The sequence below is a fragment of the Rattus norvegicus genome, chromosome 10, assembly GCF_036323735.1.
Source record: "Rattus norvegicus strain BN/NHsdMcwi chromosome 10, GRCr8, whole genome shotgun sequence".
NCBI classification, from domain to species: Eukaryota; Metazoa; Chordata; class Mammalia; order Rodentia; family Muridae; genus Rattus; species Rattus norvegicus.
Window position 1 is genome coordinate 47,690,889 of NC_086028.1, and position 60,948 is coordinate 47,751,836.

Below are 60,948 nucleotides of genomic sequence, written 5' to 3' on the forward strand. Positions count from 1 at the left end.
AGGTGTGTACAACTACCACTGCTAGACCTTCTATTTTTAAAGATTTTTTTCCTTTTTGTTATGAGTATGCTTGAGCCTATGTGAGTTTATGTGCACTCTCTGTATGCAGAAGCCCATGGAGGCCAGAAAAGGGTGCTAGGTCACTGGAACTAGAGTTACAGGTGTTGTGAGCTGCATTATGGGTAGTAAGATTAGAACCTGGGTCTTCTGGAAGAGCAGTAAACACTTTTAGCCACTGAACTTTTTTTTTTTTTTTTTTTTTGCCTCAGCACCCTGATTTCTTATGGTAGTGGCTTCTCCAGGACTAAATCCAATTTGGCCCTCATCATAGAGTATTAGAGCTGTTAGCCATACTGCTCACTCCATTTGTAGGGAAATCCATCATTGCAGTCCTGGAAGTCAGGGCCTGTCTTTTTTTTTTTTTTTTTTTTTTGGTTCTTTTTTTTCGGAGCTGGGGACCGAACCCAGGGCCTTGTGCTTCCTAGGTAAGCGCTCTACCACTGAGCTAAATCCCCAGCCCCAGTCAGGGCCTGTCTTGATCTGGCCCTTGCAACCTGAACATGGGAGAACAGGGTCCTCATTGAGAGGCTGAGTTTCTTGTATAGCAGCTCAGGGTGGGGACTTCTCAGCAGAGTGAGGGATTACAGCATAAGCAACCTGTCCCATCTCTTCCTTCTTCCTCCATCTTCAGAGCAATCCTGCTTCTTGTCGCGTGACCTTCTCCTCTGCCCCTGTTTTTAAGGACCATCGTGATTACTTTGAGCCCACCACCCCATCCAGAATAGCTTCTTCATCTTGTAATCTTTAACAATATTTGCAAAGTCCCTCTTCTACACGAAGTGACAGCTCAGGTTTCGGGGAAACAGGACATAGGCAGCAGACATATTATTAAAGGCTACAAGCAGCCATAGTCGTCATTCACACGGATAGATGGCAGTTCAGCAACCACCCTAAGGGCAGCTTGTCTTCTGCTTCATACCGATGCACGTCAAGGATCTGCTGGTGGTCACCAGCTCTGATGCCTGGCCCTAGAAATATTCTGAACAGGGCACCCAGCTGCAGGATACTTTCTAATGATAGTTTCAGACCAGTGAGTGGTAGGAGGCCTGTGCCAGAAGTTTCGGAGTTTCAGGGCTGGGGTTCTAGCCCAGTGAGTAAATACTTGCTTAGTATGCACAAGTCCCCTGGGTTTGAATCCTTGCAATGGGAAAACCAAGAAAGAAGGAAAAAGTGTTTCTCAGTTTTGATAAATGGGACCGTTTTCCCAGCCATGAAGCCCTTCTTTTGGTCATCATGAAGCTATCTAGGGAATGCCCTGGATTGGCACTGATGCTCCATGGCGTTCCTGAAGATGGACACCTGGCTCTCACAGTAGCCAAGGCCATTCCCTATAACTAGAAAGGCCACGCCTGGTGTATTGGTACAGGTCTATAATCTGTCACCTGGGAAGGATGGAGAGAGACCAGGAGCTTAAGGCCAGTCTCATCTACACAGAGTTCAAGGCAAGGCCGGGGTACAGGAGACATGTCAAGCATAATAATAATAATAGGGGTTGGGGGGCTGGAGAGATGGCTCAGCCGTTAAAGGCTAGGCTCACAACCAAATATATAATAGGGGTTGGGGATTTAGCTCAGTGGTAGAGCGCAAGGCCCTGGGTTCGGTCCCCAGCTCCTAAAAAAAGAAAAGAAAAAAAAGAATAATAATAAGAATCATAAAACTAATAGAGCAAGAGTGACTCTTTTCCCTGACTACCCCAATTCCAGTTCTAACCCCTTCATCTGTGCCGCCAGGACACTCTGTCCCTGGGAACAGCCCTTCTCTTTCCATCAGTCTCTAGTTTCCTGAATCCTTGTTTTCTTATGATTCTCTCATTCATGGGTCTTCTCATGCTTTTTTATTTATTTGTGTGTGTTTGTGCTGTATGTGGGTACGCACATACCCGTGTGCCTGTGGGTTCAGAGGACAACTGGAAGGACTCCTTTCTCCTTGCACCTTCATGTGGCTTCTGAGATCCTCCGTCGGGCAGCAAGCAGCTTTACCTACTGAGCTGTCTCTCTGCCCCGCACTGTGATTCCTGTTATTATTCAAACTACAGAACTGAGCACCATGGCACATATGGAATCCTAGTACTTGGGAAGTGGAAGCAAATAGGAGTTCCAGGTTATCCTCAGCTACATATGAGTTCTAGACCAGCCTGAGCTACATGGCAGACCTAACAACCCATCCCCACCCTCAAGTCAAACCTTTTTTTTTTAATCCATCTGTGCAGAAATGAAATGTTAGAACCGAGACAAAGCTTGTAGATAAAGCTATCTTTGTAAATGGAACCAGAGGCAACCTAAGATAGACTTCTGTGAGGCAATCCAGGACATTGTACTTGTGGTATGGCGTGAGGGGGGGAACACCAACAAATCAGGCTGTATCTACTTGAATGATTCCTGTGTAGCAGCCATGGAAGAAAATACAAGTGCTAAGTGACCAGGCAGACAAGAAACAAATATCCACTGAGACAGGTTCTCGTGGATCCCAGGATGGCCTTAGACTTACTGTGAATCAAGGTTGACCTAGACTTCTGCTCCTTATGCCTTTCTCCCAGGAACTAGGACCACATGCTTGCACCACCACATAAATGATGCAGTGCTGAGGAAAAAGCCCTGGATTTCATGCATGCTGGGCAAGCACTACCAACTGAGCCATACCCAGAGCCTACAGCAGAGGTGTCCTGAGCCTTGGAGTCATGAAAACTGAGTTTGATCTCTACAGCCCATGTTGGAAACAAACCAAAATCCAGGCATGGTGCTGTGAGTTTATGGTCCCAGTACTGGGGAGACAGGCAGGCAGATAGATCCCTGGGGTTCTCTAGTCTGCCAGACTAGCCTGATCAGCAAGTTCCAGGCAAGTTTGAGACCCTGTCTCAAAAACAAGATGGGTAGCTCCTGGGGAGCAACTCCTGCAGTTCTCTGGCCCCCAAAGATTCGGAAGACGAGTCTCCACTCTGTCCTACTGCTAAGACCTGGAGTGAACCACAAAATCACAGCTACCACACTCAGATCTAACTGCTCAGAGTCTAGGCAGTGGTGGTGCACACCTTTAATCCCAGAGGCCAGCCTGGTCCAGGACGGCCAGGGTTACTGAGAGAAACCCTGAGTTTAAAAAAAACAAGGGCTGGAGAGATGGCTCAGTGGTTAAGAGCACTGACTGCTCTTCCTGAGTTCAATTCCCAGCAACCACAGGGTGGCTCACAACCATCTGTAATGGGATCCAATGCCCTCTTCTGGTGTGTCTGAAGAGAGTCACAGTGTACTCATAAAATAAATAAATCTTTAAAAAAATATACTAGGGGTTGGGGATTTAGCTCAGTGGTAGAGTGCTTGCCTAGCAAGCGCAAGGCCCTGGGTTCGGTCCCCAGCTCCGAAAAAAAGAACCAAAAAAAAAAAAAAAATACTAACAAAAACAAAATTTGAAAAGTTTCAGGGTTCTGCTCTCTCCTTCCCCAAAGGAATGGTGAAGGCTGAGGCAGCGGAGAAGCCATTCAACACCTCTGAATGAGCCCTTCCTCCTGGGTCTGTCCCCACAGGTGGTGACTTTTGATGCAGAAGGAGTCAGTGGTCACAGCAACCATATTGCCTTGTACAAAGCTGTGAGGTATGCTTCTCTGGTGATGGAAGTGGGAAGGGTTCATCCACTGCTCAAGAGTTACAATTAATACAGTTAATACACTTCCTGCCTGTTGTCTGTGCCCCAGAAAACCTGCTCCTGTGTCACCTACGGTCACTGCTGCTCTGCTCCTCACCCACTGCACCACATCCTTTTTTAAAAAACATGTGTGGGTGTTTTGCTTTCATGAATGTCATCCTGGTTCTCCCTTCAGGGAGGGGCCTCCATGAGGCTCATGTGGAGGCAGACCTGACCTGATGGCTCCCAGCCTTGCATTTAATTGTATGCACCTTTGAAAGATACCGGAAATTATTGCTCTCATTTTTTCCCCAGTCAGTTCAACCTGATTCTTTGACTGTGGGATGATGAGAGGCCACACTCCTCTCCCCTCTTGTAAAAATCATTTGCTTCGTGGACCAACAGAGGCCACTGATAGAGCTATGTATTATCAGTTGCATTGGGTTCATTCACAGTCAAGAAAGACACCATAGGGTTGGGGATTTAGCTCAGTGGTAGAGCGCTTGCCTAGCAAGCACAAGGACCTCGGTTCAGTCCCCAGCTCCGGAAAAAAAAAAAAAAAAGGAAATGCCCACTCTGGTCCCTTCAGCAGTAGCCAGAGGTATGGAATCCTATAGATTTAGATGTTGACTTATACAATAGAAACCACTAGGAGTCTGTGTGCTTGTTGGGGTGTGGGCCATGCAGGCCTTCCTCTGAAGGTCCCTTCTGTTTCCACAGAAGAGTAGGTGTCTCATCTAATGCTTGAACTCTTCATCCTCCAGGGCCCTGCACTCAGGAGGGAAGCTGCCTGAAGGTAAAGAAGGCCTGTTTTTGTTTTTTAGGTTTCTGTTTTTTGCAAATTGACAACAGTCACTACCCCTCTAAGACACTTACCAAGGACATTTGCAGATATTGTTAGCCCATATCTATTCATTTCCATGTATCTATGGACTTAACCATCAAAATTACTCAGGGAGATGCTGCAGACCTGGCTTTTGCAGATCTCAGTTCCTAGTACCCATATCAGGCAGATTACAACAACTTATAATACCAGTTCCAGGGTGGTCAGACACACTATGTACAAATGCGGTGCACATAAACTCGTGCAGGCACGTGCATACACAAATAAAAATGTTTTTAAATATGCAAGGAGAAAAAATGGCACCTGTACTGAACGTGCAGATTCTTTTCTCCTTATTAGTCCTAGACAATGCAATACAGAAACTATTTCCACAGCATTTACTCATATTAGAGATTATAAGTAACCTACGGATGAATTAATGTATACAAAGGATGTGGGTAGGTCCTATATAAATACTGTGTCATCTTATGTGAAAGACTTGGGCATCCGTGATTGAAATATTTGTGGTAGTCCCAGAACAGTACTGCTGGGGACTGAAGGACACCTATACAGTGGCCCTAGACTGTGCAGTTTTGTAAGGTGGACTGCTCTCCCTGACTCAGTCAGATGCACATGGCGGCTTCAGACTATCCATTGCCAAGTGCCCTATCTAGTTTCTTCACAGGGAGTACCTCTTCCACTGATAGTAATTTGTTAGTCTGTCCAACTCACCTCCTGTCACCCATGTAATGAATGAGGTTGTAAGTACCTCGAAGGTTCCTGATAGATCGATGAACTTGAATACTTTATAAATCCCTGGGAGGCTCCGGACCCCACTGGCCATTCACTACTCATCCTACTCTGCTTCTCTGGTAAGTTCTGGGCTGGCCTGTGTCACAGGGGTGGCATGAGCTCAGAGAGTGAAACAAGGAGATGAGTGCTGTCTTCACAGACTGAGTGAGGCCTCAAGAGCACCTCTGGCCTCTATTTGTCTCTCCCTTGTAGAAGGGTTTTGAGAGAGGGCATGTCTGGGAGCCCATGAAACAAAAGACTCAAGTCAAATCTTGGGTCTGAGCTGCTCAAGACAGCCTGCCAGTCTGCTTTCTCTCTGTTTTTCCTTCTCTGGAGATTTTTAGCCAGTTCTCTCTCTGTTCTGCTGGAGACAGTTCTCTTGCTATTCTAAAAAGTTCTCTGGATATCACACATCATGCAGATCTTAAGCCCAGTCTTTTATTTTACATATCAACCCAGTCATTTACCCCAGGTTTCCTTTTGATTATCCCATGAATCAGCCTCCTGTGGCCCAGCTCTTTGACTCTTAAAAGACAGCAAGCACATCTCTTTTTTTAAACCTTGCAAAAGAATTCAGAGATCTGCTTGCCTCTGTTAAACAAGAGAATAAACTAGCTGGGTGGGACCCACGCAGAAAAGACCATTTCTACCTCTACTGGGCCTCAACCTAAATTCCCTGTCCTAGACTGACCTTGAACTCAGGAATCTTTGCAAGCATAAACAACAAGAACAAAACGTAGCTGGGTGGGATCTGAGATCACCACTACCTAAACCTCTTTACTTCCTTGCTAAGTATCTGACAAGTTGGCTCACAGTGCAGCTGCCTCAGTTCCTTAGATCTGTGAAGCTCCTTACACAATTTATATTGCATCCTTATATTTTGCATAGTTGAGAAATTACATATTTTCGATCATGGTTTTAGAGTTCTTTTCACAGCCTTCAGGGCAGTCTGTAGGTCCCAGCATTTACCATTTTGCTGAAACATTAGCCACACCTATGCCTCCTGGACTAGTGCAGTCTCTGAATGTCGCGGAGTCATTAATGTTAACAGAGGACATTCAACAAGGAGGAGCAGAGTAATGCAAAAATATGTACATTATTATACAAACAACCCTTATGCCCACAGCAGCCATTGACACCACGCCTATTGGCTCTGTCCCAGGGGCAGGAACCATGTCATTCTGCCCTTACTAAGGCCATGTCAGACCCAGCAGCGGGGTCTCACTCTGAAGCTGAGGCTGGCCTCACATTGATGGCAGTCCACCTGTCTCTGCCTTCCAAGTGCTGGGATTACAGGTGAGAGCCAGCACCCCCAGCGCCCAGTGTCAGGGCAGAGCTGGAATGACTGTGCGTCTCCCAACGCAGAAATTCCTGTCTATCATCTATCCTCGTGCTCTAACAGCCCCTTCCTCTTGCAAGGACAGTCACAGCTGTGGGGCACTTCTGTCACCTCAGTTCTCCCGAGTGGGAGAATACTGGTTAGAGAGCAACTCCGGTGCCACAAGGCACCTGCAGCTGAAAAGCAACTGCCGGCCTTGAGCCCCCAGGAGGGGGACCGCTCAGGGAGGCACCTGGATCCCTCTGAGAGCAGCACATCCGTCTCTGCCCAGGGTGCTCTGTACTTACTCTCCAGTCTGTGAACGTGCTTCGGAAGTATGTCTTCCTCCTGGATCTCCCCTGGACTCTACTGTCGCCCCAGGGTGTTCTCTTTGTGCTCACCAGCAAAGAAGTGGCACAGGCCAAGGTAAGACATGCATTTCCTGGACACTGCACTGGCACTGTGACCCCAGCCTCAGGTCCCTTGGCTCCTCAAAGCCCTGCTACCTGCAGAGCACTGACCACAGGCACCGACACTGCCCCACATGCTAGGTTATTGCAGCTGTACCCGACTGAACACATTTTCACTGATTTGGGCTTTTTTCCTGATGATAAAATTTATAATCATGCTCATTTTAAGAAACTTAGAAATACATACCATCATCAGTAAATGAAGACAGGGGGCTGGAGAGCGGACTCAGATGCAGTCGCTGCTCTGGCAGAGGATCTGGTTTCCATTCCCTGCACCCACAACCATCTGTAACCCCAGTTCTAGGGATCTGTTACCCTTTTTTGGCCTCCATGGGTACTACACACAAGAGGTATATACATGCACTCAAGCCCAGACATTCATCATTCATATAAATCTAAACACACACACACACACACACACACACACACACACACACACACCCCGCTGGCAGTGGGGCAGGTGAGAGGGAAGGGCTGCAGAGCGAGTGCCATCATGTCCTCTCTGACTCTTCCAGAAAGCCATGTCCTGCCACCGCAGTCAGCTGCTCTGGTTCCGCCACCTCTACACCGTCTTCTCGAGATACATGAGCGTCAACTCGCTGCAGTTGCTCTGAGGCCTGAGAGCTGTCAGCTCCTCGGAGCAGGGGAGCAGCAGAGCAGGAAGTCCCCTGGCCAGACCTGGGCTGACTGACCTGCTTGACCAGGGAGACCCCAGCAAAGCAGCCTCCGCCTAACAGGAACCACATGGACAATGGGTCACCCCAACCCAGAAGGCTGCAAGTCCAGAACCAAGTTATATTGGGGTGTCCTTAGGTAAACACTTGAGAATATAGAAGCAGCTCCCTAGTTCCCAACAACCAAAAGGCTAAGGAGTCTTTCAGATAGCACCTGAGGCCTACAGCTGAGACTCCTGGCTTTCCTGTGATCTGCCTACCTGATGTTCCCACTGTGTGCACGAGAAATGCCCGTGTGTGACTTCAGTTGTCCTGCTGCTACAAAACCTCGTGGAACTGAGGTTTACACATTGGAACATGAAACTGGGTAACCTGAATGTGTGTCCTGGGCACTGTCACATACTTCACTCCAGGATAAACTACCTCACATCCTCTTTGAAGTGAGGACTGTTACTTTGTTGACAGTATCCTTTGAGTTTTTTATGATATACACAACAGTACAACCTATGAAAAATGTTTTCAAATCCTAGACGTTAAAAAGATGCATAGACTTACAATGACTTGAGAATTATTCTGTGCCTTTTGTATTTGTTTTACTATCTATTCACGAATGAGGAGGATGGAGGTGACAGTAGCCCAGCTGGTAGAGCGTGTGCCTAGGTTTGGTCTCTAGCACGGCATAAATGTGTGTGCCACTTGGGTTCTGGAGGCAGGAGGATCAGAAATCCAAGGTCATCTTTAACTACACAGCAAGTTTAAAACCAACTCAGGCTAAAGGAGATTCATTCCAAAATAAATACTACATAAACATCTAGGAAGGAACATTTTAGTGGTTTGTTTATTTGCTGATTTAACCTAATGATGTGATTTCTCTTCATGAGCTCCTTCTGTGGGGCAGGGCTGTTCACACAGTCTCCATGGCCACACTTCACCTGAGAAAGTTTTACACATCCTCAGATATACAGGTATGTAAATGAGTATAGAAATCCAGCATTTACTAATAATAAATCATAAGGAAATCTTTTAAAATAATTCCTTGGTATACATAGAATTTTACCACTTACTGAATGCTGACTCTGCATGCTGAGATGGACATGGTTATTTTACATAAAGAATTAAAATTCTGGCTAAGTAGTGACTGCCTATTTCCATAGACACAGTATAAAATGGCAGAAGTGTGTTTAGAAATATATAAGAAGTTGATGGAAGGGCTGGAGAGATGGCTCAGTGGTTAAGAGCACTGACTGCTCTTCCAGAGGTCCTGGGAACAGCAACCACATGGTGGCTCACAACCATCTGTAATGGGATCAGATGCCCTCTTCTGGTGTCTGAAGACAGCAACAGTGTACTCATATACATAAAATTTATACATCTTTAAAAAAAATTGATGAAAATTCTGCCCTAATTCCAAGCCACTAAATCAAACAGCAATTTAATTTTTTTACGTGTGTGTGTGTGTGTGTGTGTGTGTGTGTGTGTGTGTGTGTGTGGAGTTTTGTTCTTCCAGCATGCGTTGTTCCAGGGACAGGCAAGCATCTTTACCTGCTGAGCTAACTCACTGTTACAGATTCACTGTCAGATTTAAGCTAGGTGCTAAAAAAGCCACATTCATTTGTAGTCTCATAGCTACTCACACTCACCGGCTTTTCAAAGAGATTATTGGAATCAAACATGACAGGGCTTGAAGAGATGGCTCAGCAGTTAGGATCTCCCGCTGCTCTGGCAGAGGACTTGGGTTCAGTTCTCATCACCCGCATGGTGGTTCACAACTGCCTATAACTGCCATTCCAGGGGATCCAATATCCTCTCCTACCTCGATGGGTATCAGCCACATATATGGTACATATACATAAATGCAAGCAAACCCTCATACACAGTAAATAAAAATCTAGAGAAAAAAGTCAAACATCCCAACAATACACTGCAAAGACTGATTCGATGTGTTCATGTGAAAGATCAGAGTATTGCTTTTCCATAATTACACCACTATGATTCTACAGGAGCAGAAAACTTTGTATTACAGTTTTAAAAAAGAGAAAGAATGGTAGTCTGTAGTCTGGGCTGAGGCATTCCAGCAGCACATGTGGGGTTGTGTGGTATGAGGGCATGCCTAGTGCACACACAGTGCACATCTTTGTGTTCAGAACAAGGTTGAAGAGAAGCCACACAGCACAAAAGTTGGGCCGGTTAATTTTGGTTAGTGTGAGTTTTCATTCGCTATGTCTGCAGGAAGTTTTCACTGCTCACACACTCCATGACCCCATGTCCACTCAAATACAGGTCACCACCACAATTTAGAGGTAGGACTCTGGACATCACAGCAGAGAGGACATGAATGGGCAGCATGACCTTGAACATGCTCAGTCTGGGTTCTGCAAAGCTCAGAATCTAATGTCTTCTTGGTGCTCAGAGAGCAAAGGACAGGAACCGGGGAGACGGTGGCTCTTGCAGCCCCCAGGGCAGCCACAGACATTGGCAAGTGAAGGTACGCTCCAGTGAAAGGTAGTCCTGGGTAAGCATACAACCAGAGGAAAGTGCCTTCCTACAAGTTATCCTAACACAGGTCTTTCTCCCGGTAGATGCAGCCCCTCCCTGGAGGCAGGCATGGCGGCCAGAGATTTTAATTTCTGAGCACTAGGGAGGCAGGGTAGGATGATCTAAGTTCACAGAGCTGGAGTTTCAGGACAGTTTGGACTACACAGAGAGACCTTTCCCCCCACAAAATGAAGGTTCTTCCCAGGGACACAAACAGCCAGTTGACAGACTATGCGATAATCAATCTAGGCAGCAGCCCCTGAGTCCTGGAGCAGATGTCAAAATTCCAGGGGTTCCTTCAGGAAAACAATCAGGTGAGGAGGAGAGATGGATCCTCACCCTCACATAAAAGAAAACAAAAGGGGTTGGGGATTTAGCTCAGTGGTAGAGCGCTTGCCTAGCAAGCACAAGACCCTGGGTTCAGTCCCCAGCTCTGGAAAAAAAAAAAAAGAAAAAAAAAAGAAAACAAAAAATATCCCAATCATTTTCCCCTTATACAAACAAATGGAGTCTCCTTCCTTGAGAAGGCTGAAGAGCCGATTCCAGTCTGGGAGGTGTCACCACAGGAGCAAAGAGACTTTATAGTAATGAACGCTCCAAAGCTGGTTCACACAGCAGGATGCTCTCAGCAGTGTTCAGACTGAGTCTGCAGTAGCATAGGGCACGGCGGTGCATACCTGAAATTCCAGCACTTGGAAGGCTGAGGCAGGGAGGATATCTGTGAGTTCAAGGCCAGCCAGGTCTACCTAAGACTTTCAAGCCACCAAGGCTACATAATGAGATCCTGTCTCAATGTTGGGTCTGAAAATCCAAAGCAACCCAAGCTGGCCCAAGAGTCCATGCAAAGCAAGATTTTTATTTGAGTTGGACGGCAGAAACAGGTCAGGAACAACAGCACAGACTCTGGAGCTGACTGCACCTTTGAACATTCATCTTAGCAAGCATTTAAGGCAAATGCTTACAAACTATTATTGTGGTCGGGCCACTGCTGATGGATCAGGGCCACAGAACAGACTCAGGAGCTGAACTATAGCACCCTCTGCCCCGTTACAGAGTTGTGAATCATGAAAACCACAAACATCTGTGCCAAGTTAGTTACATTTTCCCACCAATCAGGATTTAGGACTTCCTTAGGACTATGTCTTTGTGGTACACTTACCCTGTTCCCATTGGCTGGCTTTTCAACTGTGGCAGGGGACTTGCCTAGCTAGCATTCACATCTCAACTTGCCATCTGGGATGTCAGTTACCTACATATAAGTCTCTTTCTGCCAAGCAGGATGTCAGTTACCCAGGGAGGTCTTGGAAACTTAAACATTATTTGGCCCCTATTCAAAATGTTCAAAATGGCTTCACTTTGGTTCTTTCTTACATCCCAAAGAATAAATAAAAAAGGAATGGATGGGGGCTGGAGAGATGGCTCAGCGGTTAAGAGCACTGACTGCTCTTCCAGAGGTCCTGAGTTCAAATCCCAGCAACCACATGGTGGCTCACAACCATCTGTAATAGGATCCGATGCCCTCTTCTGGTGTGTCTGAAGACAGTTACAGTGTACTTACATATAATAAATAAATAAATCTTTTAAAAAAAAGGAATGGATGGATAGATAGATAAATGGATGGATGAATCATTGGATTGATCTATAATAGATATTTAATCACATGGCAAACTCTGAGATTGTGAACAGTGTAGTGAGCCATATTGGATTTGGGCCTGGATAGCTCAAAGTGGCTCTGTAACTCTTGGCCACACATACTCCTAAGAGCCTCTCCCATGTATTTACGGAACAGGAAGAAAAGACCAAGTAGTAAACACCCGGTGTCTCCACTGCGTGACCTCTGCTGAGCCTGGCTGATGCATGTGGAACCAATACACCAGGATCACACCTGGGTGGTGGTCAATTTACTTCTGCCTTTTACTTCCTCAGCCTTTATCCTGGAGATTTAGGCTGGTCTTCTGGGATTTCTCACTAATTAATTCAGATCTCGAAGTCGGTCTTTTGTTACCGAAGTCACGAGCCAGGTAGTCACGAGCCAGGTAGTCACGAGTCAGGGTTTCCCACTGTGCTTCCCAGATATTACCCGGGGAACTTGGGTATATAAGTGGTGAATAAAGCTACAGGAGTCTCTCTCTCTTCCTCTCCTGGCTTGACATGAATAACCTGTGTGTGTGTGCTTCTTTCATCCCGTAGGCTTTCGCCCGATTCTCGGTACCAGGTCTTGTTGAGGTGTGGCTCAGCCCTAACACACACCTCTAACCCAAGGGCTTTCTATAGAAACAAAAGCTAAATAAAGTCAATGATGTAGGTCAAGTGACAGTGAGCAACCAGTTGACAGCAAGCTTAAGAAACCCAGCAAAGGGCTGGAGAGATAGCTCAGCCTTTAAAAGCTAGGTTCACAACCAAAAATATAAGAAACCCAGCAAAGACAAAGGAGGGTCTTTGAGTTGAAAGGGATTTAGGACGGCGTGGGGAAGGAGAGGGAGCCTTTCCTTCTGGGATGTCGTTGGAGTAGAAGGGTCGATTAGATGCTTTCTCTGCCTCTCTGTGCCAGCACGTTTTTACCACAGTGTCTGGTTCCTGAGTCTTCATTTGGTAAATTGAATGTTTGGGATTTTGTTTTAAAAATAATGCAAGTGCAAGATCTATCTGAGAGGAGAGTGGGGAGAACGGGAAAGTAGAAGTCGTGCTAGAGGAGGTAGGTGTCTTGATAATCAGTGAGGAAAGCCTGAGAAGGGGATGAGGCCACTGGTGGGAGGGACAATAACAGTCCATGTCCATCATTAGAACAGGACAAGTCAATTCATCACAACTTATCCAATCACAAGCAGCTTTCATTTGTTAAAAAATAATAATAATAATAATAAGCCAGCCGGTGTAGCGCACACCTTTAATCCAGCACTTGGGAGGGACAGGGGCAGGCAAAATATCTGTGAGTTCAAGGCCAAGCTGGTCTACAGAGTAAGTTCCAGAAAAGCCAGGACTACACAGAGAAACCCTGTCTTGAAAAATCAGTACTTGAAAACTACTACTGATAATGATGGTGATGTGATGTTATGGTGATGTGATGGTGATGTGGTGATGATGGTGATGTGATGATAAATAGGCCAACTTGGTCTTCATAGCAAAGTTCCAGGGCTACATAAAGAGAGCCCGCATGGTGATGCACTCTCAGGATGTTGAAGCAGAAGGATTTCGAATTTAAAGCCACCCTGAGCTACGTGGCAAAACCTCCTCTATAAAAACCAAACCAAACACAAACAAACTCCCATTCACCCCATTGAGGCTTTCCAGGGCTTCATCTGCCCTATGAGTAACAGCTGAGGCCAGAACCACACGACACTCTCGAAAGCACTGTCTCCTGGGGTTGTAGCTATGATCTGCAGAGTCCAAGCTTAAGTCCAATAACCAGACAGCCTTTCAATTTGCTTCATTAGTGCTCTGCAGTTGTCACAATGAGAGGGAGATAAAAGCACTCTAAAGGTCTCTTCTGGAGCAGCGAGGCAGCTGAGGGAGGGGGTAAAGTGTTACCGTGCAGAGGGACAAATAACAGTGTTCGGTGAGATTGTTAGGAGTGGGGGAGCATTGTATCTAGGGGAGACATGAAGCCTTCGAACAGCTGGGGAGGGAGCTCAGGAGTGGTTGCCTAGGATGCATGGAGTCCTGGGTCTGATGTCAGCACTGTATGGACAGGCTATGTGGTGCTGCAGGCCTGTGGTCCAGCCCTCAAGAGGCAAAGGCAGGGGCATGGGAAGAAGTTCAAGGTTGAGCTCTGCCTCATCAGACTGGGAGGCTGCCCGGAGTTCAGGAGATTGGGGCTATAAATAAACAAATAGTCTTCAAAGCAAGAGACAAAGGAGGAAAAGAAAATCTAAAATGCAAAACTACAATAAATTTAATGGGAGTAGCAGAAAAGGAAGTCAAGCATTTCTCCACCAGGACATACTATATCCATACAGGGCAAAGGCTAAAAATTAAAGCACGAGCCACCTACCTTGTTCGAGGCAAAATAAAAGCATCAAGCTAAAGATGCATATTTTCATAACAGGTTCAATACCATGAGAAGACATGTACCCATATCACAGAATCCAGATCATGAAACAATGCCTAGAAATAAATACCTTTGTAAAACAAACAAAACCTAGTAAGGCAGCGCATGGCAGCGCACGCCTTTTAATCCCAGCATCTCGAAGAGGCGGAAGAGCTTGTGAGTTCAAGACAGAGACCCTGTCTCAAGAAGCAAAAAAATAAAACAAAACAACAATAATAGCTGGAAGCTCTCATCCCATCCAGAACCTGATGAATCAGCCAAGTTCCAACACAGCCCTTGGAAACACCAGCCCTGGGCTGGAGTGATGGCTCCCAGGCTGAGTGCCCACTGCTCCTGCAGAGGCCTTGAGTGTGGCTCCAAGCACCAGCCAGTCAGCTCACAACCAACGGCCCCCAAAGGGACCCAAACTTCTGGCCACCTGAATTCATATACACAAACCTACACTCACACCCACACCCACACTCACACCCACACACACGGTTTTAAGATCATTAAAACCACATTAAAAGAACATTAAAATCCACTTGACAGAATGCTTATTTACAAACACCAATTACTCATTGGCCACAGAGAAATCCTTAATGAGTGTTCCCAACATAGGACTTCCCTGTTCACAGTGTGCCACCATACTCAAAGAACATCAGATGATGAGGTATGGTGCCACAACCCTATAATCCCAGCACAGACAGCCTGAGGTAGGAGGACTGCAAGTTCAAAGCCAGCCTAGCATGTATATAACAAGACCCTGTCTCAGAAAACCACCACCACCACCCCAAAACAAAACCCCAGCTCAGGGGTTGGGGATTTAGCTCAGTGGTAGAGCGCTTGCCTAGGAAGCGCAAGGCCCTGGGTTCGGTCCCCAGCTCCGGGGAAAAAAAGAACCAAAAAAAAAAAAAAAAAAAAAAAAAAAAAAAAAACAGCTCAAACAGAAAATAAAATCAAAGCTGGGGCTAGACATATGGCTCAGCAGTTAAGAGCACTGGCTGCTTTTCCAGAGGACCTGGGTTCAATTCCCCGCAACCGCAACCACATGGTGACTCACAACCATCTGTAATGGGATCTAATGCCCTTTGGTCATGCAAGCACACATGCAGACAGAGCACTCATATAAGTAAGTAAATAAATATGAAATAAAAAAAAAAAAACAAAAAACGCCGAATCATGCACACTTGCAGACACACATGCACACATTACATGTTATCTAGAAATAAGAACTTTACATATGTGGGATCTGTAGGTAATCCGTAGTTTTACACGCTTTCATTTGAATACTATGGTGTAAAACAAGTGAACCACAGATTCAGCTTCAGAAAGTCAACACCATAAACCAAAAGGAAGAACTTATTTACAGATGGACGATACAATAGATACCACGGAGGCTAGAGAGATGGCTCAGTGGTTAAGAGCACTGACTGCTCTTCTAGAGGTCCTGAGTTCAAATCCCACCAACAACATGGTGGCTCACAACCATCTGTAATGGGATCCGATGCCCTCTTCAGGTGTGTCTGAAGACAGCTACAGTGTACTCATATACATAAAATAGACAAATTTTTCTTTAAAAAAAAAAAGTTTATTGGGGTTGGGGGTTTAGCTCAGTGGTAGAGCACTTGCCTAGCAAGCGCAAGGCCCTGGGTTCAGTCCCCAGCTCCGAAAAAAAGAAAAGAAAAAAAAAAGTTTATTTCAAAAAAATGGGTAAAACAAAAAATAGCTGAAAGGATGCATTTTCTTTGAGAATGAAATAAAATAAACTGAAGTTGGTGATTGAGCTCAGTGGTAGAGCACTTTCCTAGCAAGAACAAGGCCCTGGGTTCAGTCCTCAGCTCCAGAAAAAGAGAAAAGGGGAGAAAGTAAGAGAGACGGGAGAGAAGGAGGGAAGTGGGCGAGGGAGAGCATATGAAAATGCTAAGTTAACATAAGGAAGCAGAAGCCGTTTCTAAGGCAGAATAGATGAACTCACCACTGGAAAAGTGTTTACCATCCCATGGCAACCACGGGGGAAGCTTAGTGGAAGCAGATGATTTCCTAAGCCAATATTAGAATACCACAAACCCCAGCCACAAATGATAAACAGGGTTCAAGCAGTTCAGTTTCATAAGACTTCATTGCCACATGGAAATTAGGGTCTTAGGACCTTTCAAAGCCTTGGTAGTGAGCACCACGGTGGTTTGAATGAAAATGGCACCCCCAAGGCTCATCAGTTAGAATATTTGATTCCCCACTTGGAAGAACTGTTTGGGAGGGCTTAGGTGTGGCCCTGTTGGGGGAGGTGTGTCACTGGGGCTTTGAGATGATAAAAGCTCACACCAGGCCCCGTCCCCCATCACCTCCAGCCCAGTCGCCTTATAGATCAAGAAGTGTCTGCCACTGGGCCTTTGCTCTGCCACGGACTTTAACCATGCCTCTGGAGTCATAAGGGCAATTAAATACTTTCTTTTGTAAGTTTCTTGGCCATGGTATTTTGCCACAACAATAGAAAAGTAAATGTAAGACAAGCATCCACGGACAATTCCAGGTCGCCTTGTCCTGACACTGACTTCCTGTGACTGAGGAGCTGTTTGACTTTAGGAGGGACTGTAAGAGACAAGTGCAGGGGACTCAGGATCACAAGGTTGGGATGCTCCTGCCATGAGAAAGGGAGATAAAAAAAGGAAGATAAGTCCAGGCCTATATGGGCTTGGGCCCCAGGCAGACAAGTGTTGACAAAGTGTCTCTTAAACTAGAGTCAGATTCCTCCTTGGTGCTCACACAGTAAAAAAACAAACAAACAAAAAAAAAAAAAAAACAAAACCAAAAAAACAACAACACTCAGAAACTGAGCAATCCTAAACATGGTAGCCAATTTCAATCGAATGCACTCACAATACTACACTATAGAAAGAGCTTAAACACCTAGGAAGCGCAAGGCCCTGGGTTCGGTCCCCAGCTCCGGGGGGGGGGGGGGGGGGGGGGGGGGGGGAAGAACCAAAAAAAAAAAAAAAAAAAAAAAAAAGAAAGAGCTTAAACTTAGCCACCATTTCAGAATAAGAGCTCAGAGTGGGGCGCTTCTGGTTCCGTCTGCACCCTGAGCTGACCCTGTGCTACAGCTCTCTGTACCCAGATCCCACCCGGGAGACAGCTGGTCTCCCAGGAGTGCTGACACACCTCACAGCATGGGTGAGACCACCACTTCTGCTCAGAGGGAGCCCTCAGGCACAGGAACCCAGGAGCAGTCTGGGACAGGATCCTTCCGGTTTCCATCTGTGCTCAGAGCTGACCCTGTGCCACAGCTCTCAGTACCCAAATCCCCTAGGGAGAGAGCTGGTCTCCCAGGAGTGCTAACACACCAACTTACAGAAAGGTCAGGCCACTATCAGAAACAGCAAGACCAACTAACACCAGAGATAACCGGATGTAGAGAAGCAAGTGCAAGAATGTCAGCAACAGAAACCAAGTTACTTGGCATCATCAGAACACAGTTCTCCCACCACAGCAAGTCCTGGATATCCCAACACACCAGAAAAGCAAGATTCTGATTTAAAATCTCATCATGATGTAAGAGGACTTTAAGAAGGACATAAATAACTCCCTTAAGAAATACAGGACAACACAGGTAAACAGGTAGAAGCCCTTAAAGAGGAAACACAAAAATCCGTTAAAAAATTACAGATAAACACAACCAAACAGGTGAAGGAATTGAACAAAACCATTCAGGATCTAAAAATGGAAATAGAAACAATAAAGAAATCACAAAGAGAGACAACCCTGGAGATAGAAAAACCTAGGAAAGAGATCAGGAGTCATAGACACAAGTATTACCAACAGAATACAAGAGATAGAAGAGAGACTCTCAGGGATAGAAGATACCATAGAAAACATTGACACAACAATCAAAGAAAATGCAAAACACAAAAAGATCCTAACCCAAAACATCCAGGAAATCCAGGACACAATGAGAAGATCAAACCTAAGGATAATAGGTATAGAAGAGAGTGAAGACTCCCAACTTAAAGGGCCAGGAAATAACTTCAACAAAATTATAGAAGAAAACTTCCCTAACCTAAAGAAAGAAATGCTATAAGCATACCAAGAAGCCTACAGAACTCCAAGTAGATTGGACCAGAAAAGATACTCCTCCCATCACATAATAGTCAAAACACCAAATGCACTAAACAAAGAAAGAATATTAAAAGCATTAAGGGGAAAAGGTCAAGTAACATATAAAGGCAGACCTATTAGCATTATACCAGACTTCTCACCAGAGACTATGAAAGCCAGAAGATCCTGGGCAGATGTCACACAAACCCTAAGAGAACACAAATGCCAGCCCAGACTACTATATCCAACAAAACTCTCAATTACGGGCTGGAGGAATGGCTCAGTGGTTAAGAGCACTGACTGCTCTTCCAGAGGTCCTGAGTTCAAATCCCAGCAACCACATGGTGGCTTACAACCATCTGTAATGAGATCTGATGCCCTCTTCTGGTGTGTCTGAAGACAGCTACAGTGTACTTATATATAATAAATAAATCTTTAAAAAAAAAACTCTCAATTACCATAAATGGAGAAACCAAGATATTCCATGACAAAACCAAATTCACACAATATCTTTCCACAAATCCAGCTCAAAATAAGAGCTCTTCAAGGACCTGGAGCCAGCTGACAACAGAGTTATTTGCAATGGCACACGGCTTTCCTAATGAGGTTTTTTTTTTCCCCTTGGCTTTTCAAGACAGGGTTTCTCTGTGTAGCCCTGGCTGTCCTGGAAGACATTCTGTAGACCAGGCTGGCCTCATATTCACAGAGATTCTACTGCCTCTGCCTCTCTTTTTTTTTTTTTTTTTTTTTTTAGATTTATTTATTTATTATATATAAGTACACTGTAGCTGTCTTCAGATACACCAGAAGAAGGCATCAGAACTCTTTACAGATGGTTGTGAGCCACCATGTGGTTGCTGGGAATTGAACTCGTGACCTCTGGAAGAGCAGTCGGGTGCTCTTAACCGCTGAGCCATCTCTCCAGCCCGCCTCTGCCTCTCAAGTGCTGGGATTGAAGGTGTGCGCTACCACTGCCCAGCTTGACTTTTTCACAACTAAAATATACTCTAAAAAGGTAAAACAGTACAAATCCAATAACCATAAATCAGAAAGACAATTGTAATAGGTAGCTCTGTGTGTGTGTGTGTGTGTGTGTGTGTGTGTGTGTGTGTGTGTGTGTTTAATTTATTAGAGTGGCTTATAGTCTGTAGTCTGGCTAGTCCAACAATTGCTGCCTTGAAACAGGAAGGCTAAGAATCTGGTAGTTGGGGCTGGAGAGATGGCTCAGTGGTTAAGAGCACTAGCTACTCTTCCAAGAGGTCCTGAGTTCAAATCCCAGCACCTACATGGTGGCTCACAACCATCTGTGATGGGATCTGATGCCCTCTTCTGGCATGCAGGTGTACATGCAGGTAGGGCACTCATACATAAAGTAAACCTTTCTTAGAAAATTAAATTTAAAAACTTTAATTTTTTTAAACTTTCAAGTCCAGAACGTCTAGAATTTTAGGTATTTTTTGTTATTGTTTTTTATTTTATGTTTATTGGCGTTTTGTCTGCATGTGTGTCAGATCCCCTGGAACTGGAGTTACAGACATGTGTGAGTTGCCATGTGGGTGCTGGGGATTGAACCTGGGTCCTCTGGAAACGCATCCAGTGCTCGTAATCACTGAGTCCTCTCTCAAGCCCCTTCCTGCAACTTAATTTTTTTAAACATCTATCTTTAGTGATAGTTCTTAAACATTTTAACTTCCCCTCTAACCCACCACACACCATAGGTAGTGGAAAAGACAGGATATGAGGCTAGGGGGTGGGGGTGGGGGAGCGGACCTGTTTAGGAAGGTTCTTTGGAGCAACTCCTGACTGTGTTGTCTGGAAAACGACAGCTCAGTTTACAGGTCCACAGCGGCAGCTCGATCCACTCCACTTGCAAACACTTCACAAATAACCAGCAGTCCAGTTTGGTAGTCGGGATAGCAAACACGAAACAGCAGCGGTGACACTACCTGGCAGAGACTGCCAGGCCTCAGCCTTGGCTCATGTCAGCAGGAGGGACCAGGAGGAATGCCAGGAGTTCTTGGCTGTGCCTCTCTCAGGAAAGGTAAGAGCAGCGGATGATCCACAAGTGTTGCACAACTAGCTCTGCAAGCAAGCCATACTCAGCCTCTGTCACTGTCCATCAAGTCCTGTTTACCCTCCGAACATCTCGTGCCCTTCACGGCCTTACCTCACCACGTGGCTTGCCTCGGCACAGGCTTCTGTCTCAGCTGACATCAATTTGCCAATCACATTTTTTTGGGCGCGTTTCTCTCTATGGAGTCCCAGCAAAATGTAGCTCAACTATGCAATGTAAGTCAGACCAACACATGTGTGTTGTTGGCAAAAAAGAATCCTTCATCACATGTCCTTTCACATATGTGCTTTAGCAGAACATCCTTTTACCTGTGTCTGCTTCAGCTAAACGTTCCTTCCTGAGTCTGTGTTAGTCTATCCCTGTGTCCACTTCAGGAAAACACACCATGTGTCTGCCCCAGCAAAACACCATCCGTCACAACTGACTTTCCAAAGAACCACTTCTTCTTTATTTTTGAGACATATTGTGTCTTACTGTGAAGTCTGGACTGTCTGAAATTTGCTCTTTAGACTGACTGGCATGGACTGGCATGGCCACAATCCTCCTGCCTCTGCTTCCTGAATACTGAGATGATAGACATGGGCAACCATCGAGTTTGGACTCTGAAAATCCGGTTTCTACCCACACAACCCATGTGTAGCCCTAAGACTGGCTCTGATTGTCTGTTTGATGAATAGTCTACCAACATATGAAAGTTCGAGAACAACTCTCAGGAGTGGGTTCTCTCTTCCCATCAAGAGTTCCTGGGATCTGGCTTCAGTTATCATGCGTCTAGCATCTGAGTTGTGAAGTATGGCATCTTCTGAGGTAACCTCTTTTGGGGACTCTTCCCCTGCAGTCTTTTCATTGGCTGTGTCTCGGACCCTTTATGTTTCTCTCCTGTGGTTTCCCTCAAACGTCTCTGAGGAGTACTGGACACACCCAAGTCCTTAGTAAACATTGGTTAAGGCTGTAGCACACAGGGATGCGCAGTAATGACCCCGCCCCCTTTGAAAACAGGGTTTCTCCTTGTAGCCCTGGCTGTCCCAGAACTCGCTCTGAAGACTAGGCCTCAAACTCAGATCTGCCTGCCTCTGCTCCCCAGTGCTGGGATTGAAAGCATGAGCCAACATACCCAGCTTAATTTTTTTAAATGCTGTAGTGAAACAAAAAAACCCCAAAACCAATCTTTGCTAATTTTAAAAAGACTGAGCTAGGGGTTGGGGATTTAGCTCAGTGGTAGAGCGCTTACCTAGGAAGCGCAAGGCCCTGGGTTCGGTCCCCAGCTCCGAAAAAAAGAAAAAAAAAAAAAAAAAGACTGAGCTATTCATTCAACTATATTAAACAGTTCTTGGAAAACATTAAGTATCCAGTAAATATGAGTATTACATTAAAGATTTTGAGGGTTGGGGATTTAGCTCAGTGGTAGAGCACTTACCTAGCAAGCGCAAGGCCCCGGGTTCAGTCCTCAGCTCCGGAAAAAAAAGACAAAAAAAAAAAAAAAAAAAAAAAAAAAAAAAAAAAGATTTTGTAAAATGGACTGCTTTGTCTTATCCAAAGCTGATTTCAGTTCCTCAATTACCTTTATAATAAAAGTCAGACTTCTGATACTAAAACCTCAGCTGGTGAACAACCAATGGTCCTTCATTTTTGTGGATATGTATGTGTGGTGTGTGTTCATACCCGTGTTCCTCTGTGCGGTTAAGATGCTACCTTTTGGGGCTGGGGATTTAGCTCAGTGGTAGAGCACTTGCCTAGGAAGCGCAAGGCCCTGGGTTCGGTCCCCAGCTCCGAAAAAAAAGAACCAAAAAAAAAAAAAAAAAAAAAAAAAAGATGCTACCTTTTGCGTTACATCTGTCTTACCACACAGAGAGAACAGAAGTGGTTAAGGCTACCGTCCGGCATGCATGTGACCCTAGCATCAAACCACAGCACTTGACAACAGAAATCAAAATAAACAAAGAAGCTGGTTTACCTTAAAAACTGTGGGCAGACACAGTGGTGCATGCTTATAACCTAGCACACGGGAGGCTGAGGCATGTACAGGTCAGCCTGGGCTACAAGATGAAACTACTGGGGGGAGGGGAGAGGAAGAAGAGAAAGACTGCCAACAAAGAGCTCATTGTGACAAAAATAATCAAATACATGGATAGATAAGAAACTGAAAGCGCATGTCTGGAGTAGAGCGACTCCTGTCGCAGCCTCCCAGGTCCTCCTGGACTCGCCTGTGTACCCTCAGCACCCGAGTCCACGTCTTCACAATTCACACAGACCGTGACCATTCAGTCTTCTGGTTATGACTGCTGTTTGAGTCTGGCCTCTTCTCGGTGTGGTGCGGGCATCGTGACAGTGCCCACTATGTTAGTCTCTGTGAGTGATAAAGCCTCCGAAACAAAAGTCAAAGTTCAAAGAAATATGTCATAGTAATAGCATTAATGTCAGAAATGTTTATTTTCTAAAAGATCACATAAAAGTTGGTAGGAAGGGAGAAGGTTAACTGTTTACATGAAACCTGGGTTAGGGGCAGAGCTGCCTAAAGAAATGGTGGCTGGAGCGAACTGCAGGGACATGGGGAGTGGAGATGGCAGCCCAGGCCTGCACAGCGACACACACCCATGCAACCCACAGGGCTACTGCCCTGCTCACTCCTTAGACATGTTCTTGATGGTCTTGTGCTCCTTTATAGCTCGCTCCCAGTCACTGCCGTTGAATTCCTCGGTGACCACGCTGCGCACAGTGCCTTCATCCAGGCAGTGGGGTGCGATACCTAGGAGCAAACGGAACAGAGAGAGGGGTTCAAGTGTGGGAAGACCAGAGAAAGTGTCAGACAAGCCCTCACCTGCAAGCACCATTATCCCGCAGGTGAGCTGCCCGTGCATGACTTGTGGCCTGCTGATGTACTAGCATTGCTCTAGTCAGCATACACCTTCACCCTTCAGTTTATGATCCTCGCCTGCCGCTTGAAGCTCTGATGCCCTGAACGATCTGAACGCCAACCAAAGCTACACAGCATGGAAACCACACTGAGGCATGGGCGTTAGCTCAGTGGTACAACACTTGCGAGGATGTACAGGCCCCGTCTTCAGTCCCTAGTCCAAAGGGGGGCAGCACCATTAATGTGGAACATATTAGGAAGGTTCAGGCCCGGCACGATCTCTTTTCAGTGGCAGCATGAGAAATTCTCAGGCTTTTCTCGGGTTTAGATAAAGAATGAAATACTTGCCAATTTATACAGGACTTCATCACTATTAAAACAGGACTTCTGGGTTCGGTCCCCAGCTCCGAAAAAAAAAGAACCAAAAAAAAAAAAAAAAACAAAAAAAAAAAAACAGGACTTCATCACTATTAAAACCTTCTCCTGATCACCCATGAGGTCACATGCCATTATCTCAGCACTCAGGTCTCAGAAGCAGGAGGCCTGCCATGAGGCTAGCCTGGGCTACACAATAAAAGACAATTCTCAAAACAAACATAAAACTACCCAACAAACGAACAACGACAAAAACCCCTTTCTTGCTCCAAGGTCCCAGGACTTGGTGGGGCTATTACACAGGGAGAGTCGGTCTCCATTGATTCTAAGGGCGCGTTGCAGCCACCCTACCTCCAGATCAAGCAGAGCCTGAAGAGGGCGCTAGAGCACCTCTCACTTCTCTTTAAATACATGTGCTTATCTTCTGTGTATGGGTGTTTTGCCTGCACGTGTGTCTGTGTACCGTGCATGCATCCATGCACGCTTGGAGCCTGCAGAGAATAATAAGGGCACCGGACCCCTGAGATTCCAGATGGTCACAGGCCGCCTTTGGGTGCTGGAAACCAAAGCAAGGCCCTCTGCAAGATCACCCGAGAGCTTAGCCACTGAGCTGGCTCTCCGGCTCCCCCATCTTTTTGAGACGGGGGGTGGGGAGTGGGGAGTCTCCAGCCTAGACTAACCATACAGTAGTTACATAGCTGAAGGTGACCTTGAACTTGACCCTTTACCTCTCAAGTGCTGGGCTTAGGCACCAGCACAACTTGTTTTCTTGCTTTTTTCAAGACAGGGTTCCACTATGTATTCCTGGCTGTTCTGGAAGTCACTGTGTAGATCAGGCTGGCCTAGAACTCACAGAGATGCTCCTGCCTCTACCTCCCAAGTGCAAGAATCAAAGATGTTTGCCACCACAACCGCTTGGCTCCTCCTCCTTCCTCCTTTAATTATGACATGAAGTGAAGTGTACAGTCCATGCAGTGCAGTAGATATTGTAGGGAACTATTTTTCTTCTTGGAATAAATTAGACTTTTTTATTTATCTCTTTAGAGACAGGGTGAGGATCATGCATGCCAGGCAAGTGCTCACTCTACCACTGAGTGACAGCCACAGCCCTTACTTTTGTTATATCAGCAAGAGCCATCATTCTGGCCTCGTCCTCCCTGTACACCGTCACTGCTCCAGTGCCCTCCCTGAAGCCACAGATCCCCAAGACTGGAGTTACAGAGAGAGACTGGGAATCGAGCACTGGTTCTCTGGAAGATCAGCCTCTGGTCTTAAACACCCAGCCTCTCTCCAGCCCCATCCCACTGACCTTCCCTACGTGTTGCAGGTCTCCCCACAGCCCTAGGGTACACTAGACCAGAGCCCATCAAAGGAACTTTGTTCTTCTGATATGTGCCATCTGTCCAACCACAAGCACCCTAGGCACTTCAGGTCCCAAGCCCGTAGACACTCCCTTCACTCACCAAAGCCCCCAGGGTTGGAGCGTGGGGTATAGAAGCTCTGGACACCGCATCTCTTACAGAAGGTGTGCTGGGCTTTGTGCGTGTTAAATGTGTAGGTGGTTATGCTCTCAGCACCCTGGGAGAACAGGGACAAAGAGACAATTGATCATTTCGTGTTATTAAAAGTCAATCTTTTCAAAGATGAGTGGGGATATCCTTTTGCACAGATCTCTGGGTTACGGGGACAGCTCCTGATTCCTGGAAAAGACAGAAACTTCTTGAAGTCAGGGACCCCTCTGTACTCCTCAGAAAGTGCACACTGGAGCATGACAGTCTGTGCACCTTTATGCCAACCGCACACTGACCAAACCATCCTCAGCCTTCCCTGATGTGCACTCAAACAGAAGACCCATAAGATCGGAGAGACTGGCTCTCCAGGTCTCCAAAAAACAGTGGCCAAAAATCTTAAGGGCATTACTAACTATACTTGAATTATAAAGGATAAATTAGGAAAAAACTCTTTGCTACATGTCATAGACAAAGGGTTTTCTTCCCTTTTTTTTTTAAACGTGGGAGGACCCAGATCATTATATGTGGCATTAAGTCCTGAGGGTTTTTTAATAATCTACTTTCATGTGGATTAGTGTTTTGAGTGCATGCATTTCTGTGTGCGGATGTCAGATCCCCTGGGACTAGAGTTGCAGACATTTGTGAGCTACCACGTGGGTGCTGGGAATCGAACCCAGCTCCTTTGGAGAAACATCCAGGGCTCCCAACCAGCGGGCCATCTCTCCAGCCTCACAGTTAAGTGTTCTTAGTGGACAACATGAATGAAAAAATAGACAAAGTATAAGAATGGACAACTGAGGGAAAGAACAGAACATATGAAATGATGCTTACATGGATGACCGACAGCAAGATATTTTCCATTACTTGGTGAGGCTGGACAGATGGCTCAGCAGTTAGAGCACACTGTGCTTTTGTAGAAGACCTAAGAGTTCTGTTCCCAGCACCAACTGCAGGCAGCTCAAAACTGCCTGTAACTCCTGCTCCACAGCGAGCCAGTGCCTTCGCAGGCACCTGCACTCACATGTACATGCACACATGCACATACATAAGAGTGACCAGCCCGGGGGCTGGAGAGATGGCTCAGAGGTTAAGAGCACTGTCTGCTCTTCCAGAGGTCCTGAGTTCAATTCCCAGCAACCACATGGTGGCTCATAACCATCCGTATTGAGATCTGATGCCCTCTTCTGGACTGCAGGCATACATGCAGGCAGAAAGCTGTATGTATACATAATAAATAAATATTAAAAAAAAAAAAAAAAAGAGTGACCAGCCCAACAACCTCTCTGGCTTCTGTGGGCACTGGCAAGTAGATGTGCTTAATAAAAATGCATACATACACATAAAAATATAATTAAAAAAATCACAAATTGTGGAGGCTGAAGGGATAGCTCAGGGCTTGGGAGCATTGGCTGCTTTTCCAAAGGACCTAGCACCCACATGGCGACACAGTTTATGGTTGTTTGTGGCTCCAGTTCCAGAGGATCTGACACACTCACAGTGAAGACATATGTACATGCAAAATACCGGTGCACGTGAAAGGACAATTCAGAAAGTCACAGTGGTGGTTAACGTGGCATTAAAAAGCAGATATAGTGACACACTCAGCCAGTGGTAGTGCTGCGAGCCTGTAGTGTGAGCACCTGGGAGGTGGAGACAGGAGGATCAGAGATTCAACATCCACCCAAGTTAGCTCCAGGCCAGCTTGGGCTGCATGAGGCCTTGTCTCAAAAGAGAGTAACAGTGATCATGACAGTGAGGGGCCAGATGGTTCTAGGGTTAAAAATATGTCTTGTTCTTTCAGAGGACTGGGGGTCTCAGGTGGGACAGGGCAGTGGTAAGGACATGGAGGAGGAGAAGGCCATGGCCCAGGCCAAGATGGCAGGTAACGGGCTCCATGACTGGGAAGTAGGTCCTATCAGCACAGTCAGGTTGGAACAGATGAGTGTCCACCCAGCGACAGTACCAGGAGCTTCTGGTAAATAGAAAGGTCTCCAGGAGGGCACAGAAAAGACTTTCACACACCTTACAACTTTTTTTTTTTCTTTTTCTCGGAGCTGGGGACCCTTACAACTTCTTATAACCCCAGCTCCCGGGATCCAATGCTTTCTTCTGGTCTCTGTGGGCTTCTGCATATGTACACATGCAGCCATGCAGACACATACATGCACATACACACGGACTCATACATACATAAAAGGTACATTTAACAGTTTTGAGTGTCTTTCAAGTTTATTTTTATTTCATGTGCATTGGTGTTTTGCCTACATGTATGCCTGTATGAGGGTGTCAAATCTCCTAGAACTGGAGTTACAGACAGTTGTGAGCTGCCATGTGGGTGCTGGGAATTGAACCTGAGTCCTCTGGCAGAACACCCAGTGTTCTTAACCACTAAGCCATTTCTCCAGCCCTATTTATTTTTTTAAAATTTGTCGGGCTAGAGAGATGGCTCAGAGGTTAAGAGCACTGTCTGCTCTTCCAGAGGTCCTGAGTTCAATTCCCAGCAACCACATGGTGGCTCACAACCACCTATAATCAGGTCTGGTGCCCTCTTCTGGCCTGTAGTTGCATACGTGCAGGCAGAAAGCTGTATGAGGTATACGTAATAAATTAAAAAAAACAAAAACAAAAACAAAAAAAAGATAAAATTTGTCTATTACATTTTAGGTATTTGGGTGTTCTGACTGCATGTATGCTTATGCATCTAGTGTATGTCTGATTCCATGAAGGTAAGAAGAGGGTATCAGACCCCTGGGACTACAGCACCCAAGTTTCCAGGAGGAGCGGCCGATGCTCTAACCTTCTCTCCAGTCCCTAAAGCTTTAATTTTTAATTTTGTGTGTTTGTTGTCCTCTAGGAAGTCAGGAACACTGGGTCCCAGCTCACACTCAGGCTCTTGGCCAGTGAGTTAACCGCAGCCAGACTCATTACCACTGTGCTTCTCACACTTCTCCCATATTTCCTCCTGGACCGTTACAGGCCATCTACTGCAGGAAGAAAGCCTCCGAGCTTCCTAAGGTCTCCTGAACTGGAGCTATGTGTGCACACAAGGACCTCCTGTAGCAATAGCTTCAAGGGCTCTTCTTACCCATACTGGGTGCATCAGAACTGCCGGCGTCAGTGAGACCCTTGTGGTGGTTTGAATAGGTTTGGCCCCTACAGTCATGTGTTTCAAAGCCTAACCACAGACGGATCTTATTGAGGCTTAAGAGGAAGGTTCTCTCTTCTCCAGTGATCCTAGTTTGTGTAAAGCTGATGTGAAATTTTCTAGCACAGGCCAAAGAAAGAAAAATGGCAAGGTCATTGGATTTGTTGTTGGTGCTTTCTCCCTGGCAAGAAGTCAAGGACTGACTCATGTGGCAGACTTTTCTTTTTTCTTTTTTTTTTTCAAGCAAGAGTCTGATGATGTGGACCTGGCTGTCCTGAAACTCACTATAGATCTGCCTCTGCCTCCTCCATGCTGGGACTAAATAAAGGCATGCACCATGACACCTAGCTCCATGTGGTGAATTTTGATAATGGCAGGCCATGCATTCTGGTAAGGAGCAAGGCCCATGGAATCAAACTAGTGGGCGCAGAGATCAAGAGGAGTTGGATATCACTGGGACCCGCTAGTTCTTGGATTTGCAGCAGTGCACTCCTGGCTTGATTTCATTGAAGAAATTGTATTATTCCACGTGTGCATGCAGTGCCCTCAGAGATCAGAAGGAGGCGTCAGATTCCCTTGGAACAGGAGTTACAGATGATTGTGAGCTGCTGTGTGGTGCTGCAAATCAAATGTGGGTCCTTTACAGGAGCAGCCAGTGCTCTTAACTTAAAAGGAAACACAAGCCAGGAGTGCAAATCCAAGAGTGATAGGGTAAGCCAGCCAGGGAAGAGGTTTGCGAGAGAGGGAGGGAGGTGATTTGCACAAGTCCACGGTGAGGAGATTAAACTTAAAAACACCTGGGGATGTAGCTCTGTGACACAGTGCTTGCCTAGCAGACACTCACACTGATTTTTAAAAAGAGAACGAAAAAACTATGATTTTTTTCAACTAGAAATTGACCCTTTATAAACAGAACAGCTTTTCTGTTTTTGTTTTCTTTTTTCTACACAGATTTCTTCGTTTGGCCCTGGCCAGCTGAGATCCTTCCCACATGCTGGGAATAAAGGCATGCACCACCACACCTGGCCAGAATAACGATTTGCTTCCCCAACCACCACCACTTTTTTTTTTTTTTTTTTTTTTTGAGACAGGGTATGGCTGTTGCTCAAATTGGCTGCACACACAAAGGACTCGGCCCTCTCACATCAATCGCTAATTAAGAAAATACCCTGAGGGGCTGGAGAGGTGGCTCAGCGGTTAAGAGCACTGACTGCTCTTCCAGAGGTCCTGAGTTCAAATCCCAGCAACCACATACAGGGTGGCTTACAACCATCTGTAATGAGATCTGATGCCCGCTTCTGGTGTGTCTGAAGACAGCTACAATGTATTCATATAGAATAAATGAATAAATAAATCTTTACAAAAATGTTAAAGTTGTTTTAAAAAAAAAATACCCTGAGAACCTGCCTATAGCTCAATCTTACTGAGCCGTTTTCTGTTATATTTTTGGTTGTGAGCCTAGCCCTGCCATTTTCTCAATTGAGGATCCCTTCTCTCTAGTAACTCTACCTTGTGTGAAGTTAAAAAAACAGCCAACAAATTGGCTTATGTAATTTTTAAAAAAATTTATTTATTATATATAAGTACACTTTAGCTGTCTTTAGACAGACCAGAAGAGGGTATCAGATCCCATTACAGATGGTTGTGAACCACCATCTGGAAGAGCAGTGCTCCTAACTGGTGAGCCATCTCTCCAGCCCCCAAAATGTGTAGCCCAGGCTGGCCTTGAACTCATGATCCTCCTGCCTCTGTCTCCTTCAGCAAATCCTACCAGAGTGCACCACCACAACTAGCATAATATTCTGATAAAAATATATGACAATCAAACCAACAAGGTCACAGGCACGTGGAGTTGTAGGTACTTAGGAGACTGAGGCAGGAGTGTCTCTTAGAAGCCCAGAAGAAGCCCCACAGAGCAGGATCCCATTTTTAAAATATATAAATAAATGTGAAATGACTCAGATGACTTAGATGCTTAGACATATATCTATATAAAAATAATATGGACAGGACTAGAAACACAGCTCAGTTACTTCAGGGCTTGCCTAGCATTCATGAAGCCCTGGGTTCAACCTCCAGCACTGCAGAAGCTGCGCATGGTGGCACAGCCCTTTAACTCCAGCACTTAGATGGAGGCAGGAGGATCAGGAGTTCAAGGTCAGCCTGGGACACATGAGACTCAGTCAGGGAGGGGGTGAGGGGAGGAGAGGAAGAATAATGCATTAAAAAGTGTGTCAAAACCAGCAGTGATTACCTTTGAATGATTTTATTTCTCATATTTTTTTTTCCAAAAGTAATACAGGTTATTCAGATAACTTTTTTTTTCTGTTCTTTTTTTTTCGGAGCTGGGGACCGAACCCAGGGCCTTGTGCTTGCTAGGCAAGCGCTCTACCACTGAGCCAAATCCCCAACCCCTCAGATAACTTTTTAACTTTCAAAATTATTTTTATTTTTCTGGCTTTCTGAATTTGAAAATGTTTCTACCATGATATCAAATAATCTCTGGGAAACAAAAGGAAGATCCGCACAGTGGTGCATGTCTGTGAGCCCAGCCCTCTAGGGGCAGAAGCAGGAAGGTCAGGAATTCAAGGCTGGCCAAGCTGTCTCAAAACAATGTATCAATTCAGAAAGTAAACGGGGACTAGTGAGATGCCTCCACAGGTGAGGGTGATTACCACAGAAACTGTGATTTGAGTCTGATGCCTGAAGTCCCTGTAGACCAGAGAACCGGTCCACGTGTGTGCTGCACCATGTGCCTACCCACTAATCAATAAAACATTCAGGTGAAAAAGTTAAAAACAATACAGCTAAGTCAGTTAAAGTACACCTGTGGGCTAGAGACAGCACTCAGTGTCCAAAGCTATAAGCGACGTTGTTCAGGCCCTGAAAAATAACCAACTAGGAATGGTGCACAACTCCGTGATCCCAGCACTTGGGAGGCTTGGGTAAGAGGACTGTGAGTTTGAGGGATCTCAAAGCCCTTAAAACGTTCTGCTGAGCTCTCTGTCCCTCACACTGTACAGAGAGAGCAGGCTAAACCGACGGGGCGGGGCTCGAGATCCTTAGATATGAGTTCTACCCTCCTCCTAAGCACTAACCTTCAGGAGTTTGAAGCGAGAAGCTGGAACAATGAAGTGTCTATTCTGCTTCTTCTTGCAAATGCTACAGCTATGGAGAGAGCAAGGGCCGGATCGTGAGTCGTCATCTGCATTGTCCACACGCCCGAGCAGCCCAGCCCAATGCCTGCAGAACCAGCTGACCTCAAGTGGGACAGCCTTCTCAGCACCATCCAGGGGAGAGGACTTAGGCAGCTGGACAGGCCACCTGAAGCCTCGGCTCTTCATGGCAGTGAAGCCTACTGGTGACAGAGCCAGCAGGGAAGACCACACAGCATTCAGCAATCCTGGACCTCATTTCTGCTGCCCTCCCCCTCCCGACCCTGAAGAGAAACAGTGGACTTAAAAGACACTCAGAAAATGAATTTCAGACACTGCTATACTCTTGTGCCTCTTTTTTGGGCACATCAGAACCAAGGAAAGAACTTTAGGTTTCCTCTAGTTCATAAGAAAATCAAGCTCCAAGAAATACCAGAAATATCAAACTGGAAATGAGTCAACATCTGTTTTTTTCAACCCACTATTTTCGTCTGTTTTTATTTCTCTACTGAACCCAGGGTATCATGCATACTAAGCAGGCATTATACTCTACTAAAATCCACCTCCACCTTTATTAAGAAATTTAGCTTTGGGACTAGAGATGGCTCAGCAGTTAAGAGCAACAGTAGACTCTGGCTCCATTCCCAGTATCTACCTGGTAGCTCACAGATCCAAGGTATCAAACACCCTCCTCTGAATTCTGGGGGTACGTGGTGCAGATATACATGCATGCAAAATATCCACATGCATAAAGTAAGTTTTTAAAAAATGTAACTTTACTCTGTTCTTTGAGATAGAGGAGTCATGTTAAAAATGTAACATTATTTTATTTTTTGAGACAAGGTCTCACGTATCCCCAGGCTGGCTTCACACTTACTACAGAGTTGAAGGTGGCCTTGAACTTCTTTGCTTGCTTGCTTGCTTGCTTATTTTCAGAGAAGGGTCTCATGTACACAAGCTGGTCACAAATACTGATGTAGCGGAGGACAACCCTGAACTTCTGATCCTCCTGCCTCTACCTCCCCCCAGCATTACAGGCATATAATCATGCCAAGTTTATGCAGTAGTGGGGATCAAACCCAGCTTTGTACATATTAGGCAAATGCTCTACCTCCAGCCCTAATTTACACTTTAATATTCCTAGTATAGAATTCTCCAAGAAATTATGCCATAAAGCTTCTTTCCAAATCTGGACTTGATGAGTAGCCTAGCCAGGTCTACACTTGAGAAGTGTATTATATATATTATATAATAATATTTATAGTAGTTATTATTCATGTAAGATTTAGCTACCATTAGAGGAAAGAGGACTGGACCCTCTTGAATAATTAAGTACATGTCCGTAGCCAGTCCAGAAGGCTGTTCCTGCTCTATTATAATGCCAAGGAAGATGCTAAGAAGTTGCCCTTCAGGAGCTGAAGAGATGGTTCAGTGGTTAAGAAAACTGATTACTCTTCCAGAGGGTCTGAGTTCAATTCCCAGCAACCACATGGTGGCTCACAACCATCTGTAATGGGATCTGAAGCCTTCTTCTGGTGTGTCTGAAGACAGCGACAGTGTACTCATACATAAAGACAATTTAAAAAAAATAAATAAATAAAAGCAGCAGGCCCTCCACTGTTGGGGTGGTACCATGGGCCCCATGCCAAGAACAGAGAGAATCAGTACCCGGAAAGCTTCCGGTGTAAATGGTCTGCCAGATTACTTCTACTTAGCTTCACTGAGAGACTAAGAAGATTCTGCTCAAGGTGATTCTGCTGCTGGTGATTTCCAGCAACCCACAGGGATTACAGCCAGCCTGATCCACCTCTTCTAATCGCCCCTAAATCAGTGGGATCAGTTGGAGGCCTGAGCCCTAGAAGCCCTGCCTGCTTTCTGTCACCTGAATTGTGCTACTGTGTAAGTCTCCCTTATACACACAAACGGTGGGTGTTGCTCTAACTCAGAATGTCTGGCCTTCCCCCACTGAGATGACTTGACAGGGAAAAGTACTGCGAGCAGCCTGAAGAGAACAGACTCCATCTCAAGTTGTCCTCTGATCTACAAACTAAATGAGTAACATATAATACATGTTTATAAGTTATCACTGCAAATTCCAAGTCGTACACAAGGCAAAGAACAGAAGAATGAACCTTTGTGTCCTCAGATGGGACAGCTATCAGCTCACGGCCAACACTGTTGCCATCTGTACCCCAACTCCCCAGATTGGCCTGAAACAGCCAGCCCTTTCGCTCTTCAAGTCTTCTAAGCCAATTTGGGAGGATAAAGTACTCACTTGCAGTCAAAGATGTGTAAGTCTGCCGAAGCCCAAACTTCAAAACGAACTGCTCCACAGTGGCAGCCTCCTGTGTGCTTCACCAGGCCCTGGTACTCACTAAATGAAATAAAAACTAGAGCATAAAAATTTCTAACAGACAAGCAGGGGCTTTCTGGCCTGGCTCCTTCACGTTGTCTTTTTGTTCTTAAAATAAATCGAGGCTGGAACAAAAGTCTTTTTTTTTTTTTTATAGGACAACCAGGTGCATTTCATAAAAGAGGTTCAGTATTTTCACTGTGAACTGTCTTGAGTTTTATGGCTGCAAAATAAAATATTCCCAGAATTCAGTAAATATGAGGATGGGAGAGAAGCCTGGTTCATATTTGCCTCCACCCCGAACATTTTTATTTATGTCAACTGATTAGTTGTTTTTTTTTAAAAAAAAAATTGGGTTCGGTCCCCAGCTCCGAAAAAAAGAACCAAAAAAAAAAAAAAAAAAAAAAATTACGAGCTAAGGACCAAGAATAAACCTTACCAGCCCTTAAGCAGCCACTAGGCAAACAGGCCAATTAATATTCAGTTTTGACTGTAATAAAGATGGTATAGGGGCTATGAAAACGACAGGTCACCCACTTGTCTTCTGAGGGGACAACAGAGGCGTCTCTAACTCCATTCACTCTCTCCTGCTTCTCAAGTACATGACTTTCCACACAACTGTATACAGGTGGAGCCAGCCCCATAACTGAACAGTAAGATTCAAAGAACATCATGAAGCCCCTTCCCCAAAAGACTAAAAGTTCTTGTCAAGAATAAACGTGAATGTCTGAATCACCACGGCAGGGAAAACAGCTCACACCGGCTTCAGTTTGCCATCTGATTAAGGCAAGACTGAAAGCTCTCCCAGGCTTCTCTAACAAGTCAACATCTCATTTTCTTCTTCCATATACAATGTTTATTGTAAAAAAAAAAAAAATCCAAACAGTTTAGTAACACAGTGAGAGGTCCCCTGGGATCACCTCACTGAGAGCCTGTATTTGCTATACATTCCTTTTTTTCTATGCGATATTTGAACCAAATGTTAGTGTATATAACATACATTTTTTTTGTACAAAAGTTAGCTTAGAGGACATAAAGTAAACGTAAGCAAGCATACAGCGTGCAAATCTGGTGAGTGAAACTCCGCTGTTCGTGCCGACATTTTTAGTATCTTTTTAAAGATCATTATCAGTTTGTTTCAGGGGAAAATATTACCTCAAATTTTTGCTTTGTGCGTCTAAGGATTGGGGCTTGTTTCCTTTTGAGGCAGGGTGTCACTGATGCTCAAGCTGGCCTCAAATTAACTATCTGAACAAGGATAACCTTGAACTTGTAGATCTTCCTGCCTCCACCTTCCAAGCCCCGGGGTTTATGCACTTGGACCACCTTCTTTTTTTTTTTTTTTTTTTTTTTTCCGGAGCTGGGGACCGAACCCAGGGCCTTGCGCTTACTAGGCAAGTGCTCTACCACTAAGCTAAATCCCCAACCCTTGGACCACCTTCTTACTGGCTTTGTTTGTTTTCCTTTCTTTCTTCGGAGAAAGGATCTATCTCTGTAGCCCAGGCTGCCCTTGATCTCTGTACACCTCCGCCTCAGCCTTCTGAACGCTAGGATTATAGGCATGTGTTACTGTGCCAAGCTCTACGGAGTTTTAGATAGTATCATTTAGATCTCCCAGTAGCTAGTACACAACAGGTACTCAGTGTTATACTTAATTGTTTAAGTTTTAACTGATTTTTGTTTTAAATTAACGTCTTAAAGCATTTAATTTATAGCACAATAGGATAAAACTGAATAAAATGAACATAGAAAGCTAATAATCCGTTTCTGAGAGGATGCACCAAAACCAAGAGAACTTCTTCTGGAACGAAGACAAAAGAACAATCTTGTTATGAAAAGTAGTTCAGATTGTTAAGTAATTTTGAGGTTGATATTAGTTTTTCTTCGTCTTTTATTGTTCTTTTTAATTCATCTGCGAGCGACAGCCCTATGACTAGGGTACTCAGTATTTCTCGGAGCACAATGGGTAAAGGAGGAAGGGGTTCACATCACATTTGGCAAAGAGCAGGCATCTGGCCAGAGTAGTTTTCAGCTCTTTTCCCAATAAGGGACCTCTGAGACGCTCCTTAGGCCATCGAAGAAGCTAGAAGCACTTCAGAAGCACAGACCGAGGAGCACAAAGAAAAGCCTGCCAGCCCGGACCCGGGATGAGAGCATAAAGCCTTAGCTCCCTATTCCCCCTGCAAGCGTCGGTCTGGACATCGCTTTGCGCGTTTCTCTCCAAGATCAATAACCGTACCCTGCACCCTTCCTCCGGAGAACTGATCAGAACAACCGGCCTTCGACCCCCAGGACACTAAATTCTCCACTTCGACTTTTCCTCCCACACACTTCCCGAAAGCACGTGCAAATAGGGTAAAACAGTCTTAGTAGCTAGGAAACCGAGGGATGTCTGTTTTTTAACCCGGAGGGGCCCTCCCGCGCACGCAGCCCGACTCGGTCCCGAGCAGCCCGCCACGGCTCCGCACTCAGCCTCGGGTCCCGCCGCCCGTGCGCACCTCTCTTGTGCCGGCCCGCCGCCCCCGACATACTCACAAGGTGTCCAGCAGCAGCTTGGCGGCGCCCTCGAAGCTGAGCCGTTGCCGCTTCTGGAACGTCTCCCAGCGCTCCCGCTGCTCCCCCAGGTCGAACGCCGACACCGAGGCGGCGGGGGTGTCCGCCGGCGGCGGCTCCTCCGCGGCCGCCGCCAGGGCCCGCGGCGGTGGCTTGGGCCGCGGCTTTGAGGACAGCTGCGAACTGGCCGCCCCGCCCCCGCCCCCGGCCCTAGTCCTGCTCTGGTAGCGCCGCGCGCGGCTTTCGCCGCCGCTCAGGCCCCCGGAGGCCCCCGAGCGCCGCTGCTCCCGCGGGTCAGTGGCCACCGCGCTGCGAGTCCGCCGCATGTCTCCCTCAGCTGGGCTCACAGGCCTCTCAGCTCGGCGCGCTCCCGCCGGCCTATGCGCGTCCCCGCCTCCGACAACCTGAAGGCCCCGGGGGTGGTGCGCGGCGCTACGGAACACGGGAGCTCGGGACCCAACGAGAGACCCTGGGCCGTGTGGCCTAGTGCCTAGAGAGTCTAATGAGATCACTCCTCCACCTGCGCTTGCAGGTAGCGGGGCCCTTTCGATCAGCGAAGGCGGTCTCCACTAACAACCACACATTCGCAACTGGGGACCTGGGTCAGGCCTCAGTTCATGAAGTCGTAGCCACATCAGCGCTGACAAGCTTGGTGACTTAGTGATATCCAAGGTGGTAACACTACCTAAGCTTTGCGGAAGCCATCATGTACCTAATGCGAGCTAACGTATGTACATTGTCGGACACCTGCTACTTGAAGCATAAATGTCAGCTGGAATCAGTTTGATCAATGGTCAACAGGTTTTTTTGTGGTTTTGCAGAACTGAGAGAACACAGAGCCTTGTGCAAACGCTCTACCACTGAGCCACATTCCCAGCCTCAGATTTTGTTTTCAATTCTAAGCAGATGAATGGATCCTGGATTATATTCCAATCACATGCTTTTGCAGAATAAGGTACTGAAGTTTAAAGACAAAAAAAAAAAAAATCACAAGAACCACCCACTGGGCATCCCAGATAGTCTTCAAACTCTCCTAGTTGTTCCCACGCTTTTAAAGAAACATTTCCTTTTACTCACTTTTCTTTTTCAACTCTCTTATTTCTGTTTCTGTTGATTTGTAAGTTTATTAGAATATAGAATCCATTTATTGTCTTTTTAACAATGAAAATACTGTTTCCCCAAATACAGTTTAATTAATTTATAAATCTTCACTAAGTTTCAACACAAAGTCCTCAATAATTGAAACTTCCTAGATACAGTTCGTTTTGATATTTCCTTTGTGTTATAGTTTACATAGAGCAAAGTGCCCCGTATCTTTTTTTTTTTTTTTTTAAGCTGAGGACCGAACCCAGGGCCTTGTGCTTGCTAGGCGAGTGCTCTACCACTGAGCTAAATCCCCAACCCCTATTTAGAACAGATTTGCATCCACCAACTCAGATGTGGCACATCCTAGCACACTAGAATATCTCCAGAAAGAAAACAAGTGACCACTGTTTTGACTTTTTATCACTGTGAATTACTTTTGTCTTGTGTATTTATTTAGAGACCAGGTCTAATGGTGTAGCCCAGGCTGACCTGGAACTCACTGCAGCTCAGGTTCATCTTGAACTCACTACCTGCCTCTGCCTCCTGATACACATATTTTTTAAAATGTAATAAAGATTCAGGAGAGGTTCGAGTTCACACCATCAGTTCTCCCCTTCCACCAATATAGGCCGTCTGGCCACATGCACTCTTACTGGGCTGCCCTGCTTGTTTGAGTCAGGGCTTCACTCTGTAGCTTAATCTAGCCCTAGACTCACTAAGTGGCTAAGGCTGGTTTCAAACCTGTTAACAATTCCCCAGCCTCAACCTCCCGAGTGCTAGAATCACAGGTGTGATCCACCATACTTTAGCCTATCTTTGAATGCATTTCAAAAATAGCATGTACGCTGTTAAATCTAATACTGTTCAACATCTTGGAAACCATTGACACTATCTATCTATCTATCTATCTATCTATCTATCTATCTATCTATCTATCATCTATCATCTAATCTATCTATCTATCTATTGATGTCAATATGATCTGTGTGGATTGGCTTTTGTTCATGTGACACAAGCAAGGGTCATCAGAGAGGGAACCTTAACTGAAAAGAAAAATGCCTCCATCAGATTAGTGGGTAGCTAAGTCTGTAGGTCATTTCCTTGATTCATGATTGATCGGGGATTGGGCACTGTCACCCCTGGGCAGGTAGTCCTGGACTCTAAGAGAGCAGGCTGAGCAAGCCATGGGAGCAAGCTAGTAAGCAGTGTTCCTTCATGGCTTCTGAGTCAGTTTCTGCTCTGACTTGTCTCAATGAATGTCACTGGGAGTTGCTCCTTCCCAAGTTGTTTTTGGTTGTGTCGAAGCAGTGGGGGAGAAAATTAACATATGAATGTCACCATTTATTCTTTGTGTGTGTGTGTGTGTATGTGTGTGTGTGTGGAGAGAGAGAAGAGAGGAGAGAGAAGAGAGGAGGAGAGGAGGAGAGGAGAGGAGAGGAGAGGAGAGGAGAGGAGAAGGAGTCCAATCCAATGGTGGGTGTCTTTCCTCTGTAATTCTCCACCTTCATTTTGAGATAGGATTCCTTACTGAAACGGGAACTCACACTCTGGCTACACTGGAAGGTTGCTGAACTCAAGATGGCTCTCCCTAGCAGCCCCACACTGGTGGAGCTACAGACTTGTGACCCCAGTGCCCACTTTTATATGGGTGCTAGGAATCCAAACTCAGGGCTTCATGCAGGCTATCCCCTGATCCCCTTACATTTATTCTCTTAATGAATACTCGACTTGTTTCTAACTTGTGCAAAGGTGATAACATTTTTATCCAAGTCTTTTTGTAGACCAATTTCTCTCCAAACATTCAAAGTGGAATTTCTGCTTCAGAGGTTAACTGTGTAATGACAAAGTCTGATGTTGTCAGTGTTCTCTTCAACTCAACCTGCCTCTACCTGTCAACAAATGCTAGGACTACTAGCACCATTCTCTTTAAGTTTTTAACCGGGCTGGCCCGTTTTGTATTCTGCCCGCACTGTGTGAGGACTGCAGTTGCTCTGCACCTTACAGAACTCACACTGCTGGTCTTCACGCCGCGCTTTCCTGTGGCTGTGATGGCATCCCTTTCTCTTGTTTCGCATTCCTTCATCCTGTAGCAATGCTACCTTTTCATGCGTCTGTTGAACATTTGTCAGTTTCTGTCTGAGAATCCCTTTTGGCCTGAAGAGTTGGCACTGCTCTTGTAAAGGGCTCTGGCTGGGTTACCAACATGTATGTTGGGCAGCTCACAACTGACTGTTAACTTGAGGATCTAATGTCTCCCCAACTTCTTGGCACCTACACCCATGCATGCACATACCCACAGACACGAAAATAAATCGTTCTTAAAAGACAGTCCATTTTTAAGTCAGGTTTATGTCTTAGGTCGCTTTCTCTTGCTGTGATAAACGCCATGACCAAAAGAAACTTGGGGTGGAAAATGTTTATCTCGTCTTACAGCTTACAGTCCATCATTGCGGAAAGTCAGAGAAGGGATTCAAGGCCTGGAAATAAGAACTGAAGCGGAGGGCTGGAGAGATGGCTCAGTGGTTAAGAGCACTGACTGCTCTTCCTGAGGTCCTGAGTTCAAATCCCAGCAACCACATGGTGGCTCACAACCATCTGTAATGAGATCTGATGCCCTCTTCTGGTGTGTCTGAAGGCAGCTACAGTGTACTCATATACAATAAAATAAAATCTTAAAAAAAATAAATTTAAAAAAAAAAAGAACTGAAGTGGAGACCATGGATGAATGACTCTCTTGGGTTCCCTTTTTTATACAACCTAGGACTATCTGCCGAGGGCTGCACTGCCCACAATGGGGTGGGCCCTCTCATATCAACTGTGAATAAAGAAAATGCCTTACAGACTTATTGTCTTAGTTACTTTTCTATTGGTGTGGTAAGACAGAATGGCCAAGGCAATTTATACTAGTTTATTGGGGGTTTGTGGTTTCGAGAGTTAAAGTCTATGACCTTCACAGCAGGGAGCACGGCAGCAGTAGCTGAGAGGTCACATCTGGTTCAAAAGCAGCAGGCAGAGAGAGAGAGAGAGAGAGAGAGAGAGAGAGAGAGAGAGAGAGAGAAAAGAGAAGGAGAAGAGAAGAGAAGAGAAGAAAGAGAAGAGAAGAGAAGAGAAGAGAAGAGAAGAGAAGAGAAGAGAAGAGAAGAGACTGGTCCAGGCTTTTGAAACTTCAGTGCCCATCCCTAGTAGCATACCTCCTCTAGCAAGGCCACACATCTAATCCTTTCCAAACAACCGAGGACCACATGTTCAAAGTAAGTGGGAGCCACTCTCATTCAGACTGCTTCACTTGTCCACCCACCAATCTGATGGAGGCATTTTCTCAACTAAGGTTCCCTCTTCCCTGGTGACTCTGGTTTGTTGATCAAAAACAACCAAACCAGCACAGTGTGATACACAATTCTGTGTCTCTGCATACACCCATGAATTCCCCACTGGAGCTTGTCTTCCCACTTCCTTAACACCACCTTTTGATGAGTGGAAATTATTTTGAGGAAGTTCTACTTGTAAATTCTTTCATGGTATTTTTTAGTTTACACAGAATTCTGCCTATCTAAAAGGTCATGAATGTTTTCTTGTAAATATTTCAGTTTAGTTCTCATACTTCTCTTTTTTTTTTTTTTCAGAGCTGAGGCCCGAACCCAGGGCCTTGCGCTTGCTAGGCAAGTGCTCTACCACTGAGCTAAATCCCCACCCCTAGTTCTCATACTTCTATTGTCTATCTCAAGTTTATTTTTGGTCTATGTGCATGAGTGCTTTGCTTACACTTATGTACCCTGTTTGCATGCCGGTGCTCACAGAAGTGAGAAGAGGGTGTCCAACCCCCTAGACTGGAGTTAATTATAGCATGAATGGTCATGATCCATCATACAGGTGGGTCCCCTGCAAGAACAAGTGCTCCTAATCTCCCAGCCACCTCTCCAGCCCCCTCATATGGTGTGTCAAAGACCAATGGGTCCATCACCTGTGGTCCACCTTAACCTTCCATTCTACCCACTGCTGTTACTTTGCCAATCCTCATACTAAGACCTCTAGCTTTAAATCCCTACTAATAAAGTCAGATAAAGTTCCCCCTAAATTCAAATCCCCAGCACCCACGTAAAAAGCTCTGTGGCTGTGCACACCTGTGACCCAGTGGTAGGGGCAGTGTAGGGCAGGGGTACAGACACAGGAGGACTCTGGAGCTCACTGTAGCAGCCTAGCTCCAGGTTCAGTAAGAGATGTCTCAGCAGAACAGCAGGCATTTTTCCTCTGGCTTCTGCACACACAGGTGCTCACAAGCATATGTACATAACACATGCACAGACATTGTGTTTTCTTACTTTCCCATTGAGCCATGCCCAGGTCCTGTAAGCATGCCATTTGACTCACTCCTGACGCTTCACAGGAAACAGTTTTCATCTCATCTGTAAGTTATGACACTGTTAAATCAGAGTCTGAGGGGTTTGGGGATTTAGCTCAGTGGTAGAGCGCTTGCCTAGGAAGCGCAAGGCCCTGGGTTCGGTCCCCAGCTCCAAAAAAAGAACCAAAAAAAAAAAAAAAAAAAAAAAAAACCAGAGTCTGCGTAAGGCTGCGTCTGCGCAATCACTGAACTACTTACCCACTTAGATAGGAAATCACAATATCAGTTTTCTGACACAAGTATCTATCAATTGATTATACAATGACCTTAGCTAGAGTCATGGCTGATAAATGTTCTGAGCTCTTGATTTTAGAATTGCCTTTCTTTTGCCCAAAATGTGATGAGATTTTGTTTGGGGATACATATTTTTTTTGTCAGTTTCTCTCTTCTGGCTTTTAGTGCAGCAAACAAGACTTCCCACACTACTTTTATCTGCTTTCCTCCACAAAACTGGCCTCTTCCTTCAGTGTGAGAATCTATATACTTCTCCTTTCATGCATGGAGCACAGGAATTTTTCCAGGATTTTTTTAATGGTGTCAACAAGATGAATACCTTAAAACCTGATAAAGAAAACAGAAAACAAATTTGCACTTATACAATAGAAAACAAAGAAAATAAAACCACAGAAAAAGAATAAATTTGTTAAATATGGTGGCACAGATCTGTCATCCCAGCTACTAGGGAGGCTGAGGCAGAAGGACCACAAGTTTAAGGCCAGCCTAGCATGTAGAGCAAGACCCTGAGATTCTGTCTCAAAATAAAAAGTAAAAAATGGGCCAGCCAGATGACTCAGAAGGCTGAAGTGCTTGCCATACAAGTTCAAGGCCTGGAACTCATTGTGGAAGAAGAGAACCAAGATGTCTTCTGACTTCCCCATGTGATCCATGGCATTGGTGTGCTCACATTCATACATTAATGTCTGTCTCTCATCTCTAATACACATGTACACAAATAATAACTAAAATAACTGTTTATGTAAAAATAAAGCTGGGGATATAGCAGCAATAGGGTCCTTACTTAGCATTCGGAATATCTGAGGCCAGAGTTCAATCTCCAGTACTGAAACCAAACCAAACCAAATCAAAAACACAGACTGAGCTCAGTGACTGGTCACAGCATCTCATGTTCTCTTCATTTCTTTGTTTCTCTGTGTAGTCCTGGCTTTTCTAGAACTCACTCTGTAGACAAGGCTGTCCTTGAATGCAGACACTCACCTGCCTCTTCTTCCTGAGGCTGGGACTAAGAGTGTGCACCGCCAGGGCTGGGGATTTAGCTCAGTGGTAGAGCGCTTACCTAGGAAGCGCAAGGCCCTGGGTTCGTCCCCAGCTCCGGAAAAAAAAGAACCAAAAAAAAAAAAAAAAAAAGAGTGTGCACCGCCACCACCCGCTAAGGTCTCATGTTTCCTCTCTGCACCGTTTCTGGACGTATTCTCCCTTTTTTTTTTTTTTTTTTTTTTTTTTTGGTTCTTTTTTTTTTTTCCAGAGCTGGGGACGGAACCCGGGGGCCTTGCGCTTCCTAGGCAAGCGCTCTACCACTGAGCTAAATCCCCAACCCCACGTCTTCCCCTTTTAATAGCACCCGTGAGTTTGTCAGATTATAGCTTCTATTTAACACAGGCTGTCTTCTAAATGGAAGAGCCCTATTTGACAGTGGGAAATCGATCTACCTCTGTAGCCAGTCGAAACATTCCCTACCAGAAAAAACACTAGATTCTGCCTGGATTCAAATTCTTAGAAACAGAATATAAAAGACAGGTTACTAGAGGTTGAAGGAAAGGGAATAGGGAGTTATTTAATGGCTTCAGAGTTCCTGTTTTTTTCTTGTTTTGAGATAGGGTCTCATTATGAAGCTCTGGTTGTTCTGTAGCTCTCTATGTAAACCAGATCAGCCTCAAACAGAGTTCCACCTGCCTCTGCCTCCTAAAGGAATGAGCCACCACCATCTCACTTAAAAGTTCTATACTTAGGGCTGGAGAGATGGCTCAGTGGTTAAGAGCACTGACTGTTCTTCCAGAGGTCCTGAGTCCAATTCCCAGCTCCCACCGTGGTGACTCACAACCATCTGAAATGGGATCAGATGCCCTCTTCTGGTGTGTCTGAAGACAGCTACAGTGTGCTCACAAATCTTTAGATAGTTCTGTACTTAATGCCAGTGCATCATACAATTCAGAAACAATGCTAAAGCAGGCACAGATCAGTTGGTATGCTCGCCTGGCATACAAGAAGCCTTGGATATGACCCTCAGCACCATATAAAACTGGGCATGACAACATTTGCTTATAATCTCAGCAGTCTGGAGGAAGAGGCTACACAACGAGTTCAAAGTCAGCCTAGGTTGAAAGAAAAGATCTGCTTATGCAAATTTTACATAAAAAATTTTGTCCCAGAGCTGAAGAGCAGTTAAGAGCTGGTACTGCCAACCTAGTACAGTTTCCAGCACGCATGTCAGTGATCCACAACTGCCTGTAATTCTAGCTCCAGAGGATATGAAACCTCTGGCCTCTGCTGGCACCTCTGAGACACTTAATTTAAAAATAAAACCTTAAAAAATGTCCTGGATTTTAAATAAATGAATAAGAAAATGTCTTATAATTGCATATGGTATATGACAAAAGATTTACAATATAAAAAGTCCATATAAGGGGTTGGGGATTTAGCTCAGTGGTAGAGTGCTTGACTAGCAAGAGTAAGGCCCTGGGTTCGGTCCCCAGCTCCAAAAAAAAAAGAAAAAAAAAGTCCATATAAAATGTGCAAGGTTGAGGCTCGATGGCAGGTGTCGGGTCTGACTGAGGCAGGGGATGGTGCTGCTGGTGCTTACTGTGTGCGCTGCGGGGTGCCGGTGGGCTCTATTTCCACATCGGCGAGACTGAGAAGTGCTGGTTCATCGAGGAAATACCCGACGAGACCATGGTCATTGGCAACTATCGAACTCAGATGTGGGACAAGCAGAAAGAGGTCTTCCTGCCCCCCCCCCCCGGGCATGCATGTGGAGGTGAAGGACCCAGACAGCAAGGTTGTACTGTCCCGGCAATACAGCTCCGAGGGCCGTTTCACATTCACTTCCCACACACCCGGTGACCATCAGATTTATCTGCACTCCAACTCCACCAGGATGGCTCTCTTCGCTGGAGGCAAACTGCGTGTACACTTGGACATCCAGGTTGGGGAGCCAACAACTACCCTGAGATGGCTGCTAAGGATAAGTTAACAGAGCTACAGCTTCGAGCTTGCCAGCTGCTTGACCAGGTGGAACAGATCCAGAAGGAGCAGGATTATCAGAGAAGAACGCTTCCGTCTGACCAGTGAGAGCACCAAGCAGAGGGTCCTGTGGTGGTCCATCACCCAGACCATCATCGTCATCCTCACTGGCATCTGGCAGATGCGTCACCTTAGAGCTTCTTTGAGGCCAAGAAGCTGGTGTAGGGATCTTGCCCTGTAACCTTTCCCTTTCACCTCAATCATTTGATAATTTTCCCAGCCAGCCCCTTGTCCACCTAGATTTTGAGGAGGAAAAATGAAAAACAATGTGTCATTGGTATCGTGGCATTAAGCCATTCAGATCAGCTACCTTTGACCCTGCTTCCCAAGAAGCAGACATTGGTCTAAGCTTTCAAAACCTGCCTTGTGGTTTGGGAGAAGTTGGAATTAACCCAAGATCAAGTCATTTCTTTTGCCTCTGGTGATTCTCCTCTGTTTTCAAAGAGATGACCAAATGCACTTCTGTTTTCTGTGTGTCTGCTTGTTCAGTAAGCAACTGGCATGGCCATGGAGGTGACCCTGCCTCAGTGCTCCTGGGTCAGCCTGAGTTCTCCCAACGGCTTTGTGAATGCAAATGAGGGACAGTTTGGGGTCCTGAAGGATGGAGATGCCTTTCTATATTTTAGAACTATTTTTGGATAAATTATATATTTTCCTTCCTGATTGAATCATTACTGCCTGAAACTAGCCAAAAACACCAGTCTAGGCCTTATCCATTCCACTTATTCACACAGTTTTTTTTTTTTAAAGATTTATTTATTTCATGTATGTGCGTACACTGTCACTGTCTTCAGACACACCAGAAGAAGGCACCGGATCCCATTACAGATGGCTGTGAGCCACCATGTGGTTGCTGGGATTTGAACTCAGGACCTCTGGAAGAGCAGTCGGTGCTCTTAACCGCTGAGCCACCTCTCCAGCCCGTTTTTTTTTTTTGTTTTTTTTTTGGTTTTTTTTTTTTTTGGTTCTTTTTTTTCGGAGCTGGGGACCGAACCCAGGGCCTTGCGCTTCCTAGGTAAGCGCTCTACCACTGAGCTAAATCCCCAGCCCCTTATTCACACAGTTTTAATAAAGGCTATGCACTGGTTCCTTTGGCAATCTGCGGCCAGAAAGCAGATCCCTGTCAGAAGGTCCTCAGGTTTCACTCAAGCAGTGGTAAATGTTTTGAAGGTTTTTCCTTTCAACTCTGTATATAGACTCAACCAGTCTCAGACCCACCGTGTATGCATACCTATCAGCTGCTGTGATTAAAGAGGCCACCACACCTGACATCAACATTTTCCTCAAGGGAACCAGAGTTCGGTTCTTTATGCAGACTTTTTTCCCCAACGAAATAAAACGTAGTTAACTATGTCTGGGAAAAAAAAGTCCATATAAGTTGTGCTATGGGGGCACAACCTATGAACCCAGCACTCAGAAGTCAGTGGCAGGTGGATCTATGTGAGTTTAAGGCCAGCCTGGCCTACAAAGTGAGTTCCAGGACAGCTAGGACTATACAGAGAAACACTGCCTTAAAAATATCAAAATAGGGGGCTGGGGACTTAGCTCAGTGGTAGAGCGCTTACCTAGGAAGCGCAAGGCCCGGGGGTTCGGTCCCCAGCTCTGAAAAAAAGAACCAAAAAAAAAAAAAAATCAAAATAGGGGTTGGGGATTTAGCTCAGTGGTAGAGCACTTGCCTAGGAAGCGCAAGGCCCTGGGTTCGGTCCCCAGCTCTGAAAAAAAGAACCAAAAAAAAAAAAAAAATCAAAATAATGCTAGTAATAGTTAATAATAAATTAAAGTCCATTCATTAAAAAAAAAAAAAAAAAAGGAGCTGGAGAGATGATGGCTCAGTCTTTTTTTTTTTTTTTTTTTTTTTTTTGGGTCTTTTTTTTTCGGAGCTGGGGACCGAACCCAGACCGAACCCAGGGCCTTGTGCTTCCTAGGCAAGCGCTCTACCACTGAGCTAAATCCCCAGCCCCGATAGCTCAGTGTTAGAGAGCACTGGCCGCTGGCCGAGAGGACCCAGGTTCAGTTCTTAGTACCCACACAATGACTCATAACTGTCTATAACTCCAGTCCTAGGAGCTCCAACACCCTCTTCTGTCCCTTGATACTACAATATATAGTGCACAGACATCCATACAAGCAACACATGGGTTGGGGATTTAGCTCAGTGGTAGAGCGCTTGCCTAGGAAGCGCAAGGCCCTGGGTTCGGTCCCCAGCTCCGGAAAAAAAGAACCAAAAAAAAAAAAAAAAAACAAAAAAAAAAACAAGCAACACAGCCACACCTGTAAAACAACAGCAGAGCATTGGGCTGTTCTTTAATCCCAGTATTTTGGAGACAGAGGCAGGCAGGCTCTGAGTTCACAGCCAGCTCACTCTACAGAGTGAATTCCAGGACAGTCAGGGGTACACAGAGAAATCCTGTCTCAAAACACAAAACAAGCAAGCAAACAAAAAATGTACTTTTAAAAAAATAGAAAGTGACATTTTTGTCTTAAAATAGTTAAGTCCATAGAGATCAAAGTAGGGTAGTACTCATGGGTGCTATGTGAGAGCTGTGTGGGGGTCATGTAGGGGCTGTGTAAGGGCTGTGTGAGGGCTGTATGAGGGCTGTGTGGGGCTTGTGTCAGGGTTGTTTGTGGCTGTGTGAGGGCTGTGTGGGTGTCATGTGAGGGCTGTGTGGTGTCGTGTAGGGGCTGTGTGAGGGCTGTGTGGGGGCTGTGTGGGTGTCATGTGAGGGCTGTGTGGTGTCGTGTAGGGGCTGTGTGAGGGCTGTGTGGGGCTTGTGTCAGGGTTGTTTGTGGCTGTGTGAGGACTGTGTGAGGGCTGTGTGAGGGCTGTGTGGGGCTTGTGTCAGGGTTGTTTGTGGCTGTGTTAGGGCTGTGTGAGAACTATGGGTATGGGAAGGGGCAGCTGGTGTTACTTCAGTTTCAGTATTTAAGATGAGAACAGTCCAGAAGCCAGATAGTGGGGATGATTATACAATGATATGAACATATTTAATACAATAGATTTGCATCTCAAATGTCTAAAAGAAAACAATGTAGCTAGCCAGATGGCTCCATGGTCAAAGGGCTTGACACTGAACTTGATGAACTGATTTGATTTCTGGAACCCACATAGTGGAAGGAAAGACCTTCATCCATTATGGCATGTACTTTAATTTTTTAAAAAACCTATTTTTAATGATGGTTCTTAAAACATGTTAACCTCTCTTGTAGCCCACTGCTCACCAGAGGTAAAGAAAGGATAAGGAAAAGAAAGGATACAGGGGGTGGGGTAGGGAGAGTGGACCTGTTTAGAAAGGTTCTTTAGAGCAACTCCTGTCTGTGCTGTCTGGAAATCGGCAGTTCAGTTCACAGGTCAGTAGTGGCAGCTCGATCCACTAGCAAACACTTCACAGGTACACCAGCAGTCCAGTTCACTAGAGTCAGGATAGTAAACATGCATCAGGAGGTGGCACTACCTAGCAGAGACAGCCAGTCCTCAGCCTTGGCTTTCGTCAGTTGGAGGGACCAGGGAGGAACCCCAGGAGAAGTTCTCAGCTGTGTCTCTCTCTCTCAAAGAAGCAAAGATCAGGGAAGATGGGAGACCCATGAGCGTTGCACAGCTAGCTCTATAAGCAAGCCTAGCCCCGCCTCCAGCACTGTCTGTGGAGTCCTATTTATACCCTCCAAACATCACCAGTCCTGTGGGTCTTGCCTCAGCACGTGTGTCTGTCTCAGCTGACATCACTCAGCCAATCAGCCCGAGCCTGAGAAACTGCAACACACCATCTTAAGTTTATGGTGTGTTTCTCTCTATGAAGTCCTGAAAAATGCAGGCAGCTCAACTACTCAATGTAAGGCAGACTGATAAATGGGTGTTGTTAGCAAAGAATCCCTCATCAGGTGTCCGTTCACGAGTTTGCTTTAGCAGATCATCCTCTCTCCTGTGTCTTCTTCATCTAAATGGTCCTCCACAGTCTGCCTTAGTCCTTCACCTGTGTCCACTTTAGAAAAACACTCCTTCATGTGCTTGTCCCAGCAAAACACCACCCAAACGACTTTCCAAAGAGCCCTTAAGTTTCTACTTCACATACACACAAATAAATGTAATCTTTAAATTTTCCAAAAAGTAAAAAGAAGGGGAAAAAGGAGGCATGAAGTTGGATTCCTATAATCCCAGTAAAAGGCTGCAGCAGGACTGTGAGTTCAGGACTGTGTGCCTGCGTGGACAACATAGTGAAACTACTTCATGAAAATAATATGCTTAAAATGGTAATTTTATGTATACTGTATCTTACAACTGAAAGAAAAAATGTTTATCTTAACAATGTATGTGTTTGTCTATGCACTTATGTATGGGTGCTTGCAGAAGCCAGAAGAGAGTGACAGATCCCCTAGAGCTGGAGTTACCAGAGAGTATGAGCCGCCCCATGTAAGTGTTAAGAATTGCACCGAATCCTAGTTCTCTGTGAGAAAAGCAAGAGCGCCTTACATTCTTGGGCCATGGTGGTGCATAGCTTTAATCTTAGGATTTGAGAGGTAGAGGAAGGTGGATCTCTATGAGTTTGAAGCCAGCCTGGTCTATATATTGACATCTAGGCTAACCAGGGTTATATAGTGAGATGAGAGAGAGATTATAGAATTTTGTTCTATGTTTATTTGGATATTTGATATAAAAATTTCTACCTTTTTAAATTTTGAGACAGTCTAATGTATCCCAGTCTGCCCTTAGACTCACTCACTAGGTAGCCAGAATGACCTTCAATTTCTGGTCATCCTATGTAGCTGAGGATGACCTCAACACGGTTTATATGCTGAGGATTCTTTCGGGCCTACTAGGCAAGCACTCTACCAACTGAGTTACATCAGACCTTCTTATTGATTTGTTTATTTTTTGAGACAGGGCCATACTTTGTAGTGTAGGGTAGCCTAGAACTCACTATGTTGTCTAGGCTGGCCTCAAACTCTTAGCAATCCTTCTGTCCCAGCTCTGCAAGTACTGGGATTAACAGGCGTGAGTGACTGACTACACTTACTTTTAAAATTTCTGACTTGTAGTAAATTCTGTCTCCTAACCATGTTAAACAGATACATAGACCAGTGCACACGGTGCCCACACAGAGAGGGGACCACCTGATATGGGTGCTGGGAACCAAACTGAAATCCTCTGCAAGAGTAGTGAGGGTTCAATTCTTGAGCCATCTCTCCTGCCCCTTAATATTATATTTTAAATATTACCACAAACCTGAAAAGTTACAGTCAAAGTCTGGGCCAAAGTTAGGCTCAGCCACCTGTCTTCAAAAGGCCAATCAGACAACTAATAAAAAAAAAAACAAAACAAAACCAGGAGATTTACCCAATGTGGTGCTACTGGTAAGAGGACCAAATAAAGACATACAGTGCCTTCCCCCTCAAGTCTATCTTCAAAGAACCAACGAGGCTTAGATTTAAATTAAGGGGCTGTGCAGGTAAGAAGAGCAGTTGATGCTCTTGCAGAGAACCTGAGTTTGGCTCACAGCACCCACATGAGGCAGTTCATAAAACCTGAACTACAGCTTCAGGGGTAACTATAGTTCCAGGGGTAACTACAGCTTCAGGGGTAACTACAGCTTCAGGGGTGTCTTAGTTACGGTTTTATTGCTGTGAACAGACACCAAGACCAACGCAAGTTTTATAAAAGACAACATTTAATTGGGGCTGGCTTCAGAAGTTCAGTCCATTATCATCAAGGTGGCAGCATCCAGGCAGGCATGGTGCAGGAGGAGCTGAGCTCTACATCTTCACCCGAAGGAAGCCAGGAACAGATTAAGCATCCCCAGGCAGCTAGGAGGAGGGTCTCCAAGCCCACCCCCAAAGTGACACACTTCCTCCAACAAGACCACACCTTCTAATAGTGCCACTCCCCGGACCAAGCATATGCAAACCATCTCATTCCACTCCCTGGCCTCCATAAGCTTGTTTAAACACATGAGTCTAAGGAGCCCATACTTAGACATAGCATAATAAAAAAGTACATTTAGTCCAACTTCCAAAGTTCCCACAGTCTATAGCAGTATCAACAATGTTAAAAGCCTAAAGTTCAAAGTCTCTTCTGAGATCCATCCAATCACTTAACTGTAATCCCCAAAGCAAACTCCATACTCTGCATCTCCATGGCTGATGTAAAAACAGTCTTCAGATCTCCACCTCCTTTTTCATCTTTGTTGACTGCAACAAACGTCTTTCTCCAAAGGGCTGGCTTCACTTCTCCAGCTCTGTCCTCTGGAGCAGTTTAACTTTCCACACTACACTGCTATTGTTGTTCCTGGTGATCAGCCCATGGTACTGGCGTCTCCAATACACTGGGGTCTTCCGTTGCATCTAGGCTTCACCAATAGGCTCTCTTCATGGTGCCAAGCCTCAGCTCCTTGCCTTACCCCTTGAGTCCTGGATTGTCAACTACAACTGAGGCTGTACTTTCTTTCACCAATTGCCTTCCATGGCCCCTCACAGTCCCAAGCCTCAACTGTTCTTCTCCACGCCTTCATGTCTTCAAAACCAGTATCACCTGGGTGACTCTTACACATTACCCAATACAGCTGCAGCATGAGGTACAACCTTGACTGTCTCTTGAACACAGCTTTTTTTGTGTTCTCAGAAAACACTTCCCAGAGGATTTCACCTAGTCATGCTGGTCTCTTTCTTAATAACCACTAATTTCTTACCAGCACCAACTGTCCCAGTAGTCTCCTCCTCCTCTTGAGTAGAAAGCCAGAGACACATGGACAAAGCTGTTGAGTTCTGTTGCTTGCAGGAGCTGGAACATTGTCCCCTTGTTCAATTACATTATCACCAGCCTCCTCTTTTCTAACTCCTTCACTGCCTAAGCTTGGCTGTCCTGGATCTTTCTCTGTACATTGACCTTGAATTTAAAGATCTGTATGACTGTCTCCTGGTCATTAAAGGTCTGTACCACCACCCCTGGATTTAAACTTTTCTTCACTTAGAACTTGTTCTGTTCTAGGCTGGTCTTGAACTCAGATCTGCTGGTCTTTGTCTCATGAAATTAAAGGTTTGTACTAAGTTGCCTGGAGCTAACTTAGCAGGGTGGGATCTTGCCCCAATGTCATTACTTCCTTAATTCAATTTAATATCCTTGAACACAGGATTCAGCTTCATTTCACTTCCTGGTGTTCCTTTAATATTTGAACCATATATTTTGTATTTTTCCTTTTTCAACTTTCTTTTTTTTTTTCATTAAAATGATCTTCATAATAGTGAACTTTAGTAACCACACAACAGAATTTATACCAAACAGCTTTGAGACTTCCTTTTTCAAAGCATTTAATCTAAATCTCTTCACCTTAACTTCAGGCACACTCTTTGGACAATGGCAAAAAGCAGCCACATTTTCCCCAAAATACCACAAAAACAGTCTCTAGGCCACATACTGAAATTCTTCACTGAATCATCTTGGGCCAGATCCGAACACTTCAAATTACTCTTCAGTTACAAAGACTTTCACATTTCTACTAAGATAGCCTATTAAACCCCATTTAAAGCATTCCACTGCTTTCCAAATCCAAAGTCCCAAAATCCACATTCTTCCAAACAAAAGCATGTTAGGCCTATCACAGCAATACAGCTTCAGGGGTAACTACACTTCAGGGATAACTACACTTCAGGGATAACTACAGCTTCAGGGGTAACTAACACCCTCTTCCAGCTTCTGCAGACATCTGTACTTACAGGCATGTAACCACACATATACACATAATTACAAATGAGAAAATATTTTAAGGATAAGAGTCATATGCATAACTAAGCAGCTGTGATCAAAGTGTGGTCTTCACAGTCATCACTGTTTGGACTCCAGTTTCTTCTTCAAGATGATCTGACAAGTTGTCAGACCTGGGTGAAATCTCTTCCTAAGAGAGAAATTCCTATAAGGCAAGGACCAGGCTTTTAAGCCTTTTCCTTCTCTTAGCATGAGGTTCCTCAGTAAATTCCAGTTTCTTGGGGTCTACTGTGTGAAGCCCTAATGGAAGGACTCAGAATACCTTCTTTCCTGCAAATACAGGTGGTACACGCCTGGAATGCCAGCACTTAGATCATGAGTGTGAGGGCAGCCTGGGCTACAGATTGAGTTCAAGGCCAGCCTGAACTACATGAGACCCTATTTCAATAAATAAGTCTTTTCCTTTTCTTTCCTTTCCTTTCTTCCTTATTTTTGTTTTTGAGGCAGGATGTATTCTCTATGCATTCCTGGCTCTCATCCAGCCCCCTGATTCAAACTCAGAGGCCCACTTGCCTCTGCTTCTGCCTCTGACTCCCTAGTTATGGAATAAAGGCATATGTCACTACTGCCCAGCCAACAAACATTTCTCACATGCATTTAGTTTCAGCACTCCGGAGGCAGAGGCTGTGGGGATCTCTGAGGTGGGAGGCCAGCCTGATCTATAGAGTCACACACACACACACACACACACACACACACACACACACACACACACAGTCTATCTGTCTGTCTGTCTGTCTCTGTCTCTGTCTCTGTCTCTCTCTGGTCTTTTTGTGGGTTTTAGGGCCTACAGATGACACAATCTTTTTTTTTTTTTTAGATGAACAAAAATGGAAAACGGTTCTTTTTTAATTGGAGAAACATTGTTGAACACAGTGCTAACTCACTAGATTTCTAATCTCAAATTTTACACTGTCCTTTTTTTTTTTTTTAATTTGTGTATAGAGGGTTGGAGAAACTGCTCAGCAGTTATGAGCATTAGCTGCTCAATTCCCAAGTACCACATGAGTACTCACACAGTCTGTATAGTTCTAGGGTGTCTGATTCCCTCCTCTGAGCTCTCAGGTACCAGGTACACAGGTAATGTATAGATATACACATACACAAGGAAAACACTCATAGACATACAATACTTTAAAACTGTTTACAGGGCTGGGTTGTTGGCTCAGAGGTTAAGAGCACTGACTGCTCTTCCAGAGGTCCTGAGCTCAAATCCCAGCAACCACATGGCTCACAACCATCTGTAATGGGATCTGATGCCCTCTTCTGGTGTGTCTGAAGACAGCTACAGTGTACAAAAACAAACAAACAAACAAAAAACAAAAAAAAAACCCTCTGTTTACACCATGCTAGGCATGATGGTTCATATCTTTAATTCCAGCACTCAGAATAGGATCTCTGTGAGCTCATGGTTTACATAGTAGTTCCAGGCCAACCAGGGCTAGTGATACCCAGTCTCGATGAGGTGGGGCTGGGGTACAACACAGCACAAACAACAAAAACTACGCTATGAAAAAAAAATCTATCTTGTCCACTGCAGGAGGGATCCAGATGCCATTCTTTTGAAACATTACTGTGTTCAAGCCAACAATCTACTTTGAAAAGAAAAGGAAGCAATAACCAGTTCTGGCAATTGCTGGAACTTACCCCAATGAGGTCATCACATCAGTCATAAGATCTGCATTCTAGTTCAAGCTGTGCTTCAAAATGTCTGACTCGGGGACATACTCTGCTTGTTGAAACAAGGTCCAACTCATGCAGCCCAATAAAAATAAAATACTATCCAAAGTAGATATTTTCTAAATTTCAATTCACTTCAAATAAAATTCTACCTGCTTCTTATTCTAAAAAAGCAGACTTTGGGCTGGGGAATCAAATTGGGGCTTTTGGTTCATGCTAGGCAAACCAGATATGTTCCTAAGGTTTCCTTCAGTTCTATGATAAAAGTCGTAAACCTTTTTGAAGTGAAATTTATGTAATTTGCTAACATTTCTAGACTGTACAGTACGGAAGTCGGTAGCCTGTGCAAACGAAGCTGTTTTCAAGGTTATTTTCATGGCCACCCTCGTGACTCCGAATGACAAGGCAATCCGAGCAGCTCTGCTCCTTCCGTGTTTATCTCGACGAGGGAAAAACAACCACACCCAAGACCTCTGAACCTAGTCCTTAGGTTCTAGGATTAACTGGCCCTTTCCCTTCCTTTGCACAATAGGCACCCGGATGGGAGAGGTGGGTGAACCCAGGGTACAGAGTCTAATAGGCATTTCTCCTCTTTCCTTCCTTTGTTGGTAGATTGTCGAGAAGGCAGAGAATCTGCAAGGCCCGCGGGGGCTCTGGGCTGGGTCTCTAGCTAAATCCTCAGCTTCCAGCCCCGCTGTCACCCCACTCCCACCCACATCGGGCCTGTGGGCGGCTAGCAACAAGACAAAGCAACTAAAAACAAAGGCTGCGGAAGCATCAGTGTCCACACTGGAGGGCGAGGGCGAAGCTAGCGTCCAGCCAGTGCAAGTAGAGTGGGGTCGCAATTCACCCTGTGACGTAAACCCGCCGGGCGAGGGGTGCGAGAGGACCACAGGGAACTCGGGACATAGGGTTCGGGGACGCGGGAAGAGAAGACGCCCCTCCCCCACCGCAAGCAGGACCCGTCAGTATTTTGCGAAGACCAGAGGCTGCACATGCGCACTCGGTTACTTAGCAACGTCGACGTTAAACTGCCCGAGAGCCTAGCCCAGCAACAATCGAGCGGCCCGCGACCTCCACCAATCAGCGCAGGCCTCATCTTTGTCTCCTCACCAATTAGGGCTGGTGCCGCAAGGAAGTTTCCAGAGCTTTCGAGGGAGGGCCCTTTACCTTGGATTCATCCGCTTGATGGTTTTTTCATTTTTTTTCGTATAAGAGGAGACGGGTCGCCGGGAATCCCGGGCCTCTCATTTAGTAGTGTTCTTTGCTTCGGTTCTGAGGAATCCAGAGCTCAGCTGAAAAGCCTAATTGGTCTGCGGGAGGTGGGGCCCGCGGAACTACTTTCGGTGGCGCAGGAAGACGACGGATACGTAGGAGTGAGCAGTCACGCAACAGACGCTGCATAAATAGGGGCTCGCGCGGCCCCGGCGCTCAGTGACGAGAGGCTTTGTCCGGTTCCGAGGTCTTTCTGTGAGGGTGTTTCGACGCGCTGGGCGGTTTGTTCCTTCATCGCATTCGTTAACAGGTACTTGTCTGCCGCGTTTGAATCCGGGAAGGGTTAGGAAGGGGGCTTACGTGGCGCCAAGAGGAATTATTTTCTTGGGGTGGGGGAGGGGAGAGCGAGGAGACGTGACGCGGCAACGGGCCTTCCGGGAAGAGTGGGCCTTGGTCGCGTGCGCGGAGCGGGGGTGGCCCTGGCGCGCGCGCCAGGGAGCTTAACGGACGCTTAACCGATGGAGAGTCCATCGTGGTTATTTCAGTGGGGGAAGGCAGAAAAGAGGTACTTGTGGCTTTGGCAAGGTTTATACGCGAATCTTTATTATAGGCTTCTGGTTTGGATATTTTTTATTTTCAATTTATCATGCCTATTGTTAGCAAACTTGGATGTCCCGCAGTTGATGAATGCCAGTTTGGTGTTTTGAAATACCTTAGCAGTTTGAAACCATGACAAAACAGATTTTGTGTTGTGACGAAAATGGGAGGAGTTTACAGTAGAGGGTTTTTTTTCTTCTGGGAATCAAAATTTTTAATAGGCCTTTACATTTTTTTTTCTTTTAAATTCAAGGTCAAAATGCAAATCTTCGTGAAGACCCTGACCGGCAAGACCATCACCCTAGAGGTGGAGCCCAGTGACACCATCGAGAACGTGAAGGCCAAGATCCAGGATAAAGAGGGCATCCCCCCTGACCAGCAGAGGCTCATCTTTGCCGGCAAGCAGCTGGAAGATGGCCGCACCCTCTCTGACTACAACATCCAGAAAGAGTCAACCCTGCACCTGGTCCTCCGCCTGAGGGGCGGCATGCAGATCTTCGTGAAGACCCTGACCGGCAAGACCATCACCCTGGAGGTGGAGCCCAGTGACACCATCGAGAACGTGAAGGCCAAGATCCAGGATAAAGAGGGCATCCCCCCTGACCAGCAGAGGCTCATCTTTGCCGGCAAGCAGCTGGAAGATGGCCGCACCCTCTCTGATTACAACATCCAGAAAGAGTCAACCCTGCACCTTGTCCTCCGCCTGAGGGGCGGCATGCAGATCTTCGTGAAGACCCTGACCGGCAAGACCATCACCCTAGAGGTGGAGCCCAGTGACACCATCGAGAACGTGAAGGCCAAGATCCAGGATAAAGAGGGCATCCCCCCTGACCAGCAGAGGCTCATCTTTGCCGGCAAGCAGCTGGAAGATGGCCGCACCCTCTCTGACTACAACATCCAGAAGGAGTCAACCCTGCACCTGGTCCTCCGCCTGAGGGGCGGCATGCAGATCTTCGTGAAGACCCTGACCGGCAAGACCATCACCCTGGAGGTGGAGCCCAGTGACACCATCGAGAACGTGAAGGCCAAGATCCAGGATAAAGAGGGCATCCCCCCTGACCAGCAGAGGCTCATCTTTGCCGGCAAGCAGCTGGAAGATGGCCGCACCCTCTCTGATTACAACATCCAGAAAGAGTCAACCCTGCACCTGGTCCTCCGCCTGAGGGGTGGCTATTAATTCTTCAGTCTGCATTCCCGGCGGGCACTGATGGCATTACTCTGCACTCTAGCCATTTGCCCCAATTTAAGTTTAGAAATTACAAGTTTCAGTAATAGCTGAACCTCTGTTAAAAATGTTAATAAAGGTTTTGTTGCATGGTAAGCATATACGGTGTCACTTGTGAAATTCTGTGGTGACTTGGGTGGTGGGGCTCTTAACTGATTGTTTTGGGCATGATTTAACCTAGGTATTGACAAATTTGGATCACTTACAGCTTACACTTAGGTGAGATGGAAATTTTTAAAGTAAATGGCAAATCGGTAATGGCAATTTGCCACAGAAGGGGTGGGGGCTTGCCATACAACCTTTATACATTAGGAGAAAGCAAAGATACTTGGTTGAACTGCATCAACGACTCTGTTAGAGGAAAAAAAGCCAAACTAAAGTTTTGGTTGAGTGTTTAAGTACTCTTTAAAATTGTTGGCAGTTTAGGGCCTCTGGATTACACTGAAGTGCATGGCTTGGGTAAGATACTTGCAGGTTTGGATTTCCTAATGCTGGTTGTGTGGTACCTTTGAGTAGGAAGAAGACCCCTACTTGGAGAAGTGGTAAGACAAAAGCCTTTACAGTGAACAGCTGTCATTGGAAGGTTTGCATCCCCCCCCCCAGCTGGGTACCGAACCCAGGGCCTTGAGCTTCCTAGGCAAGCGAACCCAGGGCCTTGAGCTTCCTAGGCAAGCGCTCTACCACTGAACTAAATCCCCAACCCCGGTTTGCATCCCCTTAATCCCAAAATTTTTAGCTTTAGCTATCATTTTCAAATGTGACTTAGACTATATTTTAGGGGTTCACCAAAAGCTGGAACCTGGCAAATTCCTTTTTTTTTTTAAAGATTAATGTATATGAGTCCACTGTAGCTGTCTTCCGGACACACCAGAAGAGGGCATCAGATCCCATTACAGGTGGTTGTGAGCCACCATGTGGTTACTGGGAATTGAACTCAGGACCTCTGAAAGAGCAGTCAGTGCTCTTAACTGCTGAGCCATCTCTCCAGCTCTCTGGCAAATTTCTTAATTGTAGTTAATGTCCTAAGAACTGCAGTTAAAAAAAGCCAGCGAGGCAGCACTGCACTCACTTCCTTGTCTACACTGAATTCCAAGGCTGTATGTATAGTCACTCCCCAAGAGAAATTGATATGAGATTACAATCTCATTGTTAAAATGATAGCTTGCTATGTGAACTCCTTTGTGTATAAGAGTATGCATTTCAGCAGTAAACCAACTTGAGTTTTAAAGGTGCGTGGGAGACTTCTGTTCTCATTTACTGGGTGTAACATGAATTTGGGGATCAATGGTCTTTTTGTTTTTTTAATTTATAAGTACACTACCTGTCTTCCAACACACCAGATCTCATTACAGATGGTTGTGAGCTACCATGTGGTTGCTGGAATTTGAACTTAGGACTTCTGGGAGAGCAGTGAGCCATCTCTGTAGTCCCTGCTTTGAATTTCTAACCCTACCTCTGCCTCCTTGCATAAATTGCCACTGCAAGTGGTTTGATGGATTTTATTTTGTCAAATGAATTATCCTTGGTTAGTGTGCACATTATTGTTCAGGCTAGCCTCAAACTCAGAGATCCACTTGTTCCTGCTTGCTTAGGATTTTTTGGGGGGGTGGGGTGGGGGGGATGGTCTTTCTATGTAGTCCTAGCTATCCTGGAGTTGCCAAGATGCCCTATGGACTCAGGTTCACCTGCATCTGCTTCCTGAGTGCTGAGATTAAAGATCTGTGTCACCCAGCCACCCACACATATCTCTGAATTTTTTTAAAAACCTTGCAGGCCTCAATGAACTTTGCATACAAAATTGGGATTTGGGGGCTGGAGAGATGGCTCAGCGGTTAAGAGCACTGACTGCTCTTCCAGAGGTCCTGAGTTCAATTCCCAGCAACCACATGGTGGCTCACAACCATCTGTAATGAGATCTGATGCCCTCTTCTGGTGCGTCTGAACAGCTACAGTGTACTTATATATAATAAATAAATAAATTTAAAAAAAAAAATTGGGATTTGAACACAGAAATGTTTGCTATTAATGCTTTTATGTTTGTTGAATGAAGTGTGAGACACCTATTCTGGTACTCCAGGCAAAGACAGGATCCACCTATGACTGAAGGTCAGGGTAAAGCAAGGCTGTTGACTTCGATTACTCCACACTGAATTAAGAAAAATGCATGTGTATTTTGTGGTCCCAGATTCTCTTGATTTTGGAAGAAATGCCTGTACAGCTTTGTGGGGAAATGTGTCTAGGACCTTTGCTATGAAATTATTGTAGAATGAGGAGAGTTGATAAGATTTTTTGAAGCTGGCATGGTGGTACATACCTGCAACCCCCAGCACCCTGAAGGCTGAGGCAATCTTGCTCCAGGCTAAGCTGAGCTCTTTTGTAGGACCCACATAGTATATTCTTTTTTTTTTTCTTTTTTTCGGAGCTGGGGACCGAACCCAGGGCCTTGCGGTTGCTAGGCAAGTGCTCTACCACTGAGCTAAATCCCCAACCCCCACATAGTGTATTTTAACAAACACATATGAATAAGCATAATTTTAAAAGCCTGGGAACCACGCCTCTTTCACATTCTCTAACTGCTAGAAACAGCATTAGTTCAAACCTTAGACTAGATGCAAAAGAATATATGGGCTCATCTCGGTGTTGCATGTCTTTAATCCCAGCACTGAAGCACATGCAGTTAGATCCGAGTGAGGCTAGCCCAGTAAACTTGGACCAGCCAGAGTTCCATAGTGAGACCTTGTCTCTAAAACACATTCAAACATGGGAGCTGTCATAGTAACATATGCCTTTAATCCCAGTATTTGGGAGGCAAAGGCAGACAAGTGTATCTTTTTGAGTTTGAAGCCAACCTAACCTACAAAGTGAGACCAAGGATAGCCAGAGCTACACAGAGACCTTAGGGGGACGGGCATCAGTTCCCCTCATAGTCATGGTGGTTACTATGGAGAACAATTTGCATGACACATCATCTACTTTAAAATTGTAGAGTTTACAGAACAAGCTGGTACCCTCAGTCATAACCTCATGTTTCCCCTCTAAGGAATTCAATAAAGGGGTTGCTTCTCTCTCACTGCTTCCCCTCCTTCCTCCACTTTGTGTGTGCATGTGTGTTTTGCTGGGGATCAAACATAGGTCGTGTACACAAAACAAGCTCAATACCACTTGAGCTATCCCCAGCCTTTTTTTTTTTTTTTCTTTTTTTTTTCCCGGGGCTGGGGACCGAACCCAGGACCTTGCGCTTCCTAGGCAAGCACTCTACCACTGAGCCAAACCCCCAACCCCTCTGCCTTTTTAATTATTTGAGGCAAA

The 60,948-nt window shown here is 45.5% G+C and overlaps 3 protein-coding genes and 1 pseudogene across 8 annotated transcripts in view; 3 read left to right on the forward strand and 1 right to left on the reverse strand.

The window, feature by feature from the left end:
- Pigl (phosphatidylinositol glycan anchor biosynthesis, class L) overlaps window positions 1-8,312 on the forward strand; it is a 57,723-nt gene extending 49,411 nt beyond the window's left edge. The window contains exons 4-7 of the mRNA NM_138901.2: window positions 3,578-3,645; window positions 4,440-4,471; window positions 6,901-7,034; window positions 7,594-8,312. Coding sequence (NP_620256.1) covers window positions 3,578-3,645; window positions 4,440-4,471; window positions 6,901-7,034; window positions 7,594-7,692 — 333 coding nt within the window. The 3' untranslated portion in view covers window positions 7,693-8,312. The remainder of the gene's footprint in view (window positions 1-3,577; window positions 3,646-4,439; window positions 4,472-6,900; window positions 7,035-7,593) is intronic.
- Window positions 8,313-22,889: 14,577 nt separating this feature from the next.
- On the reverse strand, window positions 22,890-55,912 carry Cenpv (centromere protein V). 5 transcript variants are annotated; one of them, NM_001398871.1, is made up of 5 exons: window positions 36,412-36,791; window positions 33,799-33,897; window positions 31,467-31,536; window positions 25,176-25,290; window positions 22,890-23,229 (listed from the first exon to the last, which is right to left on the reverse strand). In NM_001398871.1, the coding sequence occupies exons 1-5, from the start codon at window positions 36,753-36,755 to the stop codon at window positions 23,105-23,107; spliced, it is 753 nt and encodes a 250-aa protein (NP_001385800.1). In that variant the 5' UTR covers window positions 36,756-36,791; the 3' UTR covers window positions 22,890-23,104. The 5 variants fall into 5 exon arrangements, 4 of the variants coding, with proteins under 4 accessions (NP_001385800.1, XP_063125746.1, XP_063125745.1 ...); XM_063269676.1 differs by lacking the exon at window positions 36,412-36,791 and adding an exon at window positions 55,773-55,912 and having other exon boundaries at window positions 22,895-23,229; XM_063269675.1 differs by lacking the exon at window positions 36,412-36,791 and adding an exon at window positions 54,570-54,709 and having other exon boundaries at window positions 22,895-23,229.
- Tmed4-ps1 (transmembrane p24 trafficking protein 4, pseudogene 1) lies at window positions 44,721-45,624 on the forward strand (annotated as a pseudogene).
- A 122-nt stretch (window positions 55,913-56,034) lies between the features above and the next one.
- Window positions 56,035-57,740, forward strand: Ubb (ubiquitin B). Of its 2 annotated transcripts, none has more exons than NM_138895.3 (2): window positions 56,035-56,127; window positions 56,668-57,740. In NM_138895.3, the coding sequence occupies exon 2, from the start codon at window positions 56,674-56,676 to the stop codon at window positions 57,589-57,591; it is 918 nt and encodes a 305-aa protein (NP_620250.3). In that variant the 5' UTR covers window positions 56,035-56,127; window positions 56,668-56,673; the 3' UTR covers window positions 57,592-57,740. The 2 variants fall into 2 exon arrangements, with proteins under 2 accessions (NP_620250.3, NP_001396021.1); NM_001409092.1 differs by lacking the exon at window positions 56,035-56,127 and adding an exon at window positions 56,293-56,382.
- Window positions 57,741-60,948: the final 3,208 nt, after the last annotated feature.

Bases quoted from the DNA above. Each gene is read 5' to 3' on its own strand.
- Cenpv (NM_001398871.1), bottom strand. From the start codon at position 36,755: ATGCGGCGGACTCGCAGCGCGGTGGCCACTGACCCGCGGGAGCAGCGG. The intron at 25,291-31,466 runs GTTAGTGCTTAG...CTGTTCTCCCAG, and splicing joins CTCGCTTCAAACTCCTGAAG to GGTGCTGAGAGCATAACCAC. The intron at 23,230-25,175 runs GTGAGTGAAGGG...GTTTGCTCCTAG, and splicing joins CTCCAACCCTGGGGGCTTTG to GTATCGCACCCCACTGCCTG.
- Ubb (NM_138895.3), top strand. From the start codon at position 56,674: ATGCAAATCTTCGTGAAGACCCTGACCGGCAAGACCATCACCCTAGAG.